The sequence below is a fragment of the Rhinolophus ferrumequinum genome, chromosome 22, assembly GCF_004115265.2.
Source record: "Rhinolophus ferrumequinum isolate MPI-CBG mRhiFer1 chromosome 22, mRhiFer1_v1.p, whole genome shotgun sequence".
Classification (NCBI taxonomy): Eukaryota; Metazoa; Chordata; class Mammalia; order Chiroptera; family Rhinolophidae; genus Rhinolophus; species Rhinolophus ferrumequinum.
Window position 1 is genome coordinate 47,135,121 of NC_046305.1, and position 70,929 is coordinate 47,206,049.

The 70,929-nt window shown below is 44.0% G+C and overlaps 3 protein-coding genes and 1 long non-coding RNA gene across 4 annotated transcripts in view; 3 read left to right on the forward strand and 1 right to left on the reverse strand.

The window, feature by feature from the left end:
* The window catches only part of CD101 (CD101 molecule), a 33,356-nt gene extending 28,167 nt beyond the window's left edge, over positions 1 to 5,189 (forward strand). The window contains exon 9 of the mRNA XM_033094075.1: positions 2,683 to 5,189. Within this exon, the coding sequence (XP_032949966.1) occupies positions 2,683 to 2,915 (233 nt within the window). The 3' untranslated portion in view covers positions 2,916 to 5,189. The remainder of the gene's footprint in view (positions 1 to 2,682) is intronic.
* A 14,169-nt stretch (positions 5,190 to 19,358) lies between these two features.
* On the forward strand, positions 19,359 to 54,212 carry TTF2 (transcription termination factor 2). The gene is given in 24 exon segments (XM_033093045.1): positions 19,359 to 19,469; positions 19,551 to 19,653; positions 21,526 to 21,612; positions 28,300 to 28,366; positions 29,214 to 30,206; positions 30,526 to 30,640; positions 30,989 to 31,122; positions 31,125 to 31,182; positions 33,094 to 33,221; positions 34,711 to 34,792; positions 36,601 to 36,720; positions 37,896 to 38,046; positions 39,689 to 39,797; positions 41,354 to 41,535; positions 42,259 to 42,412; positions 42,745 to 42,836; positions 43,637 to 43,719; positions 44,119 to 44,252; positions 45,039 to 45,209; positions 47,615 to 47,673; positions 48,563 to 48,713; positions 49,444 to 49,526; positions 50,817 to 50,891; positions 53,312 to 54,212. Coding segments are annotated over 24 exon segments (3,504 nt in total). The 5' UTR covers positions 19,359 to 19,441; the 3' UTR covers positions 53,457 to 54,212.
* A 4,863-nt stretch (positions 54,213 to 59,075) lies between these two features.
* TRIM45 (tripartite motif containing 45) lies at positions 59,076 to 68,579 on the reverse strand. Its single transcript, XM_033093044.1, has 6 exons — positions 67,804 to 68,579; positions 65,477 to 66,201; positions 64,094 to 64,223; positions 63,382 to 63,496; positions 61,619 to 61,745; positions 59,076 to 60,799 (listed from the first exon to the last, which is right to left on the reverse strand). The coding sequence occupies exons 1-6, from the start codon at positions 68,289 to 68,291 to the stop codon at positions 60,651 to 60,653; spliced, it is 1,734 nt and encodes a 577-aa protein (XP_032948935.1). The 5' UTR covers positions 68,292 to 68,579; the 3' UTR covers positions 59,076 to 60,650.
* Positions 68,580 to 69,355: 776 nt separating this feature from the next.
* Positions 69,356 to 70,929, forward strand: part of LOC117014258 (uncharacterized) — a 12,208-nt gene continuing 10,634 nt past the window's right edge. The window contains exon 1 of the long non-coding RNA XR_004421482.1: positions 69,356 to 69,616. This is a non-coding gene — a long non-coding RNA (uncharacterized LOC117014258). The remainder of the gene's footprint in view (positions 69,617 to 70,929) is intronic.

Here is a 70,929-nt window from a genome sequence, read left to right on the forward strand (position 1 = left end):
ATATAGAAGCACTGGAGCGGACAGTTGCTAGCTGTTGGCCAATTCTGCACTGCGAAGAGCACACTTTGCCGTCCTTTAATGGTAGACTGCGCTAGGCGGAGCTGTCGCCTCCCCATTAAGATAACCCAGCCCTCTGGCAGTCCCTCCTCGCTGCAGGTTAGCGTGTCCGTGGCAGAAAAGCTAAGGATCAGAGTTCTTTCCCCTTCTGTGTGCTGGACCCATCTCCCCATCATCACTCACTCCGTCATCCAGCGACAGTGCTATGTGGGTGCTGTAACTCGCAGCTCAGTTTTCTGTCTCCCATAACTGGAACAGGAAGCCAGAGTCTTCTAAGCAAGCATTCGACTCTCAGCTGAATGTCGCCCAGTCCTGCGCACAGAGGGCTCAGAGATTTAAGGGAGAGACTTGACCAATGATTGCACATGACCAAGCCTGTGGCCCCCAAGGGAGGAATCAGCAGGTCCAGCTATTTTCTGCCCAGTCTTTCGGGAGAATTTTGCCTGTGATTTTCCTGACTCTCTCAGTAATATTCTGGCTAATATTTATCCGTTGCTGACTCAGCAAATGTGCTAGGCACTATGTTAGGTGCTGTATTCTCTCATCACGATGCTGGAAACTATTATCCCCGTTTGATTGATGAGGAAACTAAGGATGACAGAGGAAAAGCAACTTGTCCAGTCTCAGTAATGGAAAGTGGAAGAGCCAGGATTTGAACCCAGCTCTCTTCAAGAAGTAGTAGGTACTCAATCACTACTCTGCACGTGAGTTGTGGGAAGGATCAAGGCCAGGACTCTTACCCACTGGTCTCTTCAGCTCCATTCTCTTTCAGCATTACTGTCTGTACCTCCTTCTTAACCATATTCCTCCAAATGGATTCAGATAAGACCTGGGGGAATTACTGTATTCAAGCAGGGCCGTGGAGAGAGGGGTCAGATAAGATGTGGAGAGGGGCTGCTAAAGGATTCAAAATTTAGCTTCATCACTGCCCATCCCTTCAAAAACAAAAACCAAATTTAAGATGTTGAATATGAATGAGACCAGAGAAAATCTAGGCAACAACTGTAGCTCCTCGCCAGCCCAGTTCAGAGCTGCCAGCCTCAGGTTCGGTGATGATTGTTACTCGGTGTCACAAGATGGCAGCCGCCCTTGGGTTCCTGTGTGTGGAATTCACCCGTGCAATTGATTCATTCATCACTCTCCACTGATGACCTATGGACAGAGTGCTGCGCAAAATGAAAAGATGCGTGAGACTTAAGACCTGTCCTCCAGGAGTTCACAATGCAGGAGTTGGACCACTGTTTAGATTCTTTCTAGACTTCCAACAAAGAGACATTCTTCAAGGTGCAAAATGCATCAGGAATGCCGAACGTGAAATTCTTCCAGCGTGAGGTTGATGGAAATGACCTCAAAACCTGGTGTTTTCATCTCTAAGAGTCTGTAATCCCATGAATCCTACAGCTTAACCTTTGAAGAAGAAATTGCTTCTGTTATTACAATTTTCCAATGCAAGCACAGCTACTGTTAGCATCCGATTTTTCAGAACAGCCCTGCTTTCGAATAGCCTGTCACAAATAAATGTAGCTGGTGTCTCCTTAAGCATGTGTCTGTCTGCCTCAAGAGACTATAAACCCAGTCCTTAGAGTGATAACTCAAAACACTGTTTCCTGGAGCCTGTGGTGGTTGCAGTCTCTAGCCTTTGTTTCTGTAGCTGTGTGGCTGGGACCCACTTTGGGGCGGTGCTTGTGTGCTCCCCGTGTCTGTGTGCTGACACCACTTCCCCGCGGGCTGCCCCTGTCGATTGGATACCTTCAGCAAGCCTGTATGTGGTATCTCCTGCCCAAGTCAATTCAATTTAATTCAGATCAGCGAAAGTTAGCAAGCCCGTGTGCTAGGCACTGAAGCGGATATAGAAACAAATGGCACCATAAGACATACTCCCATAACTATGATGGAACAAAGGAGATGGTTAGAAGGGAAGGAAAGAGGTTGAAACAGTGGTGTGTGGGAGGAGGGTAGAAGAGAAGAAGTGTGCCTGAGGCGAGGTGGGACCCGGAGGAAGTGTGATCTGAGCTGGGCCAGAAGGACCAGAAGATTGGGGTGCAGAGAGCGTGGGGGCGGGGTGGCAACAGTAAGAACAACACAGGAAAGGAGGTTAATGGATGGCATCTTGGGAGTGGGAGAGCAATTTGGTGAGTCAGGATGCCATGGTGCTGTTTTATGAGGACAGTGCAGAGTGTGTGTGTGTGTGTGTGTGTGTGTGTGTGTATTTAAGAAGCAGCAGTGGGAATAACTCAGTTAAAAATTCAGGACCTGCAGCAGAGTTGAGAACGAGGATTGAATTATAGATATCTTTTCTGAGGAAAGAAGATTAAAGGAGAGGTTTTCTTGTCTGTTTTGTTTTTCTTTCTGGCTGTTCTTTTAAGTAGGTCATCGGAACCTCCGGTGGTTGGAAGTTGCGGGGCGAGGGGGAGTTAGGTTGGGAGAGGCCCATTCTGGAGTTCTGGTCTCCCAGCACCCTTCCCTTTGCTCTTCGCATCTCATTGAAGGGGCTGGTTGCTACCTGGCCCTGTTATTTTTAATGGAACTTGCCTGTAACAATAAATCCCAGAAGTGTTTGTAATTGAGTCGTACAAATAAGTCAGAGACTAATCATTCTCTCTGTTTTACTCCTTTTGGTTGCAGAGCCCACGTTTCTTTCCAGGATCTGCTCATCAGCCCCTTTATTCACTTTCATATTCATCTGCCTCTTCGTTCTGTTCATTCTTCTGCTCATTTCCCTCCTCTGCTTATACTGGAAGGCCAGGAAGTTGTCGACACTGAGCCGAAATGTCCAGAAAGATAAGGCTCTCTGGATGGACTTGAAAGGGCCAAGAGACATACTCACAGACAGAAGTGAAGAGGAAAATGATCACTGAACCCGAGAGGCACCTGCGATCCTGTGGGCAAAGGGGGAATTTGGACTCGGACAGCCCGGGATGTGAGGTGGCTGAGCCCTGGTTCTGCCCTTCTCTGTGCTTGTGGCCCTGGGTGAGTCACCTCGGAATCAGAGGGCACCTTTACGAAGAGCGGATGCGGAGCCAGGCACTGTTCCGTGTGTCTTTGTGTGTGACCTCATCTACCCCTTACAGCCTTCCCAGGAGCGAGATGGCATCATTACCCTGTTTTACGTTCATCACACCTCCTGGAGGTTCAGGTTCCCCATCTGTGAGGAGAGAAGTGCCCCCCTCACACAGCCTCTGGGGATTAAATAAGAAAGTGGATCCTCAAAGGAAACATGTGCCCCTACCACCAACTGGGGGAGGGGGACGCTTCCCTCTGCTCCCCTCCTTTTTTACCTCACTGATTCCCTGGAAAACACCCAGCATCCATTCACGCTGGCTCTAGGTAATCTTTTGCCTCCAGATAAGAGGTGTAAGAAAGGGTCTGATGTCTATAAGGTGAAAGGAATTGGGAATATGCCCTTCGGTCCATCACATCTGCCTCTCCCCCAAAAATGTGACAACGTCCAAGACAGAAATCCAGTTTTTTTCCTCTATCCCATCTATAAATGCCACTCAAGAGCAAGCTCTACATAGTAGGTCCTTAGTCAATATTGGTTGTTGGATGAAACGATAAAGCATTTCGTACCCTGAGTTTCTTTCTTTCTTTTGCTTTTGTCTGTAAGACTTACTAAGTCATTGCTAACGAAAAACTTTTTTTTTTTTTTTTTTAATTTCGCAACAGTGCTCCAGGCAGCCCTACCCAAGGCCTCATATTCTGCCTTCCTCCAGACACCAAAAGGGCCATCTGGCTCCTGGCTCTTAGCCAAAGCTTTATTCTCTTTGACCTGACAACACTAGGTGCTAGGAAAGGGTGTTGTGGCAGTTATTTGGGGGAGGAGGGGTCAACAGTGCCACCATCCCCTCCCACTCCAGCAGGGACTAAGAGTTCAGGGCAGCAGTGAGTCAAGCCTGGGTCCTCAGTATCCCCTATTCTCAGCCAGGAAAAGTCCTGGGGGTGGGGGATGGGTAATGTCATGGCTTAAGGATTTTAACAACTGTCCCCTAGGAGATCACAACTCTCCCCTCTGGCCTGAGGTCCCCTCCCCTTTGTTTCAAAAGCTGCTCAGGCTCTGTTGTAGGCAGTAATGAAAATCAATCAGTGTCCCCTAACAGACGTGAGAAAACACATCTATTTATTATCTATATGACCAAAAGCATTGCTTTAACGCTTGGTAATTTGCATTTCCACGGAGAGCAATTTATTTTTAATTATTTTATCAGGCACACACATCCTCTCCAAACGTAATTAGTTCCTTTGCAAGGGGATTATTGGTGGCTATGAGAACTCCCACCGTAGATTTACCAGTTCCTTCAATCCGTCTCCTTTATGGCCTCATTTGAAATATTCCAAACGGTTCCTTAAACATGGCAACACGTTAGTTTCTTCTCTCTCAGGAAAGGGAGTACGTTTTTCAGAAACCAAAGCTACAGTTACGACTTCTTAGAAAGTATGATTACCCCCTCCTACTCCCCACCTGTTTTTCCAGAAACCTGCATTTTAATTGGGATATTGAGGGAAAGAGAGCTGAACGGAGCCAGCGAGAGAATCAGAGTAGATTGTGGTGCTGCACCCTTGCCCTCTTCACCTGGGTAGCGCCTTCAACTCTTAGCTCAACCACCACTTTTCCGTGTTTAAATCCAGCACAGAGCTGCACAGACCAGACACTCAAATTTCCAGCTGTTTCCCCAGAGCAGACCCTGGGAGCAGCCCGTGTGGGCTCAAGGATAGTGTGGGGTCCAGTGATGACTCAAACAGACAAGCAGACATGGCCCACTACCCTGGAGTTATCACCTTGTTTGTTGTGGATCCTTTCAATGGGACCTAGAGCTCCTTAGATTTTCGAAGGAGCCACACTACACTTCTTTGGCCTGTAGTGAGTGTTCAGGCGACTAAAGCCCCACTGTCTTCTTTTTTCTTTTTTGAACTTCTAGAACAAAATTTGTTTTCACCCAACTCAGTACACGAAACCTCTTCTGGCTCCAATTATGTCCTTGTTCATTTTCGTTTTTAAAACTTCATGGAGAACTTCACTTTGACTTGTTGATTTCCACTTATCCATTCTGTGTCACCACCTGGTTTTCCCTTGAGCTTCTTATGTTATAAATCCTGCTTGGTGACAGGACAAACCTTTGTCTCAGGAGTTGGCTACCCAAGGGCCAAAGGTAGCCCACCGTATATTTTTTTAAATACGGATTGTTGGAATACAGCCACTCCCATTTGCCTACACAGCGTCTATGGCCGCTGTCATGACACTTTGCTAGAGCTGAGCAGTTGCCACGGAGACTGTATGACCCACAAAGCCTGAAATGTTTGCTATCTAGCTCTTGATGGAAAAGTGTGCCTACCACACTCTCTATTAGCAGCTAATGTTCTATCTGTCTTAGCCATGTATTCTGTTCCTGGGAAACTTGATTTGACCTGTTATATCTGTGTCCATTTATATATCTGATTAATTTAATAAATAACCTTAGCCTCTCCGTACTGGTGTCTAGTCCAAGCAGTGTTGAAGTACGGGTCTTCTCTACCAACTCCTACCAGAGATGGGAAACTCCACATCGTCCTGCTGCGTATTTAACTCCATGTGGGACAGGAGGACACAGAGAAGAATAAGGCATGCACAGGTTCATTATTTTCAGTCTATGGAGATATCTATAGGAGCAACTGATTTATGGCAGCACGTGATGATAGAAAGTCATGGGCCGTAATAATTTCTTACAATTGTGCAGGAGTTATTATTCATCATCTCAGAGTTTCACGGCATCCCCATGCGAAAGGGATTGTTATTCCCATCCTGCAGGTAAGAAATTAAAGTTCAGAGAGTTTGGGATTTACCCAGGATCACACAATATGCAGAAGAATTCCACCATAAATACTATGCTCAAATCCACTGTGATGGGGAAAACCAGGGGGAAAGAATATCCACCTTACATAGTTGATTTGAGGATCAAATCAGGTACTTACATGGAGAGAAGTTTTAAACCATTTCAAGCCATAAATGAATGTCATCGTAACCCAAGTTTTTCCAGGCCTTACCCGTCTGTACACAAAAATGAAATTAAATCAACAAGAGTAATCCAAATCCCGCAGACTTTTGCCCCCAAGGCTGCTTATACAGAGTCTCGGCCATCTAGAAAGCGTGCTTCAAGAATTTCAGGGGATTCCCTGGGATTCTGGGACTTCATATGAGTTCGCAAACATGTCCACTTGCATGTGGTTCCCTGCGGTTCTGTCCAGCTCCACGGTCTTCCATGGTGGTTGGGCTGCCAGAGCAGATGAGATACCATGCTGGATGGTACCCAGTGGTAAGTAAGGAAAAGCACCTACCTCTCATTCTGTCTTTGCATTACACTGTTTGGACCACACATGTTAGCTTGTGCCCCATCTCTCTAAAGATTCTCTTGTGAAAACAGCTCCTTTAGCAATTGCCCTGTATCTCCTGTATCCATAGGGTCCAGACATCAGCCAGGCTGGGACCAGTCTGGGCGAGAGGTAGACTTCATACTATGTTGTCCGTTTCCCATTGTCAGCTCCCACTGTCAGGTTAATATAAGAACTTCTGTATTAACCTCTTCCTTACAGACCCCCTTTCCCTCCTGCAGGTGGGTCACGCAAATGGGGAGGCTCCCCACTCCTCAGATAGGTCCAGGGAAGGCTGCATTCCCTGTAGGTTCAGCTGGGACTTCTGTTTTGCTGGCTATTAATTTTTACCCCTAATGCAGCAAAGTGCCGTGGGCATTGAGAAATCAGAGACAGTTTCACAAAGGAGATGTTATGTGAACTGGGCTTTGAAAGTCAGGAAGTATTTTGACAGGAGAAGAGGAATAAACAGTAGAGGAGGGGCAGAAGAACAGATCTGAAACATGCATAAGAACTTGGACTTCCTTTGGTGGGCAATGGTGAGTCATTGAATGTTATTTGGTGGGGAAGAAGCAGCTGTGCTTTAGGAGAATGAAAACAGCAGCAGCATAGATGACGGATGGGGGTTGGGGTGACGGTTGTGGCAGTACCAAGCCAAAGCAGGGCAGGCAACTCACCAACATACCAACACACGTGACAATATGGATGAATCTCACAGCACTTGTTGAGTGAAAGAAGCCAGAAACAAAGGATATGCACTATATGATTCCATTTGTCTGGAGTCCAAGAACCAGCAAAATTAATCTATAGTGACAGAAGTCAGAATAATGATTTCCTCTGGCAGGGTGAGTATGGACTCAGAAGTAGCATGAAGGAACGTCCTGGGGCAACAGAAATGTTTTGTATCTTTGTCTAGGAGGTGGTTTTATGATTGTATATACACATGTGAAAATGTACTGAGCTGTCTTTTCAAGATTTGAGTACTTCATGTAAATAACTTAATCATATATATTATGTACTCTCTGTTATATATAGTATATAATACATATTGTATATTATATAAAATAAATTACACATAACTATGTTATAAATATATAAGTAGGAATATATAATATAGCGGGGTGCAAAAAAATGTACACATTTTAAGAAATGTTATCTATGTATTACTTTTTGAAGTTGAATTGAATTACGGTAGCAATGTATGATGTTCGCTCAAAAGATGGCATTAATCAAATGCCAGCGTCATTCATTGTATCACAATTTTAATACAGTTTTTTCCGTTCTTAAAGTGTGTATACATTTTTTTGGCACCCTCTGTAGAATAATAAATAACTTACTATCTGTAAATAACTTAAACTTGAATTTTTGAAAAAAGCATGTTTCTTTCAAAACGTATTTGAGAACCAACTAGAGGACCAACACAGAATGAGAGATTTTAATGTACAAGATAAATTATAAGATTAATTTATCCCACGAACATCTTCTGATATTTAGCATATGCCTAGACATCCGCTAGGAGCTAGGCGTGCAGAAATAACTGACATCGTCCATTCCCTCAAAGAGGAAAGAGGAATGGAGTTACTGTTTACTTTATTGAACAGGCATCACGTGCTATGAGGATTGAATCCTTATGACCATCTTGGGAGTAAGCCAAGATTAGACCACAAACCAGGAAAAAGCAGTTAAGTATCTTGCCGAAGGTCTCTGATCATTAAGAGGCAGAATATTATGTAAGCCCAAGTACACTGACTCCAAAAGCAACACTCTTTCAAGGCCTCTTCAGGTTGTAAAGATTCTACCATGTTATTACACAGCAAAGATCTCTACACACAAGGCTATGAGGGGACCACTGGGACAGGAAATGATGACTGGTGCTTGTTTTGGCCCATGCTGTCTGAGTGTCGATTTCCTCTAAAAAGAGATGAATTTGGACTGAGGGAGCAGGGGACCCTTTCGCACTCTTTACCCTGGTTCCCAGATTTCCATTCAGCCCAATGCATGTGGGTTAAATGGCCACCTGTGCTTCCTTATGGTGCTGTTTAAATAGACAAACGAGAGCGTGTTTTTGTGATGGTCTCCATGACTGAAGGCAGATGCTACAAGTTCTTAAGTCTGTCTTTAGGGAAACTTTGTATTGTTTAATGGTCTGTTTGACAGCAGCGCTTTTGTACTGCCCTGCTGGCAGCAGGAAATTGTTTGCGGAATCTTCTGTTCTCAATAGCCAAGATATGACCAGAATGGTCTTTATTCCCTATGTGTGGGCCAAAAACCTTCTAGCCATAAAAGTGACAAATGAAGATGCTGTGTGCAGAAAGCACTGCTATTGAAGCAAAATATTGAGCGGTGTTACAGGAGTCTGAAGTGGCTGGCCTCAGCTTCAGTCTTGAATAAGGGTTCCTGGCTCTGTCCAATGTCAGCTCTTAACACACACGTACCTCTAAGTTCCTCACTTGACATGTTTTTTCCTGATGGAGGGAAGGTATTCAGTGTAGTGTTCAGTAAGGCTCATTCACATGGAGTAAACCAGGAGATGTCCCACCTGGCAACAGAAGGCTAAATGGCAACTGTGATATTTAGTCATCTTTCCACACAAAAGAAATCGTCAGCATTTGAGCCTTCAAAAGAAGTAAGCATCAGCGAGATAAAATTGAGCTGCTAACTACCCCTTCTTAAGGTCTTCCACTTTGACTTTCTTGTCCCTTTTAGACGGCGTGCCCAGCGAATGCATCAATCATTTAATAGTCGGGAATGTGAGCTCTGGATTTAGATGGCCTAGGTTGAGATCCCAACGACGTCCCTCACTGGCTATGTAGTCTTTGGCAGTTAATCTCTCTTTGCCTCAATTCCTTCACCCATAAAATGAGGATAATACCCATTGCTTCAGAGGGTTTGTCTGAAGGATTACGAGAATAAGGATTACGAGAGACATACATGTTAAAGAGTCAGAACTCAGAAATGTTTAGTATCATCATTCATCGTGATTGACATCAGTGACAAGGTGGCCATTTTGATCCTTTGGACGCCTGGAAAGGAAACCAGATAACCTGCATTTTGCTACCCGATTCTTACCATGATAGTGGAGAGAACAGGGCATGAGAATGAAATGGAAGCATGGGCTTGGTCACAAAATGGAATCATTGCTTGGGTCCTCAGCCCAAAAGGCTAATTGAGGGAAAGGTAAGTAAAATTTCAGGAAAGAGTCAGGATATCAAGGCAATGTGGACAGAAGAACATTTGGAAAAGTTGTCTGAGTGCTTTACAGTTAAATGAGAAGCCAGGATAGTTTAACCCAGGAGTTCCAAGTGAAAATATATAAGTATATGGGAATTAATGGGAAATGAAGTCTCGGGAGACTCCTCTCCTGAGGTACTTTACACCTGTATTAATTAGCTAATTCAATTTACATGTAGATTTGAGTGCAAATGGCACATTTGCAAAAACAAATGTTATGGCAGACAGCAAATAGTTAGCTTGGGAATTTGTATTAGTCTGCTCGGGCTGCCATAACAAAATGCTATACACTGGGTGGCTTAAACAACAGAAATGCATTTTCTCACAGTTTGGGAGGCTGGGATGTCCCGGATCCAGGTGCCAGCTGACTGGCAGGGGCCCTCCTCCTGCCTTATACACTGGCAACTTCTCTGTGTCCTCACATGAGAGAGAGAGAGAGAGAAAGAGAGAGAGAGAAGGGAGGGGAGGGGAGGGGAGGGGAGGGGAGGGAAGGGAAGGGAAGGGAAGGGAAGGGAAGAGAAGAGAAGAGAAGAGAAGAGAAGAGAAGAGAAGAGAAGAGAAGGGAAGAGAAGAGAAGAGAGACACAGAGCAAGTGGCTCCTAGGTGTCTCTTCTTATAAGGGCACTAATCTCATCATGAGGGCCCCACCCTCGTGATCTCATCTAAACCTAGTTATCTCCCAACAGCCCTGTCTCCAAATGCCATCACATTGAGCTTCAACATATGAATTTGGGGGGACAAAATTCAGTCCACAGCACTTGGGTAGGTTATACAACTTAAAAGCAAAACCATTCAAGTGAGCAGACTTTCCCCATCTACCACTTAGCCATACTCCAGCTCGTCCGTCGGAATCAGGTGATTACTAAAGTGGCAGGAATGGTGCCATGGAAAAAGTTCAAGGATGCAAAGGGATTGTTTCAACACGCATGCTGAGCTCTGGGTGGGAATACAAAGAATTTAGACCATTTGTCCTCTACAGCCATTAATGCTGTTTTTGTCTCCCTGGAACGCAGGGGAAGTACTGAGGGCTGGAGGGAGACGTTGTGAAGAAAGCAGGAGAAAAAGAGCAATAAGAGGAAGGAAAGGGCACTTAGCACATAAGAGTGAGGAAGCACAAACACAAGCCAACAAACCACAGAAAGAAGACCCTCATACCCCCTGCCCTGCCCCCGCTCTTCTCTCAGCACAGGTGGGGGCTCTCTGATCCCCACAACCAGCCACCTACAGTGTCGGCAGCTCCTGAAGGAACCAGCTGAATGTGACAAGAAGACTGCGTGCTTGCAGGAAAAAACCCCTCAGACACCAGGAAAGGCAGGAAGCTCCACGGCATGGGGGCAAGGCTTCACTGTGTCTCTGGTACAGCAGAAGAAAATAAGTCCAGTCCGCTGTGTGGGGAAGTGCAGTCCTGGGAAAGGAGGGTGAGAATGTATTAAAGAGGAACTAGCAAGAAGAGCGAGATCTTTTGAAGGGGATGCCCTGGGCTACCCAGGAACGCTGGCTGCCTCAGATCTTCATCAAAAGATTTATTAACACTCCTTCTCATCGTTGGGCCGTAGCAAATCCCTCCCTTAGAACTTCCTAGCCTTCATCCAAATGCAGGAAAACCTTGAGAGAGGACCAAGAGGGAGCGGAAGGAGACGGCAGATTAGAGAAAAAATGAGAAGTGACAGATGCTGTGAGGCAAATGGACCAGACGGGAGATGGTGTGACTGAAAGAACCTATAGACTCATGCAAGGTGAGAACTTTGGTCCTAAAGAACCACATCCCCCTGCGGCTTCTAGGCTGCTTCCTGTGCCGTTCACCCAGAACAAAAAACCACTCAGATTAACCTCACTTCCTTTTCTGCTATGCTTTGCAGCCTGGTAAATCAAGGGACAGCTCTAAATAGAGCATGCATGAGCTGCAGCGAGCCACTTGGACAAGACGACACAACGTGGCACTGATGTGAATCTAGGCCTGACTACACAACCATACCCAAAGCATGATGACTAGGGTGCCGTGTTTACCTGGAGGAGACCTCTCCAGGCCATGCTCAAACGCTCGGCCTTGTTCAGCAGTTTTACTGACAACTTGGATAAAGTCGAAGGGAGCAGGCGTGTGGAGTGGTCAGCTGACACAGTCAGGAGAGAGCACTAATAAGTCAGCAGACAGAACAAGGTTCAGAGAGATCTAGACAGGTTAGAATGATGGATCAAAACTAACAAGCTACAAAAGAGAATCCATAGTTAAGTTCAAGCCATTAGATGCACCAGGTAAGGGAGACTGGAGTTCACACGTGAAAAATGACAGCAGTGGTTTCGGCTGATTGCACACTTGATAGAAAGTACTAGCATGGCATATTCGTTAGAAAAGAGAGAGAAAAGTTTGGCAGCCTTCTATTGCTTATATATGAGGTCTGACAATTAAGTTTGAGAACTCATCCTAGACAAAGTGCCACATACCTCATTGCTGAATATCACTACAGTCACCTTCCAAGTACTCACCTTGGGAAGCTATGCACCGACGCCAGTGCCTAGTCCACCCTTCAAAGCAATTTTGGAACTCTTTCTGGAATGGCCATCAGAGCTGTTGTCGTATTACCCTTGATGTCCTGAACGTCATCAAAATGTCTTCCTTTCAATATTTCCTTTATTTTCAGCTAAAGAAAGAAGTCTTTGGGACCAGATCAGGTGAGAAGGGAGGGTGTTCCAATACAGTTATTTGTTTACTGGCCTAAAACTCCCTCACAGACAGTGCTGTGTGAGCTGGAGCATTGTCGTGATGCAAGAGCCATGAATTGTTGGTGAAAAGTTCAGGTCGTCTAATTTTTCACGCAGCCTTTTCAGCACTTCCAAATGGTAAACTTGGTTGGCTGTTTGTCCAGTTGGTACAAATGCATAATGAATAATCCCTCTGATATCAAAAAAGGTTAGCAACATCGTTGCAACAAGTTCAAAAACTAAATTGTTGGACCTCCTAGAGTGGTCATATCTAAAATAAAGATAATAATTGTCCCACAGTATTCTTCATATAGAATTCTATTTGAGATGCCTCAAATGAAGCACACATTCGTTGACAAATGCCTGTGAGGGGGGATTGAAGGGAGAGATGTAATTGAAGCAATTGGAACAGTTTCTCTGAGGAACGAGAACATAAGTGGAGCGCCAGGAGGGTGAGATAGCCACATTCAAATATTAGAAAGTGACATTGAAAAGAATTAAGATGCCAAGTCAGTGGAAGTTTCAGACAGAAAGACAGATTTCTACTCAATATACGTTAGAATTAACTGACATTTTGACATACCCAAATAGAGAATTTGCTGTGACCAGAAGTTTCTATGCTGAATCCATTAGGCATGACGTGGAAGGGATTGGGAGGGCACACTAGGTGCCTTTAGGGTCCCTTGTATTCTATGGTTTAATTTATGTCACCTAACAGATATGTATTGAATTTCTATGCACTGTGTACATGGTGAGTGGTAAGCAAAACAGAAATAAGTCCCTGTTCTCTTGGGACGTTCATATATAATCTAATCTATGGAGGAGACAGACAACGAATAAGTAAGCAGAGAACTGCATACTAAATGTTATGCAGAAAGCAAACGATGCTGAGAGAGAAAAACACAAGGAAGGACTTCCATAGATACAGAAGTCAGGGCAAGTCTCGCTGTGGTAAAACTTAAGCTGAGACCTAAAGGATGAGGGGCTCGCTTTGAATAACCAGGAAAAGCATTCGAGACAGAAAGCATGACACACACAAAGGCCTTCAGGTCAGACCAACCTGGGCACCTCGAGGAACAGAAAGCAGGTCACGGTGGTTGGAACATAGCAGGAGAGGAGTACGAGGGCAGAAGGTGAGAGAGAAGTGAGCAGGACCATAGGGGGCGCCACATGAATCAAAATGAGGATTTCAATACTTTTCTAAGTTTCATAGAAAGCCACTGAAGAGTTTCCAGCAAAGACCGACGGATTCTGATGCGTGTTGTTAAAAAGTGGAGTTCTTTAAGACCATTTTGGTACTGAAAAATAGCAGCAGAAAACAGAGGCTGTTCTGTTCCAGCTCCTAGGTGAACTCTGAAAAGAAATGTAGGGAGAACTCGCCAGAACTCTGGCTAGCCTTTCCTCAGCCCCTAAGATCCCAGCATGGAGGGAGGCTCCCGTCATGACAAGTCTTTGGAGCAGTGGGAAGTGGATCCAGTCTCAACCTGAGAACCTGGACCCTACCCTAGTACCATTTGTTGCCTTCCAGAAGAAATGCCGCTCAGGGTGACTGCCAGAAAACAAGGACGCAGTCACAGGAGGTCTTGAGTCTAGGTTGTCTGTAATTTCTCTGGACGCGAGGATTTTAGAGAACAAGGGAGAAGGGACCTTGCTTTCTAGTAACTTTTGGAATGAGGGTTGAGGATAAGTTTAGAGTTAAGCAAAGTAACTGGTGTCGAGTTAAAGAAGAAGAGAAGATACCTTGCTGTAAAAATTGAAATTAGATACCAAAAGGGGGTGGGAGGGATAAAGAAAATAAAAGACGGTATTGATTGCAGGAAGGTCAGGATTAACTAGCTAGAATGAGAACTGAGTGAGCTTAAGAGGTAAAGTGGTGCAGGTGAGAACCTACGATGGCTTACTGCCAACAGTGTAATACCATCGCATGGCGTATAGAAAATGGGAAGGAAGAAAGCAAGCCACCAATCATCCTACCATCTGAAAAAAGCATTACTATTATTTTGGTGTGTGCTCTCTGTTATTTATTCCTATGCCTCTGCTTTAATGTCTCTATTGGATTTTTTTTTAAATTATAACAGCAATAAATGCGAGGCCTAGCAAATAAAAACTACACCCACCTCCCACCTCAACCTCTCAGAGGTACATACATGAAATCATACCATAGATAGTCTTAAAAGGTAAGAGAGTGTTGTGGTTAAAACTGTTTTTCACCTTGAAACTAGTAATAAAAAAAATAAACAAAAATAAATATTTTTCCCGGGAGTATAATCACAGTATATGTGCAATTTGGTTACCTAACATTATGCAAATCATTACTATTCCTTGGCTCTCCTTGGATTAATAACAATATCGTTTTTACCTAGGTTTTAGTTTAAGTTCCATACCAGCCTTTAAAAGAAAGGCTTTTCAAGGCCATTTAAAAAGAGGAAGATGATGGTTAATAAGCACAATAAAAGAAGCTCCACATCAGTAGTCTTCAGGAATATGAATTAAAACCACAACGAGATAGGACTTCACAGCCATTAGAATGCCTACTACAATAAAAAAAGACAATAGCAAGTGTTGGTGAGGATATGGAGAACCAGGAACCTTCATACACTAGTGGTGGGAGTATAAAGTGGTACAACCACTTTGGAAAACAGTTTGACAATTTCTAAAAAAGTTAAACAAACTCACCACATAGCCAGCAATTTTACTCGTAGGTATATACTCAACAGGAATGATAACAAATGCCCACATAAATACATCTACATTAATATTCATAACAACATTATTCCTAATAACCCCAAAGGGAAAATAATCCATCAGCTGGTGAATGGATACAATGGAATACTATTTAGCAATAAAAAGGAGTATAACATGGATGAAACTCAAAAGCTCTGTGCTAAGTGACAGAAGACCGAGGCAATAGATTTATATTAAATGTCCAGAAAAGGCAAATTTATAAAGACAAGCAGATCAGTGGTTGCCTTGGTTTGTTTTTTTCTTCTTGGATTTATTGAGCCGTGTCTGTGGTACTGACTACACACAGGCCTGAGGGAAGATTTCGGGGTGATGGAAATGATCTAAAACTGGCTCGCGGTGATGGATGTACAACTTTGTAAATTTACTAAAAACACATTGACTTGCACACTTATATATATTTAAAAAAAAGCAATGGAGGAGGGCTTGCTTTGAACCATTTTGGGGGTAATATTTTAAGACCAGTGAAATTCAGAACTGAATACTACAAAATATCGTTACAACAAAATAATTTGTAAATTCTCTTGAGTTTTCAAATTATAACTAGATTTATTCTTACTCTAATATCATCTATGCTGTCCTATGTAAAGGACAAGTATAAAATGGTCATATATTTGTAAGGCACAAAATGAAATGAAATTGAATTACCATTACATATCGTTAAGCAAAAAGAATGAAACCACAGAAGAGGCAGGCCTTCTGTTTGGTTTTTATGTTAATATGCTGCTACCTAGTGATCATTTATAAAATGGTAGGACGTGGTTTGTTTTTCATCTAGGATTTGTTGAGCCATGTCTGTATAGAATGAATCAATGAATAATTTATGCTTCATAAAAATACTGTAGTGGCAAGAACTGGATTGGTAATCTCAAAAACTTTTCAGTCCCCCATCTGCTGGTGTCATCTTTGTGACTTTGAGCCAGGAAAAGATTAATTTATCTGGTTCCAAAGTCCAAGGAGAGGCTCTTGTAAGGTCAGCAGTTAGGAGCAGGACATTGGGGCAAGCTCCTCATTACTCTAAACTTTGGTATCTTACTCTTTAAAATGAGGATAAAATACCCACTTCCTTGGTAATTGTGAGAACTAAGAATGCATATACAAAGCACTTACCTCAGAGTACACCTCAGAAAAAGTTAGGCTATAGTGACATTTCCTTATAGTTAATAATGAGCCTAATGGGGAAAAATAATTTATCTACTATGTAAAATTTTTTATCCCTCTCCATCCCACCCAAAGCAATGAGCAAAACCTAGAGGGATATAAGTTTGGAAAACTAAACATACTTAGATTACCAGCTAACTGGAAAAACAAATTTGAACAATTTAATTTTTAAAATAATAAGTAAAGGTAAAGGTTGCATAGAAATTGGAACTTCACAAATAATTTGAAACTTGGCATTGCTGATTATTTTTAAACAATACAATAGTGTCAGAGATATCAAGGGGTGACTGCTCCAGCTGAGCCGCTCACCACCCATATTTTCTAGATGTCCGACATGTTTACATATTCCAGCCAGCACAATGCTGACCAGAGAAAATATAATTCTTTCTCAAGAATTAAAATGAGTGTTTGAACCACTCTAAATTTTATTTCACAGGTGAGAGAACCAGACTGTTTAAGAAGCTACATCAACTAAAACTAAAGAGTTTCTACTATTTTTTTTCAGCCATTTTTTCCTCTTAGAATGCCAAAATGTGTTAGATGATCAACCTTAGCTCTTATTTTCCACGCAGATGTTTTGACATTGGGTTTTAATTGGTTTGTTTTTAACAGCTTGATTGAGGGATAATGCAGATACCATAGATTTCAGCTATTTAAAGTGTAAAGTTCTGAGTCTTAGTAAATTTATACAGTTGTGCATCCATTACCACAATTCAGTTTTAGAACAATTTCATCACATACTTTGCGTTTGACCAGCTCCACATGGAAATAATTTATTGGATCATTAGCCTGTGGATTTAAACCATCTAGCTCTAGGACCTAGCTTAGGCATTCATTTTGAATAAATCAAGCTTTAAAGAAAAACTAAGTCAAGCTTTCAACTCGACTCAAAATAGAACTCCATAAAGTACATTCTGCAAAGGTTTCTCCACGGATTTGCAGGCTGATTAAGGATATAAACATATAAATTAAGAATAAAAGTTAATACACATAATGTATGTGTACATTTTGAAAAGTGTATGTTGTATAATTCATTATAGTTTATACTGATAGGTTGGTCACCTTCCACCCAGTGACAAATTTGTTTTCACTCATATAAATATGGTTAGGTAGGATAAGCTGTCCAGAGCCTCAACATTTTGATATAGCATATCCCAAATTTATGGAAGAAATATTCCCCCTTTTTGTGATTTGGCTGTGCATACTTTCATGAGGTTCGACCTGAGATATTGACTGGGATACTTGCAGAGGAAGTTTTTTTCTGCATGGGATAAAGAGGCCCTGATTTTGTCTTGTTTACAAAATATATTATTGAAGAAATAATTAAATTATCATAGCCCTCTAACAGCAAATCCAGTTGCAGGGTCAATCAATTTCCTCCAATACAACATCTATTTTAAATATGTACCTAAAAATCTGTCAATGCATGAATTATAATCTGGGAATAATGAAAATGCCTGTGTTTGTTTGTTTTTTGCTTCTGTCTTATCTCTAAGTTTATCTATAGGTGTTCCAAAGGGGTAGTTATGTATAAACTAACTCCTTTGGTTTCAGACACATCTTAATCTAGCCCTACAGAATTTACCACTAATTCCACTCATCTTGACATTGAAATATTATTTTATATTGTTATTGTAGTGTTCAAAGTGCTAGTGCAGGCTCCTCCAAATGTTAAATAAGCTCCTTGTGTTTAGAATAGTTGTTTTAAACTGTGTGTACAGATAAATTTTACATTTCTCAAGTACCTAGTCAGTCCCCATGGGGCACACAAAATGCTATTTAAGATGTACTTGTTTAATTAATAAACGATTATCTCAGGTTTGTCTCCCGTCTTCCAGACCCCCATGACATTTACATTTATCGTGTAGCCCAGATTTCCCCTAGACATTAGATTTTCTGTCCTACGTCCCCATTAAGTACACATCCCATGTGTCTGCACATATGGTCCTCAATTAGCTGTAATATGAAGCCATCTCTATTGCAGTAAGTCTGATTTCTAGTCCTTCCTTTTGTTAAATAAATTTGATGATTTCAAATATAGTCCTGTTAATTTCACCTTGATTTTTAATATTACCAGAACATATTAGTAGACAAATTTGACAATCTTTTATTTAATTGCATCCTTGATTTTTAATATTACCAGAACATACTAGTAGAGAAAGTTTGGCAAAAGGTACAAAGTATAAAATTCCTCTTTACCAAACGTATTCTCTTTCTCCCCAGTTGTTTCCACTTGGACACTTACAATTCAGGGCTCCAACACTACAAGTGCCCAGAGAACATTCAGTACACACAGGGGACAGCTGCGCGGTCCCCTGGGCACCTGTCCATAGATCGCCCCCTCACAAATTCTGTGACCTTGGGTGAGTCACTCCCACTTCTGTGACCCCGAGATGCTGCCCATCTCACCAGGTTGCCGAGTCAAGAGAGACGTGTATGTGTATTGTGAAATCTAAAGCGCCACGCAAATTTAAAGGATTGTTGTGGGATCCTGGAGAAATCTTCATGCCTGCCCTATGGTAGACCTGTCAGTTCACCACGCAGCTTTAAAGGACAACCGCATGACCCCTCTCCCGCACCCTATCTCGTCCGCGCCGTTCCAGCACCGCAAATTCAGGGGCTTCTCCAGGCCTCCCCTCCCCAGTGACCGAGCACAGCGACAGAGCGCCCACGAGCGCCAGGCCTCGGCTCGCAGATGACTGGGAAGCTTGAGGCGCTCTCGGCCACCGGGACAAGGGAGCTGTCTTTGCAGAGCTCCCCTCTGCAGTTTGTAACACGTGCTTACTCTAGGGCCACCTCTGAGTCTTAAATGGAAACCGGAATCGTCCCCCTAGCCCTCCACCCTTCCACAGGTCGTACTTTCGCCCATTTGTCTCCCAGGACCAGCTGAGATAAGCTCCCTTCGCCCAGGAAGTCCCGCCAGCCTCTAAACAGCCTGCCAGCCTCAGCCACGCCCCCCAGCCCAAGCCTCCTAGCCTCGTATTTGATTTCGGCGCGCGCCAAGCTGTGATTGGCTGGAGGTGAGCGAACATTTCCGTATGATTGGCTGATAATAGCTATAGGGTGGGGTTAAGGTCACGGCGGTGAATTGTGGGAGTTAAAAACTACAGGAGGCGGATGATGATTGGTTCCTGAGTGAGGAGGCCGGACCAAAAGGCGGAAGCAGGCATTGAGGCGGCACTTCGTGGAAGGGGCGAGAAGGGGCGCGATGGAATCAGTTAGGTGCCCAGAACACGGTGAGGGGTCAGGGTCCTAGGGTTCGCCCCGAGGTCTGTGAATCTAACGCGGCGTAATTGTTGTCGACCTTGTCTCCTCAGGGACTTTCTGCTTTCTGAAGACCGGCGTCCGCGATGGGCCGAATAAAGGAAAGAGTTTCTACGTCTGCCCGGCGGACACCTGCAACTTCGTGCGGGCCACTGAGTAGGTCTCGAGCTGGGGACAGTTCCCTGCGACCGCGCGGGGCCTCCCGGGAGGAGCCGCCGGCTCTCGGCTGCTCGGCGTCACAGGGACTAGGACGGGTGAGAGTAGTTGGTAATCTCAGGACAGCGTGGCGTGTTCGGGAGACACTCCGCTCCTGCGTGCTGAGTATCCCGAGACCGGTTACTTACCCTCTTTGAGCCGCCGACTCCTGTATTGATGGAGGCGCGGCCACATCTGGATCATCCGGTCCTTTCCAGCTCTTGGTTTTTTTATTCGTCAGGACTTGACGACTTCTGCCCAGACAGTGCCACCCCACCCCCACCCCATTTAAGTGAGGCCATAACGGGCGTAGTGGAAAATTGCTGGTTCCTGTTTCGGACTAGCTTTGGGCTGAGCTGGTTTTTAAACAGTTGAGGTTAAAACGCTCCGGTGGTCAGAGTATTAGCCCCCTTTTAAAACAGGATGCTCTGAATTCAAAGGGATATGGGTAATCCAAAGAAACGAGGTACTTTAGGGATTCACGCTGAAAGAAAATCAGGTATCCGACTCAGCACTCTAGTTCTACACAATTGAAAGCTGAGACCCAGAAGTATTAAGCATCTGTTTTAAAGTGGGAAACTTTAATACTATTCCGTAAAGTGTTAATGTTGTCATAGTACCAGCTGTCCAGTCTCTTCATGAGCTTTAAAACTGTCACATCATTAAACATTTTTCCTGCTCTCTGCTGAAATTGGTAGAGAAAAATTATTTTTCTCCGTCTCATGTAAGGCACGCAGTAGATATCAACACTAGAAAATAAAGTATTTTTTCAACATGTATAGTAACTTCTTTTGTTTCTCTAGGTGATTTAGATAATTTATGTCTGTTGTGCTTTGAAATTAAGTAAAAGACTTTAAGATTTAAAAAAGTTTTTAGAGAACATATTTTCTTATACTTCTAAGTTGTTGTTTTTTTTGTTGTTTGAAAGAAATTACTGGGATCCACTTTAATACAGTATAAAATGATTTTGATTTTATCAAAATCAAATCTAAAGATAGAAGAGACCAACCAAAAATAAGCGATCAACAATATTATGTTAAAGTTTACTATTTATTTCTAATTTTTATACTGAGCTTCTTAGGTTTTGTACCTGACTCAAGTTTCATGAAACATGAAAGCATGTTCAGACTCATAGGAATTAAGCACTAATAGTAGCGTAAGACTCACTTTTACATTAGAAGAAATATAGCCTTATATAGAGTCCCATTTATACAAATGTACTGCTCTACAAACTAGTACAATAATATTTAACTTGAAGACAGTAATTTGATAAACTTGATCTATTTGGAATATGTCTGGTAACCAGAATATAAGCAAAATAAAAATGTGCCACAAGTCATCCGAGAGTATTTTTGATCTTCACTCAAATCTGTTTACTCTCAAATGTCATATATAAATTCTCTCATAATAAGAAGTTGGAAGAGAGGAGTTAAAAAACTTACGCTAAACATGAATAAATCAGTAGCGTGCACTACCAAAATAAGCATATGAGTAATATGGACAGCAAACACGTTAATAAAGGAAAATTCCCAGCTAGCCTTAGTCATTCCGGAGGTACCAAAATACAGAGGTTGCACAACACAATGTAGTTTTAAACTTCTGAATCATCAGGAAAGAGATAATATTTACTGTCATGCTTTATTGGGGGGAGTGGGAAAAAATGAAAGCTGTGGACCCTTTCCCCAGAGGAATGCACATTGACATAAAACGTGGGATTTACAAACCCAGTGGAGGTCATACATAGACTTTAAATCCCAGAGTTTGGATTTAATTTTAGGATGTTGTCTTTTGATCTTTGCCTCTTAAAACAAAATTTCAATTTTTTTCCTCCAGCATTCCTGTTTCTCATTGTTTATTGCATGCGGACTTTGTGGTAGAGCTTCAGGGTTTACTTCCACTGCAGGGCACAGAAGAATATAAGTAAGTGTCCAAAAGGAACATCCAAGTGTATCTGCTTTTTTTTGTCTTTTCCAGGAAGAGTTAGAGCCAGGTGTGTTTTCCTATGATTAACTATTCTTAAAAATCGTTATTAAAAAACAAACTGTATTTCTATATGAATTGAGTATCTTCTGAGCTGCCATTCCTTCACTGCTGAGCAACTGGTTAATGAGAAGCCTGACCTCTGATTAATGTCAGGATAAACTGCTCTACCTTAGTTTCTCTCCAGCTTTCTAGTAGCCAATAACACCAGCCTACCAAGAGTCATTAACTTGCACTAACTTGTCAACTTCCTTATTCTGTAGTAGAACGTGGTAATGTATAAAAATGTCTACTATACGTTAAGTACTCAATACATGTTAGTTTCCCTTTCTTTTTATGGAAACTCAGAAGGGCAGGAAAGTATATAGATGGCAGATGATATTTGTCATGAGTATTGAAAGCTAAGTACGAATTCACTAGGGACAAGAAAAGAGTCGTATTTAACTGATTAATACCCTGCTTTGGGTAGAGACATGAATTAACAGGGAATTGCAAGAATTTGGTTTGGTAACAGTTCAGCATATATTTGAGTAGAGACTTCAGAAGATAAGTCTGGCCAGGAAGGCAGGGGCCAGATGAGATGGTCTTTATACAATATCCTGTGCAGTTCAGAATTTATATATTCCACATTGATTATTTTTCCCCTCCAAGATAGAGGCATTCAAGTACCATCTTCACAATTTTTACATACCTGGGTACTGTCTGTACCACTGTTTTTCTTAATTGAGCTATACATGCAATAAGATGCACAGATCTGAAGTATTCAACGGGTTGAGTTTTGAGAGATGTATATGCCCGTCCTTAATAACCAGGAACCCAGTGAAAACACAGAATATTTCTATTACCCCATTAAGGGTCATTGGACCCACCACTTCTAGTTAATCCCTCCCCCCCATATAAGCAACCACTGTTTTCATTCATATTGTATGTATGCTTCTGTGTCTGGCTTCCTTCATGTAACAATAGCTGAAACTCATCCAAGTGGCTGTGTGTTATCAGTAATTCATTCTTTATTGCAGAGTTGAATTCTATTTTATGAATAACTATAGTTTGTTTCATGTGCTCATTTGCCATCTGTACATCTTCTTTGGTGAAGTATCTGTTTAAATCTTTTGCCCATTTTTTTTAATTGAAATTTTTATAATTGAAATCTTTTAATTGAAATTGAGATAATTGTAGATTCCCATGGCAGTTATAAGGACTAGTGTAGAGAGAGCGCCTGTGGACTTTACCTAATGGTAACATTCTGCAAAATTTAGCATACCGTCACGTCACGGTTAGAATACTGATATTAATACAGTCCACCGATCTTATTTGTAAAGATAATTTTACTTGTGTGTGTGTGTGTGTGTGTGTGTGTACATTTAGTTCTATGCAGTTTTATCACGTGTGGAGTTTTGTGTATTCACCATCTCATAAAATATTGAACAGTTCCGTCACCGCAGGATCTCGCCCTCCTGTTGCCCTGATATAACCACGTGCTGATCTCCCTTTCAAAAAAATTTGTCATTTCAAAAATAATGTATGAATGGAATCATGCAGTGTAACTTTTTGGGATTTTTTTGCATATTTTAAAAATTGTGTTTTTATTTTTGAGATGGAAGAGTTCTTTATGTATTCTCTATACAAGTCCTCTGACAGATATATGTATTATGAATGTTTTCTCCTGTCTGTAGTTTTCATTTTGTTAACTGTCTTTTGAAAAGCAGAAGTTTTAAATTTTCATAAGCTCCAATTTATAATTTCTGTAATGGTTTGTGCTTTTTGCTTTAAAATGGGAAGAAAATGTAGGCTGAATGGAGTTCTTTTATCCCACCACTATTACTAGGAATTATTAGAGCTTTAAAAAGATTGTTTTAGGACACACAAAATAGAGTTCGATAACATGTAAATTAAAAACAGAAGACAACAGCAAAAATCAGGTGGTATAGGCTGGAAATTTAAGCAGAAATTGATGAATGCATGGATGATGACTTTCTTTTGAGACAGTAAGACAGTTAGCCAGAACTGGACTCTGGACCTCAGGGAATACAGTCTTTCCTTCCCCAAAACTGGGTTTTCTTTTTAAGAACTTGAAGTACTTCTCATTCTCAAATTAACGCCATTTATATTTAAAGCTTAGCCTAGCTAGGACACAGGTGCCATGGAGTATGGAGTGGAGGTGTGAGCCAAGGTGAGGCTGAGATGTCCACTTTTTTAATACCTTGGAGTGTAGCTGCATTTGTGTGCAGTTCTCTAAATTAAACACCAGATGGTACCACTCACCAGCATTTGATGGGCCCTTTGGCCATGGCCTTCTGTGTCTGGGCAGTTAGAAAGCTATGATAGTCACTCAGAATCAGAGGAAAGCACTTTTGCCTTTACGTGAATAATTTACTAAGTAAGTAAAAGTGTCACACCTCGGTTTACAAGTATCGTAGGTTGTCATCAAACTCCTGAATTCAAGTTCTTCTCTTCTTCCCTCTCACCCCACACCCTGCCTTTTTACCTTTTCTTCTCAAGGATATGGGGTCAAAATTGATGCAACAACTCTTTTGCTTATAAATAGGTAAAACAAGTTTTAGTTCTTTAAGGAACTGGGTATAGTAGAATGTTCAAGATATTTCCTTTTGAGTAACACTTGAATCTTTGTATGTCTAGAAAACTTGTGTGGTTAGTTCTTGGGTAAAAGTGGCATGCAGAGTATTTAGTCCAATGGCGATTACCTAGGCTGATGACAGAGAGGCATTTGGGCATGAGCCCGAAGGACCACAGGCCCCACCAACCCCTGAAGAACCCCCTCAGTAAAGCCAGCTGCAGAGCAGCGAGCGTGCCCGGTGCTGTACAGTGGACGTCATCCTATGTGTGAGGAGTGTTAGCCCTTGGTAATATGTAGAGCAATTACTTTGCCCAGTTTGCTTTTTGTCTTCGAGTTTCGCGTATAGTATTTTTACCATATGGACGTTTAAAACATTTATGTCGTTGAAATTACTGATTCTTTATCTCAGCTGTCAGGTTTTATGTCACGCTTAGTAAAGCCTTCACTTTAGGATTACAAAAATATTCATCTGTTGCTGTTTTATCCCCTAGGACATTTAAAGTTTCATTCTTTACATTTATATTTTTGTTCCATCTTGAATTTTAGGGTAAAAGAATGAGATAGAAATCCAGCTTTATGTTTTTCCGCTGCTGGGGCATGCAAAGAAGTGAACCCATATTTGTGAGGGCCCTGCGATAAAACTGGGATAATAAGAATCGGACCTCAGAAGGTTGTGAGCGGTCCTATATGCACATGTTAGAATGCTAAATCGGATGTGTTCAAAATGCCAGATGCTTCTGTGATTAAGACCTACAGTAAGGGATTATTAAGGCTGATGAAGGTTACTGAGGAAGTGGAGGAATTCAGACTTGAACTTGGCCTGGAATGACCTTTAAAATTTGGATAGAGAAAAAGACAAGGGCGTGTTCTGGGCCATGAGCAGAAGCGTGGATATAGGAGTAATCAAGGTGGTCAGCAGGAGGGGACTAATGATTGCTATTATTTATTGAGTCCTTAATATGGGTCAGGCCTTGGTCTGATTCTTTCATTTTACATGTGTTAATAATACATTTGCGCTTCACAGTGACCATGTGAGGTAGGTGCTTTTCTGTTTTGTTTTGATTTTTAAACCATTTTACAGAAAAGGAAAATGCCACAGGGGCCAGTCAAATAAAGTGTCTTCATTTTCAGAGATAACTAGGTAGTTGGGCTGGGATGTGACCTGACAGAGGACGCTTGTGGAACCTGAGAGAGTCGCAGCCTGGCCGAAGTAAATGCACTTGACAGTGTGATGCTGGGCAGAACAGTCAACCTTTAGTTAGAAGGGAAGATTTGCCTTTTGGTGAAGAAGATAGAATTGCTCAGGTCCGGCTTCCTCTAGCTGGTTTCTTACTACTCTTTATAACCTATGTCCTGACAAATAAGTAATACACTGCAGAAATTACATTCTTCTTAGTAGAATCAGTATTTGCTTTCTCTATGAGAATATAGTTCAGTTGCTTTTTTTGTTAATTTACAATTTAATAAACATAACAAGCTTTTTATCCTGAAAACAAAAGCCCATTCACATGGATTTTATAAAAATGCAAGTAAAAGCATTTTTAGTGCTGTGCTTATTATTCGCATGTAGTAGTAATAGATACTTGGTGTGCATTGTTTTCTTCCTTCTTTCTCCAAACCTTGCCCTTCTGAAGTATACATGGCTTGGGCCTTAAAATAGATGGTGTTTATGAAATGTTCTTGTAGTAAATTTCAAGTACTTGGTACACGTTAAGTAACATCAGCAATTTGTTCTTGATTTATTTTGGTTAGTAGTTCTCCGTAATAGTAGCCAGTACTTTGAATTTTTATGCATTCAAAACATTTCAGAAATTTTATTAACCTAAGTTCACTATAATAGCCTATTACAGTGAGAAAAATTAGAGACCACTAATTTTTTTTTTAATTGTGAGCTTGAATGGGAAAATTGTGAATTTGTATGAGAGGGGCTTGACTTTTATGGAATACTTGTCCATTTGGGGCTTGTTAGCTTTGCCTATATGTCCAGGGGAAGTAATGGCCTTGAAGTATTGGGACCTACTCAGGATTCATTTTCAGTTAGGACTCAGACTATTATGATTCCTGTTGTATATCACGGGACTCATTTAAGAAGTTAGGAAAAGAACAAGAAATTAAACTGAAAGAAACAGAAAAGAAATTAATGTAGGTAAAAATTTTAAACTTAGTGAGTTAGAAAACAGCAAAAAGAGAACTAATGAATAAAATTCATAAGGTAAAAGATCAAGAAAAACAGAGAAGACACTAATATACAATATGAGAAATAAAGAGTTACCCTACAGGTATATTAAAACACATGTGAAATGACATGTGTATAAGGTATTCGTTGTGACATTGCTTTCAATGGTAACAACCAAACTGTCCATCAAGAAGGGTCTGGTTAAATAAATAATGGAACATTCATGTAGTGGAAAATTGTGCAGATGTAAAATATATATAAAATGAGAGAAAGCGTGCTGAGAGGGTGCTTATCACTGCCACTTTATAGTTTTTGATTGAGTGAGTATATTACCTATTTAAACATTAAATAAAATATGTATTTTAAAAGCTCTTTTGAAAAAATTTTTGAGGTGTTATTTTAGGTAAGGGAAAAAATCAAATGGTTCTATTTAATTTACCAATACTTAACTATTATGTATAAAAGTCGAGGCATAATTGGGAATAAAGAGATCATATACGATTATTGCCTTCCAGTTTTGAAAATCAGGCAGACAGACAGGTACAAATGTAATGCAACTAAGTACAACACAAACACAGAAGCAGTACAGTGGCTGAACAGGGAAGGGAATGTGGGGAAACCTTGCAAAGGAGGTAGGGCTTGAACTAGACACTGAGGGACGTGTTAACAGCTGGTGATGGGGAGGATGGTAGGCAAAGGGATAAAGAGGGCATCCTTTGGATGGAGGGAGGTACACACACAAAGTCTGGTAGGCTGGTGAAGTATGGCTTAATTTGAGAATAGGGCAGTGTAGCCACGTCTGCATCGCTGGAGTGTAAGCTGTGTTTGGGTGTGTAGGGACTGACTTGCGTTGGGATATATAAGTCTGTATTCAGTCTCTTTTTTTTAATGGAAGATTGCAAATATATACAGAAGTAGACAGGATAGACTAATGTGGCACGTGAACTTCAATAATTACCAGCTCTTCGCTAACCTTATTTCATACTTGTATATACCCTACCGACTCCATGCCCCAACTCCTGCCATATTTTGAAACAGATCCTAGAAAACATAATTTCTCCTATAAATATTTCAGTATGTAACTCTAAAAGATACGAACTCTTTTTTGTTTTTTAAAACCAGTTGGATACTAACAATTGTCACCCCAATAAACTTTAATTTAAAAAAATAATAATATAAATAAATAAATAAATAAATAAATAAAAATAAAACCAGTTGGATTATAAATTTCCAGTAGATTCATGAATGCTGTAAATAGTTTATTTTTGGTAGTTTTTTATTTGTTTAAATCAAGATCCAAATAAAGTCTACAAATTGCAATTGATACATATTTCTTTTAAGTCTCTAAGTTTGCTTCATCTTTTTTTCTCCTTTGTGATTTATCTGTTAAAGGAATTGAGTTATTTGTCATATATCATTTCCCACTGTCAGGATTTTGCAGATTACATCCCCATGGTCTAGTGTTTTGTATTCCTCTGTTTTTATTTCCTGTAAGTTGGTAATTGGATCTAGGGTTTTGACCAGATTCAGGGACACAGAATGTCTGGTTATGTCTCTTTTTCTGATTTTTGCAGCCACTGCTTATCAGTGTCTTCATTTCAGTCATTCTTTACAGAGGAAAAAGAATAAACCAGTGCATCCCTTCTGGTTACCATGACATCTCTAGTCTCTTACTTCTCAGCCCTTATAAAATACCCTGTGCAAGTAGAGAATTTTTAAAGGTACATATATGAGAGTAATTGGTTTCAAGTGACCTTTGAAAACTAGTATCAAATAGTTGTAAAATGTTCTCTTGGATTTAAATAAAGCAAGTTTATCTTTTGTTTTAATGGATTTTCACGGCCTTGATTATTTGTGTTTCATACTTCATTAGATTGTTCTTCCGATGCAGTAGAAGTAAGGCTGAGGGGAAGCAGTGTTGTGGAACTATCCCATGGCAGGTAGGAATTATTCACCTATTTTTAAACCTGCTGTGTAAAGACTGTTCAGACTGTTCATCTGCAAAGACCTTGAAGTCCACTATAAACTGGTTGGTCTCTATCATACTATCTCTGAAAGGCAGTTGATAGAACCTGTTGGGACTTGTAATTCAAAGGGCTGGTTATATTCAAGATTTAACTATTTGCTTCCTATTTCACTTACTTAAATACGTTTCAAGGTCTTAATTATAGTCAATATTCTCCTACTTAGGGAAATTTAGATTTATTGACTAGCTTCAGCATCCTTTTATAGACTGATACCTCCTTGATATTGGTATAAGCTGAATACGATTCATAAGTTCCTGGAATGTGAGAGCGAGGAGAGACCGTACAGATACCCAGTATGTGAGGAACTAGACCTAAGGAGGTGACAAGACTTGTTTTGGTAGAGGGATAGATTCTACCAAACTTAGGATTCTAGACTCCTGCAGTGAAGCCTTCCTAAAGCCAAATTCAAAGCAGCTTGTTTAAGTTTGGGGAAAAGTTCATCTTGAGAGAATAGTTTCTCATGAAAACTACATTATTGTGGCTGTTGCTATTGTACACGCACTTTGATTTGGTCCCTGCGTTTCATTGAGGCCTGGAAAAGTGGTGATCATGGATAGAGAAGGAACCAAGGATTGAAAGCACTGTAAAGAAAGTAAAACGTCTTGAGTTTAGCACAGTCTTTTCTAGAGGCAGAAACGGTCCCGGACATGTTCAGAAACATTGGACTGCTTTTACTCCGTTTCCATTTCCTCTGAAAAAAGGCATTCTAGATATGAGGGTTGCATTAATATTTATATTGATTATTTTATTTTTCTTTTAGGATCCTAATTCCAAAGAACAGTCTGTAACCAGTAAGTCTCAGCATGCATCGGAGCCATTTCATTATCCTTCCAGTGAGAGAAACCCGTTCAAGGTACTTGACAAGAATCAAGAACCATCTCTCTGGAATCAGTTCATCAAAGGTGGTGATGCGGAAAAGATGGCTGCTAAGCAAAGGGAAATGGGGGATCCACTCTTGGATCAAACGAAGGAAAAGAAGCCTGAATCTAACTGCTGGAAGGAGAAAGATGTCTCATCTGGCCTGGTGGTAAAGAAAAAACAATCTGCAGTGCAAGAGAAGAAGCGAGAGAAGAAAACAGAGCTTCAGTGTGAAGCAAAGGAGACTGAAGGGACACACAAAAGAAACCTTTTTGAGATTAAATCCAAACAGTGCCATGGGAATGAGCTGACAAAACCTCCTGCGTCTCTTCAGGAGAAATCAAATGGCAGGAGTTACTATGTGTCCAAAGAATCAGAACCTCTGAGAGTAAAGGAAACCAAGCCTTTGCCTCAAATTGTTCACAGTCAGAACCCGATAAGCAAGCCCCAGAAAGAGGAACACCTCAGCAAGGAGCCCCCCAAGAGCTGGGAGGCTGGAGAAACAAAGGCAAAGGACAACGCAAGCATGCAGACCATCCAGAAGAGGCTCCAGGGGCATTTCCAGGTGCCGTCGGAGACCCGTGGTGTGCCTGTGCCAAAAGGATGGGCCACTCAGTCTGCACCGCCAGCCGCCGGGCGTTCCCTGGGGGAGAGGCAAGGAGCTGACACAAGCAGTGGTGACAGTGAGGAAGATGATGATGCTTTTGTTTCCAGTCAGCCGGAAAGCCCCCTGCTCTTCGATAGGACTCCGGACTCACAGAAGGACAGCCGTGAATTCGCTAGTCACAGTGCACAAAGGAAAATGTCTCCTGCCTCAGGGGTTTCCAAGGAGGTAGAACCTTCAGATCCAGCCGCCGAACGTGTGTACCTCACAACACAACTGAAACAAAAGAAGGTAACTGCTGATTTCTGTCTTTTTTTCAGGTCAGAGCATTGCTTGCTTGCCCTGGGTGGATATGGAACTCAACAGACGACTTTGAGATGTTAGTGTGAGAAAGGTTTTATAGGTGGATGCCTACTTTCTGCCTTTTCCTGTGTTTATATTTTCAGGATTGATAGGTCAGCTCAGCTTAAAAAAAAAAGTATTGGTTTTCACACACATAGTAGTTCAAAGACCATAATTTCAGAGTTCTAGCATTTTAGGTATTCTAATCTGAAGCTGTCTTGCTCACAACTCGAGCGGAGAGATCCATCTTATCGCTCCTGTGTTTCAGAGCACCCTGGCATCAGTGAACATCCAGGTGCTTCCAGACAAGGGTCAGAAGTTGTTCAGGCAAATTCATGAGTTGGAGGAAGCGCTCAGTGCTCTCGCCCTCTCCCCAGAGCAAGGTAAAGTGACTTACGCCCCAGAACTTGGGGTTTGCATGACGTTACAGGAGACGTTTGGGACGCCATCTTGATAAAGAATATGTTGATTCATTCACCTTTCCATCTTATTATCTGCTTAGGAGCTTTCTTTCAATTTCACCTGTGACTTATAAAACTTTCTCTTATTTCCTGTGGACTCAGCTCTCTTTCCCATTGTTTTGTGCAACTGTTTCAATCCTGCGCTCTCCAGGAAGCCTTCCCCAGCTGGTTGGAATGGTGGTCATCCCAGTCTCTCTGGCCCTCACCTCACACATACGATTCCTTCACTCTTCTGAACTTTAAAGTGTTCTTCCCTTGGTTGTTCAGCAGGTATTAATGAGAAGAATAACAGCCAAGTACCTCAATGGAGTAACTCCACCAAAACTACGAGTAACCCTCCCCGCTTGGAGCCACCCAGACCCCTGGAGGGTCAGGCTTCCCCCGGATCCCCAGCCTCTGGGCTCCCGAGGACTAAAGGGCTGCCTGTCAGGATGCTGCTGGACAGTCCAGGCAGTGCTCTGGAGGTAAGACCCAAGGGCCTGGCCCTGTGGTGAGCAGCTGCACCTGTGAGGTCAGTGCTGCCCGTAGATGTCTCTGTGCCCGTGTGAAGGGAGACGCCATCCCTGAGTTCTGAGTTGCCCGTATAAGGAAGATAGCGATGTGTAGCCGAGCTTTTGCAACCATGTTCTGTAGGTCTCCGTGAGGGCAGGGCTGTGTCTGCTTTGTTCATTGCCCTTGGTCATGGCCCAGTGGCTGGTGTGTAGGCGTCATCTAGAAAATGCGGATGAAACTTGAACTCACATCATGATGAGGTAAGGTAGGTAGACCAGCAGTTACATTTGTATGGTGTGTGAGTGTGGAGAGTGTGTGTGTTGAGTGTGTGTGTGTGTGAGAGAGTGTGTGTGTGGTGTGAGTGAGTGTGTGTGTGAGTGTGAATGTGTGTTGTGTGTGTGTGTGTGAGTGTGTGTGTGTGAAGGCAGAGCAAAGGAATGCCATGAGTGAAGACCAACAGCTGATAGGTCCACCAAGAGCAGTAACACCCTTTGTAGCTGAGTGTTTCCATCCTGAACTTTCTAGAAAATGATGAATTCAGAAGTAACTGCAGAATGAAGATCCCAGGTAGAGCCTCAGATATGTAATACGATGGGTCGGTGTCTGACATAAGATGGGAGCTCAGGTTGGCTGACAGTGACTAAAACTAAAGCTAGTTTTTACCCAGTGGAGAACTGCTAGAGATAGAGAAAGAGAAAAGGAGAGAAGAAAGCAAACAGGGAGAAAGAAAGGCAGGGGAGAAAGCTGAAGAGCAGCAGTTAGCAAGGGGGTAAGAAATAGACCTCGGTGCCAGATGGAGCTAAGGTCAGTCTCCAGGGGACAGAAGGTGCACCTGTTACAGTCATGGGGATGGGTGTGCAGGGCTATTTGAAGAGTGTTGCTATGTTACAGTCTCATTTGTAATCCTAACGGTGACTGAGTCGCCTGGAGGGAAATTAAATCATGTTAGATGGTTAAGGTCAGCAAGTATGTGCTAGGTGTTGGAAAGAATTCCATTAAAATAATTTTTCAGTTAAAAACATTTTAATGGTTAATGTGTACTGTGTTTCCCCAAAAATAAGACCTAGTCGGACCATCAGCTCTAATGCGTCTTTTGGAGCAAAAATTAATATAAGACCCGGTCTTAGTTCAATATAATATAAAATTGAGTAATATAATATAATATAATATAACATAATATAATACCAGGTATAATATAATATAATACCGGGTCTTATATTAATTTTTGCTCCAAAAGATGCATTAGAGCTGATGGTCCGGCTAGGTCTTATTTTTGGGGGAAACACGTCTAGAAACCTGTTATTTGGCTACTTCATCCCTAAAATTGCAACCAAATGCCTGCGTTTGTTAACTAACGTGAGTAAGGTTCTTCATGTAGCATGAGTGGGCTCCCAGCACTGAAGTGTTTTTCCGGGGCAGTGCAGTCATCGGGTGACGTGCCTCTCCAGGGGCGGTCTGTCCCGCTCTGCCTGAACTTCACCCAGCTTGACCTTTTCTATTGCTGACTTCTTTGCATTCAGCCTCAGGGACCTTTTCTCCGCCACCTCTTCAAAGCTAGAAAAGAAAAACCTACCAAAAATATGATAGGGTATCTAATTTTTTCATTTGACTTTCTATTATTTTGTCCTTTATTATAACAGTTTTTTATGTGATTAAAAAAAGCAGACAGAATGAGGATAGAGGAGCCTGTGTGGGTAGGAGAATCAGGAGGCAAGAAATTTTAGTCTAGTATGATATGTCAACTATAATTAAAAATAAATTTTAAAAAAAGGACTTTGTAGTCCATACAGAGCCATCGATCAGCAAATAATGAAAATGGCTTTTTGCAGCTATAGCCAGGACAATCCGTGTGACACCTTTAGGTAACTCCTATGTGTTTGCAGGCCCTGCGAACCGTGATCGCCTTTACTCCGTGTGGAAAATCACAAGGGAAGCCATTGATGAGCTGCATCGATCACTAGAGTCGTGTCCTGCTGAGACAGCTGTGGCAGAGGATCCAGCTGGGTTGAAGGTGAGCCAGGGAGGAGTCATGGTACACAGTGTCCAAAACAGTGTCCCAGCGCCCCTGAAGAGGGCGACCGCTGTGAGATTGCTGGGCAGAGCGCCATTCTGATGTGTCATTCCTATAGATAATGCTTTAGTAGCTTCCCTTGCTGTATTTCGTTCTTTTCTGTTTAGCAGTGAGGGAAAAAACATCACTTTTGTTCTAACAGTCATAAAGTTACACAGTTGACCTTGAACAGCATGGGTTTGAACTGCATGAGTCCACTTAAAATTTGCATATAAGTTGGTCCACTCAGTTCAAATCCACATTGTTCAGGGTCAACTGTATTTTTGATCCATGTTTGGGAATCTGTCTTGTGGACGGCCGACAACTAGTTACATGTGAATGTTTGACTGCACAGATATCGGTGCTCCTAACCCCCCCCATGGTTCAAGGGTCAAGTGTATATGTCTAGAGAAGTAGCAGTTCCAATTATTGACCTTCAGTAGATGCCACATGATACAAAGGAATTGCTGCTCTTGATGAAGTAGGTGGGGTAAAAGTGCATATACAACATAGGTAAAACAATTAGAAAGCGACTTGAAGACAGAGGTAAAATGTGCCTTGTGATATACTGTAGACTGTGTACAAAGTACAAAAGGGATTCAAAATAAAGGAAAAGTCACTCTAGATTAATATTTGTTGCCTGCCTACTTGGTGCCTTACAGTTATAGGCCTAAAGATAGCAGAGGGGACAGAATGCAAACCCTCCAGTTAGACGGAATGGTGGTTAGCGGGAAGATGCAGAGATTGGAAGGACAGGGTGACATCGGTACCTGAGCTAGGAGCCGCCTGTGACGTTCCTGAGCAGGAGGACTCCCTTGCCGTAGCCTGGCATTGGTGAAGAAACGTAAATTGGACCAGCTCCAGAGACACTATGGAATCACTGTAGAATTTTGAGTGGGGGTGTTTTATGAAGGATATTTTTGTCACCGAGTATGTATAAGATAAACCGGAGTAAGAAAAGACTGGGAGAAGGATGCCAGGTAAAGGGCTATTGAAAATGATGGCTAGTACTGCAGACTGGGATCCTGGCTACAGAGAGGAGAGTGACATTTAAGGGATAACAAGGAAAAGCCAACAGAATGGCTGGTGAAAGTAGGGTGACCAGTTAGAGGTCTTGGCTGCAAGCAGTGGAAACTGATTTTGGCTGGTTAAGCAGACAAGCCAGGACTGTCACTTGAGGGTGAGAAAAGGGGCTCTTGACAGACATGCTGGACAGTAGGCATAAGTCACCACCGCCCTGTGCAGGCCAGGACGTGTGGTTTATCCTAGGTGAGAGGATGGAGCCACGGACTTCCAGATGAAACAGGCAGCTTATAGGACAACAGGAATACTGAGAGGATCACGTACAGAAAATAAAAGAGTAGAGTGTAGAGTCCATGTAGCCGGGATCCAGGAGAGCCTCTCTCTCATTAGGAATTTGTACTTAACTTTTGGTCATTACTTTTGTTAGGTCCCTTTGCTACGGCACCAGAAGCAGGCATTAGCCTGGTTACAATGGCGAGAAAGTCAGAAGCCACAAGGAGGAATTCTAGGTAAGTGGTATTGTGGTGAGAGCCAGCAAATGCACTGTGGCATTATTTCATTCAGTCCTGTCCACAACTCTGTGGGGTTGTTGCCCCCTTTGACAGATAGGGAAATTCAGGTATGGAATGGTTAAGCAACATGCTCATGAGGACGCAGCTGTAGGACCAGTCAGGGCTTGGTTGCAAGCAGTAGAAGCTGACTTGCTGATTAAGCAGAGACAGAGTTTATTCTGCAGTGGCCCACAGAGTCTGGGAGATGTGGAGAGCCCTGCTGGAGGCCAGACCTGTAGGAGCAGTGGCCAAAGCCAAGTAATAAACTGAATGTCTGGAATGTGTCATGGCTGCTTTGCTCCTTTAGGCACTAGAGGAAAGCAGTGCGACTCCAAAGTCAGACCCTTCTGCCTGTAGGAAGGGGTTCTCAGGGAGCCTCTTTTCTCAAGTTGCTTACATTTGAGTCGAAGTTTTGTATGAGTACATGTGGTCTGTGGAGCCAGGGCATGCGGCCAGTGCCATAGCTGCAAGGGAGCCCAGAAAGCAAGTTTTTCAGGCTTTGCTTTGTGCACTCATCAAACTGAAATTTTCTCAGGTGCTCAACTTCTAGAAAACATGACAAATGTCCACTATGGCTAGTAAGTGGCTGTGTTGGGGGTCCTTAAGACCACCTCCAGGTTTGATGATTTGCTAGGAGGTTGCACAGCATGTAGTCATATTCATGGCTATAACTTAATACAAAATTAAAAACTAATAATAAAATTATTTTGAGTTGATGCAAATCACAGTCAGTCAAGGGAACATGGGGCATAGTCCAGGGGAAGCCAGGCTCAAGCTTCCAGAGGCCTTCCCAGTGGAGTCACATAGGGCATTCTCCCAGCAGAGAGATATGACAACAGACGTAAAATGTTGCCAACCAGGGCAGCTTGTTAGAGAGAGGTTCGATAACCAAGGTTTTTATCCAGTGCTGGTCACATAGGCAGCTTCAGCATGTTATGTACTTAAATTCCTCACTTCTAGAAGGTGTTTGCATGACGCATATTGTACAAATAGGTGAGGCACCGTGAGCCACTCTTAGCAGTTCTGGGAGTGGTGGGAAGCCTCCTTAAATCCGAGTTGCCAGACCTTGTAAGCAGGTCTTTCAGTGGATAGTAGTAGACAGGCCTGCTGTGTTAACTCCTTCTGCACAGGGGCAGAGCCAGAATTTGGACCAGAACCCATGCTGTGACATTTTACTTCTGCTTATGTCAGAAGGATTAACTGTTAAAATGAGGATAATGTTTTATAGGGTATAAGTAGTAAATTGTTAAGTTCAGTGACTGGTACGATGAGAGTATCCAAGAAATGTTCATTTATGCTCCTCTCTGATGAGAAAGTTAAGGGAATGGTGGGGTGTTTTTAGTTAACTCCAGAAAGGTGGGAAGTCAAGTAGGTAGTAGGATGTTTTTACTGCATCTTTTTGTGTTTGTGGGGGTAACAAAAAGACTAGGCCACGTCTTCAAACTGAGATAGAAAATCAGTGAATGCATTAGATAAGTAACAGTGCAACATGGCAGCTAGAATAGGTCTATATAGTAAGTTTCAAGTTTTACAAAAGTCACAGTTAATGTCTTTGATGTAGATCTCAAAATATATAGCAAGAGCTAGGGTTCATTTAAATAAGAAAAGTGAAGACTTCATTAGAGCCCGCAAAGCATTGTGCCCTGAATGGCACCCCCAGCAAAGAGAGCATGGAGTGCCTATCTGCCAGTGGTTTTCTCACTTGAAGCTGAGTTGACTCTTTGCCCTAAGTAATTAACTCTCCTGTTTTTGTTTTTATTTTCCAGCGGATGATATGGGATTAGGAAAAACCCTGACAATGATTGCACTTATCCTGGCCCAGAAAAATCAAGAGAAAAACAAAGAAAAGGACAAAAACATTGCCCTGACTTGGCTTTCCAAAGATGGTATTCACGTGCCTTCATAACCTGCTGTTTCCTAAAGCATTCGAGCCAGCAGAGAGTGGAAACTTTTAAGCTACGAAAGGACGTTTTTGGTCATATTTAATTAATCTATTGGAAAGCTGGTATTAGACTACTTTCCTGTAGTGTCATTTCTGATGCTGAATATGCTAATTATAAGTGACCATTTTTTCCATTTAATATAAACTTAGCTTGACCTGTGATTAGGAAATTTTTATGGAAAAAACTAAGGCTCTAGAAGACTTAAACATAATAACGATTATTTTTGTTAATATTGAAGGTAACACTGCAGGGTAGATCCAAATTAGTTAATATATTGTTTTTTTAAGGAAGATCTATCCCAAATTCAGATTTTACCCACCATAGCAGAAACTGTTTTCCATGTTTTTGAAATTCCAGAAGTTTCCAGATTCTAGACAATGTCTGTCTTCTTTCACCCTCTGTTTTTAAAATGTAATAATTGTGTAAGTACCTAAAGGTGAACACCGCATGTACGTTGCCATGTACACAGGTATATTTCTCAGTTGACCAGAGTTAAAATAATCTGTGACTGCCTGCTGTCAGGGCCTCTGATGACCACTGCTGCTGGATCCTGGTACACACACACACACACACACACACACACACACACAGACACACACAGACACACACACAGACTCACACTGATGAGGGGGCAGTGGTACAAATACTCCATCACTAACTTGTTCCAAAATAATGTTTTCTTAGGGGTTTTTATACTTACATTTTAATTGTTATGTTTTTCGGACAAAAATAATACTTCCCTGTGATGAATCAGCTTAGGCCGAGTTGGGAAATGATCCAGCTTCTACCTGCTGGCCACGGTGAAAGTGCATTATTTTTATTTTATTTTATTTTATTTATTTTTTTTAAGACTGAGGTCATGTACTACCTACTTTCCTCTCCCTCTTTAGCCCATCTGACGCTTTTATAGGGGAAAATAAAGAAGTAATTAAGTATTTTGAGTTAAAAGACCATCTCTTCCATTTCCTATTCTATAAGCTACGTAGAAATTAGAGCAATAGTTGTTAAAAATATTGTTTGGAGAAATAAGTCAGTAAGAGAAAGTTACTGTCTTTAAGAAGTTAAAGTCTATTTAATGAGTATAAATGGCTGTTGATTTTTTTTTCCTTCCTCCAAAGACTCCACTGAGTTTACTTCCAATGGAACACTTGTCATCTGTCCTGCTTCCCTGATCCATCATTGGAAAAAGGAGGTGGAGAAACGTGTGAGCAGCAACAAACTAACAGTCTATCTCTATCATGGGTCCAACCGAGATCAGCGTGCAAAAGTGTAAGTGCAGAAACACTGCGGTCAGTAGGGGTCCTCACTGTCCCCAGAGGCCACAGGACTGTACCTGCTTTCCCTGAGTTTTCATTTAATCAGGACTTATATATATTATATTATATTATATTAATAAGATGACCAAAGGCTCTCTCATCACTGAACAGCCCTCAGCTGTACAGGGGACACCTCTCGAGAGAAAATGGAATGCTTTTGCTATATCCTTGTCAGTGTCCCCAAAAGCTGCTATGTGACGAAGTCTGGGATGCCTGAGTTGTCACCCAGCTAGCAGCAGCGTCCCCCTGGTAAAAGAGGACATGTCACAGTTATTTCATGATTGCTGAATTTCTGAATCCAAATTCACATTCTTTTTCTGTTACTGTGAATGGAACCAGCTCAGTGTTAACAGAGCGTTTTGATGTAATACTAATGATTAGTTGATATAGGCTAATTATCTTTTCATGACTGTGGTTTTCATTTGTGAACAGTCGAAGAAGTTTTAGAATCAAGAATTAGGATTAGGCCTAACTGAATTCCTGAAGAGATGATCAGGAAGGATGAAAGAAAATGTTTCCCCAGATGGTAATTTTAGTCCTCGTGTTTGTCTTGGTTTTAAAGGAATTGTTTTTTGTTCCTAACTGCGATAGGATGGTCTGGATTGAATACTTGCTGATTAGTTAAGAACAGAGTTGTTTCTGCCTCTGAGTCATCTCTCTCTCCCAACCTCTGACACTGGGAATTTTATCTCCTGAAGAACAGGGTGGGTGACTTATGGCACAGCAGCTCTCATGACTGAGAGTCACTTCAGCAGACTGAGGCAGCCGGGCAGCACCACGGCCGCGTGCTTCTCCGGCATAGAGTTCTTTGAGGAGCATGCCTTCCTTCTAGATTTTTATTAGAAGTAATTCGCATCTCACTTGATGTGCCCTTTGATCGTGCCGGGTGTGGTGTGCAGAATGCACTAGTTGACTGGAGTCATTCTCAGTTATGCCCGTTCTGTGATTTGAAGGCCACATGTAGACGTCGCTGTCTCTATGAATTAGGCATCTCATTTTTATCAAAGGTATTTAGTTGAAGTTCTCTCAAGTGCACAATATTAAGCTTTGTTGGGAAAGGATTTGTGCCTTTCATTGAGAATCTTTACATGTAAAGAGTGTAGGCAAAGTAAACTGAAAATTTCCAGCATGATTATACCCAAATGTCAGAGCTAGACTACTGGGTTTTTACAAGTCCATTATAGAACCTAGAGGAGAAAGCATCATTGATGAAAGGCGAACAGTGCTTTGCGAGTTTCCTACTTCCTGGGACTTCAGCGTCATCTGTGTCAAATCAATTCCTAAATGTCAGTTCTGTTCTGGCCACATCATATCAAGGTTAATATGACCCCAGTGGATTTTCCTTTCTGACTCATTGGATGGGAAGAAGGAGGTTGTTCTGGCTGTGGTGAACAGACTAGAAATGATCTGAGTGAAGAGAGAAGGCAGCCAAATGAGTGAAGTTTACCATTCCAAAATCGTGTGTGTGGATTAAGGACATAGGTTAATGAATTCTGTCCTTCCAGCCAGTCATTTTGATAAAGGGATCCACTCTGCGTCTTCTTGTCAGTCACAGAGGGAGCGTTTGCCATTTGCTTTGTGTTCTATCTACGCAGCCTCTCTACATATGACATTGTGATCACCACCTATAGCCTTCTGGCCAAGGAGATCCCCACGAAGAAGAAGCAAGAGGGAGAGGTCCCGGGCACAAACCTCAGTGAGAAGGTGAGGCTGGGGGCCTCCAGGGAAGGAGGCGGGGGCCACACCTCTTAACCAGATTCTTGTCACAGCACCAGAAATAGCAGCGGTACCCTTAAAGGTCCTAAACGTTTCACTGGTGAAAACGAAGCATTCTCTCCTCTGTCCCTTCTCTTTTATTCCATAACCTCCTCAGTGACTGAGGTCGAGGCTTGGCACAGTACTTAGCTGTTTCTTAGAACTAGTAACTACATTGCAGTTTTGTTGGTAATCATTACACGACTGTAGGAAGGCCTCACCTGTTGCAATTTTTATTTTAGTCTTTGTGGTATAGTCTCAGGATATGTTTTATATTTAGTGTGAAGTCTAGTATTTTGGTATTAAGTCATCACTGCCTGCCTCCCTTCACCTTCGAGGAAACGGGATTGAAATAATAAGGCTGCAAATGGGCTAAATGCTAACCCGAGAAGATCTCTGAATGTTTGCTGTGCACCCGGGGAGGCTCGCTTGTCTGGGGCAGACGCTTTATTGCACAGTATCGTGGGCCTTTGTTCTCCTGAAAAGATAGTGTTGTTCCAGGCACTCATCTTCTGCATGTGTTTTTATCTTACAGTACAATAGAATGTTCACAGATTTCTGTATCTGGGGAGATCTCTAGAACACTTCTCCATCTTGGCCAACTCTGATTCCTTTCCAATGATTAACTGCAGATTCCTCAATGGTTCCTCATTGCTTCCCGGATAAAACCTTAATTCCTTTACGTGATGTCTTAGGCTTTTTATGACCTCGCCCTGCTGGCGTGTCCCTCATGACCTCCACCCCACCCGTCCATGTGGCCCCTCGCAGGCAGCCGCACCACAGGACGTGTACTGCTTTGCCACGTTCTCCCTCTAACTGGAATGCTTTGCCTCCCTGTTTGATTAAATGCGTCTCCTAGCACCTTGTGCTGACTTACGTCACAGCACTCCATTTATTCAGCGAATACTGAGTGCCCACTACGTGCCAGATGTTATTTCAGGGATTAGGGGACAGCCTGGAACATGACTGACTAGATTCCTAGTGCCATCTGTTGAGTTATGCGGTGGGACTTACTATATACTCGTATACACGGTGTTGCAGTTACCTTGTTTTTCTCCCATTAGATGGTGAGCCTCTTGAGGGGAGAACTGTCCTTTATGTCTGGCTTAGTATCTTGCATGTAAAAGTAGACTCTCTGTAAATTTTTAGTGACGTCTTGTAAATTTACTAAATACCTTATTGAATGAGTGAAATTGGCAGGCTCAGCACCTACAGTGGTCCTAACGCGTAGCCATCGCGTGAAAGTGGGTTGAAAGAATAAATGAAAACTCAAGTCAGAAAACATTTTATTCTTAAGCATCTTAAGCTCAAGGATTGGGACTCGCAAGTGACTAGTTTACTTGTACACACTGAGGTTTCCAGTCTTGGTTTCTTAAGCTTAATGCTTGTTCCAGTGGACCCTCAAACTTAAAGATTGGGTCCTCAATACTTGTTTGCTGTTTCCCCTTATCTTCTTGAAGACATTTTCCCGTCCTGTTGTTGGATTTCACTCGTGTTTCTTCCAGGGTATCTCGACCCCTTTGCTTCGCATAGCGTGGGCTCGGATCATACTGGATGAAGCTCACAATGTTAAAAACCCCCGCGTGCAGACTTCCATTGCTGTGTGTAAGCTCCAAGCCCATGCCCGCTGGGCTGTCACTGGAACCCCCATTCAGAATAACTTGCTGGACATGTATTCCCTGCTGAAGTGAGTAAACTCTTTGAGATGATATGAGTGTGAATCCCATCAGTGACCTTCATCATTATTTCATATCTCTTGATAAAGCTCCGGTGTATGCCACGTTATCTCCTGTGGCAGATGGCAAGCCTGTCAACCTTTCAAGGGCAAAAGAATGACCATTTATGAGAAAAATAATCTGTTGATTGACTGGCTGATATCGCACTTTGATTACATTCAGCCACTATATATGGATAAATATAGAGCAGATTAAATTAAAGGAAACAATTAAAGTCATCTTTCTGCAGCCCAGTGAATGTTTTGGGCTACTTCTGCTTTAAAACATACGGCCTGGGGTCAGGACTACAGTTTATTTGAAGCAAACAGAAAAGAATGCTGAATTTCAAAATACTTGTTTTTATTAAAGTCAGCCCATAAGAAGATATGGAATCTCTTTGCTCGCCTTTGAAGCTTTTGGAATAAATTCTAGCTGTTGGTTATATGTCCTGTTGTGATGATACTGACATTGTTAATGGGAAAATTCACATTTTTATAATGTGGTTTTCGTTACTGACGCGGATCTTTTTGATCTGTCTTGCAGAGCTTTGCTATGAAATTCACTTTTAAAAATGATTGGATGACAGATGTAACAGATAATCTGATTTGTTTTTCATCTAATGTTTTTCTTTGAACCTTTATTCCATCCTCCCATACTTCTTTCTGACTCTCTGTCCTTCTTCCCCAACAAAAAAGGTTTCTCCGTTGTTCTCCATTTGATGAGTTCAATCTGTGGAAGAGCCAGGTTGACAATGGTTCAAAGAAAGGAGGAGAACGGTTAACTATTTTAACCAAGAGCCTTTTGCTGAGGAGAACAAAGGACCAGCTGGACTGCACTGGCAAGCCCTTGGTAATCTCATTTATACGTGTCCGTGGCAGGGGGGCAGGCCAGGGAAGGTGGATGACCGTGTCCCTTCTGGGGTAGGACAGCTCTCAGATTTGCTTCGGGAGCCTCTGAGTCTCCCATATTCCTGAGGAGGCCCTGGGCTTGCTGTCCTGCCCTTGTGGCTCAGCGGTCCCGTTGTGTCATGTGTTGGAGCGAGCAGTCGTGTTTTAGGGAAGGGTGGGAGCTGCTGTCCGGGGCTTGACTAGATTTCCAGTGTCAAATCGGGGGCATTTACTCTAATATTCAGTTAACTTGGATAACTTCATCCCAGCTGGTCTTTTCTTTTACTCTTCCAGGTGATGCTGCCCCAGCGTTATTATCAGTTGCATCATTTAAAGCTTTCTGAAGATGAAGAGACTGTTTACAGTGTCCTTTTTGCAACATCAAGGTGTGTGCAATGAAGAAGCACTTTCTTACCTGTATTGTATGCCTGTCCTTACTAGGGAGTGAGTGGTGGGGCAGGTTTTCTCCAATGGTAATTATGGCATTATTGATAAGTTGGATATCCGTGTTCCGTTTTTTATAATCCCCCTCTTTCACTCCTTACCCCCTCCCTGGCTCACCTTTGTCTCATATACACAGTGAAGGCTTTTGAACCTGTTTTTCATTCGCTTCCTTGCACAGAAGTGCTGGGTGTGGTCCCTGCACCAGGTCTGCCTCGTCCCCATGGGGCCATATTGGGAAATTACATCGCTTTGACCTTTGAACCTCATCCAGCATCTCATTGGAACTTACAAAAATTGCTCTGTAATCTTTCTTGTCATCTGTTCTTTGCTCTTTCTCTGAAACTCTTCTCCTTCCCTGAATTCCAGATATAACTCTCTCCTGCTGGATACCTCTCATTTCTAACATAAATATGCTTTTTTCTCCTTGTATATACCTTATATATGTTAACAATTATCAATAATGTTATGCTAAGCAATAATATTGGCATACCAGTATATTATATATTAATATTAAATGTTATATTTTATATTAATATATTAACCATTTAAAAATGATATTGTTTTTTAAACAACTGTTTTTCATTGTCTTTGGCCAGCACTGACTGTGAACCTAATAGCATTTAAAAGTCCATTTTTATAATGTTTCAAGGTCCTATGGCAAGCACAGTCAAGCAGTGACCATTTAAACCTGTTTGGTTTTAGCAAACATTGTATGTATATTCTCTTTTTTGATCTGAGGCAGGTCAGCTCTGCAGTCCTACCTACAAAGACAGACAAGTGTGGGTAACCAATCTGGACGAAGCCCTGATAATCCGTTCAGTAGAGGTGAGCAGTGGGACACTCCTAAATACATGTAACTAAGGAAAATGTGCTTTCAGAGTCAGAAAGTTACAGCAGTGGGAGGTTGTGAATTCTTGGTAGAGACTTGACGTTCGTCAGGAACCTCAAACCACAGTAAATAGACTGATCTGTAAGCGCCAGACTTGGTGGTCTAAACTTCTTTTTAATTATTTTCGAAATCTGCTCTATTAAATGCAAGTGGGTCTATAAAGAAAACCAGTATTTCATTTGGCTTAGTTGGTAGAGAGAAGTGAGTTGTGACTATATGATTGACGCTCCGATCAAAGAAGTTTAAAAGAGCCGTACTCAGTTCCCGATGCTTCCCCATGTTTCTCTGTTTTACACCCTGTACTATTTCCTGTGGTTTGTTTTCCTTCCTGGAAGTGGCACAGGAGTTTGGGCCCACTGGGCCTGGGCACTCCGTGGCGGCAGACTCACAGAGATCCAGCACCGCCCACATCTTGTCACAGTTGCTGAGACTCCGCCAGTGTTGCTGCCACCTTTCTTTACTAAAATCGGTAAGAAAAGCTTTTCGTTTGGTCCCCAGGAGGGCTGCCGGGGAGTCCATTTCAGTCTGCTGCAACTGGGGTCTGGTCTGTTGGATGAAGGCAAATGGGGTTTGGGGTTGTTTCGGTTTATGGTGAGCCAGAATAGAGGGGACTCGTTTGTTTTACTTTATTTTATATTAATCTTTATTGACCTTGATAATTCCCATGGTGTTGAACAGTTTTTATTGTTTGTTTTCTTTTGTTTTAAATAAGCTTTTTAAATTTTAGAATGGAAATGGCATTTTATTAAAAAGGAAACTATTTATGCATACTTTGGTATTTTGGGACATCGCAAAACTAATTTAGTTACCTTTTTTCCTGCCTTCAGGCAGTATTGGGGCTTTAAAGTCTAGTTGTGAAAACTCAAGTATTTATGCAATTGGAAAAGCTGCCTTTACATTGGAGCGAGGCACGTCATAATTAAGGGGAGTGTGGTATTCTTTTGAGGAGTTATAATAATATGTCTTGATTATCAGTAGCTTAATTAACTGTACTGTCCCAGCTGGGGACAAAGAATGATCATGTAATCTGTCGGGCAAGTCTCTAAAAAGTTCCATCATTTGATTCATTTTTAATCTGGTTAAAAAAAAAAATTGCAAGATTACATTTTAATCAGGGCTTCTCTGAGGAGATACTGATGACACATTAGAAGACATTTTGCTGTGTGGAGTGTTAAACAGTCAGCACGTCATTGGCAGGTAACATGGCCGGAAGCCTCAGGTGCCCACTGTTGTCCCCTTCCTGTCTTCTGCTCAGGCCTTGGACCCAGCAGAACTGAAGAGCGAAGGCCTGCTCCTTTCCCTGGAGGAGGAGCTTGGTGCCTTGACCTTGACCGAGCTCCAGAACACAGAGCCGTCCTCCACGGTTTCCCTGAATGGCCAGTGCTTCCAGGTGGAGCTTTTTGAAGACACGCGAGAGAGCACCAAGGTACTTTTGTCACCTTTATCCTAGTAGAAAGGCTGGGACTTCTCACATGTTTTTCTGTGTGAGAGCACGTTTGTCCAGGTGGCGACAGCTGTGTGTTGGATGGCAGAGCTCGAACTATTCGATTTTAGCTGGTCAGATTCTCTCTCCAGTCTTAAATTCTTCTTTCATTTCATGAATAAAACTAAAGTTTCATAGTGGGCTTTCAGGGAGTGATGTGGGCCAGTCCTGGCATCAAGGCACATTTCCTGTCACGGATTACTGGGAAAGCAGCCTATCAGGTTCATGCTAGCGACAGGGCCTCAGGGAGAGCAATTTGTCCCAGGAAAGCTTGAAAGGAAAGCAACAAAAGCTGGACCCTGGAGACCATGTAATACATCTGGGCACTGATTGCTTGGACGTGTTGAAAGGCTTCCATCTGTGAGTATTGTTTCCTACGTGGCCTTCCGTCTTCATTAGTCATTCTGTTCTACTTTCATTAAAGCTTTTTAAGGCTGAAGAGCTCTATTAGAAGAAGGCCGAGATATGTTGTAACTTGAGTCCTGCCTTTCATCTTAAGCCTGTTCCTAGCCTCAACCTCTCTCTTCAAAGGCTTTTTTTAAACAAAGAAAGTAACTAGAAAGGAGGTCACTGCCAAGGGAATGGTGTTACTTAAGAATTACTTTCAATTACGTTTTTAAAGTATTACTCAGGTACTAATAACGGAGAGAAACATAAGAGCACCATATGTGGCCAGACTTCCTGTTCTAGCACCTCCAAAGATAGCTGTTGGGTTAAAACTTGTATTCCTCATAGTTCGTGTTCCTTGTCTAATACTTGGGTAATATTTACTCACAAGGCTTCTTAATGTAAGCCCATTCAAAGCAGTTCACACCATTTAAGTTGATTCATGTAGAGAAAGGATTTTCGTGGATAACATAGACCTAAGCTCATGCAGAATGTTGCTAAAATTTGGTCCCGGCTCAGGCACCGTGGATCCTGCTCTCCCACTACAGTTTTTTCAAAATACCCATCACCAGCTTTTGCTTTTTCCTTTCCTTCCTTCCTTCCTTCCTTCCTTCCTTCCTTCCTTCCTTCCTTCCTTCCTTCCTTCCTTTTTAATTTTTTTCGTGTGCCAATCAAAGCACTTTCCACAACCTCTAGTTGCCAAGACACCACGCACTTCACATACCTGCTGTTTTTCTTCCTACTGTATTCAAAATGGTACGGTTTGGTGACTCACTTCCTGCCCAGGCGTAAGCATGTTTGTTCAGATCGGAAAGCAGCCCTATGTGGGGGCCTCTATAGGTTACTGTCATTGCAGCCTGCAATGGAAGAGCTGAGGGCACCTCTGCATTTTTTCTGGCTCAGCCCTTTTTCACTGATGAGGAATCTGAGCTCTTACCTGGGGGTGCCGGAGTGATACAGTCACGTGATGACAGAGGAAGCACTTTCTTCATCTCCTGCTTCCTGATCCAGTTTTCTTCCTCCTCCACCATTCTGGGGATGAGCTCCAGGGCCCTTGGAGGCTTTGGAAAGGTCGTTCGCATTAGCAATCGGGAAGAAGGAACTCAGCTGCTGTCCAGAGTGTCCCTGCGTTCTTACTGACTGGTCCCATGTGGACTCAGGTATGCCCTGAGGGGTTTTTATAAATACCCAGAGAGCTTGTTTGGAAGCTTCAGCAAGTGTTCTTCAGTCTGAACACGTCCTCTTCTTCAGCAGCATTTGGAGCAGGCCTGAAACTGGGTAAAGCGCTTTCACTTTCTCCTACCACAACGGTTAGGCTAGTACCTTGTCTGCTAGTCATGTGCTAGTTGCTAGTGGTACAGAAATGAACCAGACGTGTGCTGGTGTGCCTCCTTGGAGCAAGGAGTCACGAAAGCAAGAGATGATTAACTAAGCAGTTAATACACAATACAAAAAAGACCATGATACTTGAAACAAAAGGCATCTGCAGCAGCACTTAGGCAGTGGGCACCTAACTCATACTTAGGGGGCTAGGAGGACTTCCCGGAGGAAGTGCCATTAAGCTGACATGGAAGGGTGTTCTAGGCAGAGGGAACAGAATGGACCAAGCTGAGGCAAAGCATGGCTTAGTGGAGGAAGGATTTGGATGTGACTAGAGTGTTATTTGGGGAGGGCATAGTGAGAGGTGAGGTTGGAGAGTAAGCAGAAACCAGAGCAGCAGGGATCACTGCAAGGACCTTGGGCTTTACCTCAGTGGGAAGCCACGCAAGGGGCTTTAGCCAGCGGAGGAAAGTGACACACTGACAGTTTAGAAACAGTTCTGGCTGCAGAGACAAAAGTGCAGCAGAGAAGGATAAGACCAGGAGCAGAGAGGCCAGACTGGAGACTACTCAGTAATTCAGGTGAGGTGTAATGCAGAAAAAGTGCTTACACCTGCCTGTGTTAATGTGACCTTTTTCCAGATTTCATCTCTGTTGGCAGAATTGGAGGCAATCCGAAGAAATTCAGGGTCCCAAAAGAGGTAAATGTGTTATTTCATTATCTAAGTATTGCTTATAATTGGTGAAGCAAGAAAATTTGATATTGCTGATAACTATAAATCTTAGCTTTTTATATCAAGGACCTTAAGTCACGCTCAGCAGAAAGCACTGCTGAGCTTTTTGTTATAGCACAAATTCCCTGTGATTTCTAATTAAAATATTTGTGGCACTGGTTGAAAAGGAAATCCCTAAAGGATCAGCGTAAGCTAAGTATCCAAAGAAATGTTTAAAAGAGAAGTATCTAAAGAAAAGCAAGGGTGTAACATGCAAAACAGAGCGAGCCCCCGCAGTGCTAGGGTGGCCTGGATCTAAGGAGGTCCGTTTGTTATTTGTTACCAGTTACATGTATGTTATAAATTGGTACTTGTATATATGAAATATTTTAATCTAGAAACTTAAAGCTCTAATTGAAACGTAGCTTGGGGGGGGTATATTGGGGTTGGAGGGGTAGAGAAGTCCTAGCAGCTTGTTCTGACTGGTTAAGGGAGGGTGGCCTGTGTCCCTTTTCTGCCGGACCACAGATCTCTGGATGAACCCCTGGTCCCCAAATAATAGGAGGCTGCAGTCCTTACTTTAGTCTAGCCACCACTTTATCCGGACTTCATTTAGCAAAAGATGAATTGTAGAATGGATCTAGAAACAATGAGAAGCATTATCATCATCTTTTTAAAAGTCACGATTTATTTATCCACGTTATGATCTTAAAACGAGATCTAAGCGTGTACCTTTCCACCTCAGGTAACAGAAGGCCTTTCCTCGGCCACATTTGATAACGGAATCTTAAGAATAGCAGTAGCATTCTGCCACTCATCTGTGGATGAGTTTGTTTAACCTGCGTGGGGGGGTTGGTTGTTTTATCCTTCCTTCCAGTGTCATTGTCTCTCAGTGGACCAGCATGCTGAAAGTTGTAGCGTTGCACCTGAAGAGGCACAGACTGACGTTCGCCACCATCGATGGCTCTGTCAACCCCAAACAGAGAATGGACTTGGTAGAGGCATTTAATCACTCCGGGGGCCCTCAGGTACGCGTCGGTCACATCAGAGTTATAGAATTAAGAGCAAATTGTCCTTAGTTATACAGAGGAAATTCTAATACGGCAGCTCAATTTAAGTATATTCATGGCTTTGATCCCTGCAGGTGTTTTTAATTTATTAGACATTTATGGGGTACCTATCAAAGTGTGCAGATACTCGAAAGAGAATAAATAGGGCTGAAAGAGGAAGAGCGGAACTGGTGATGATCAAGGAAATCTTTGTGGAGGAGGCAGGCTTGGAGACGAGGAGGGATTTTGATAAGAGGAAATACGGAGGGATGTGGAAGAACAAAGGCCTCTAATTATAGTTAATAAATATTTGGAAAGCGGCAGTTGAGTGATAGGAGAATCACAGCAGAGGTGGGGGCGGGGGTGCAGGTGCAGAGACTGATGGAACAGACGTACTGGTTAAAGGAAAGTTCGCTGAGCTAACCACTCCCAGTGCTCTGTGATAGCGTTCCTGTATTTTGGCAGGCACACAGCCATGTCTTATGGTTGACACCCACACATGAAAATGTGAAGTGAGAATTTCCTCAGCGGTGAGGCAATGGAGATAGCATCTGAAAGTTTCAAAACAGTGCATTTATGACAGCAGAGGAAGATTCGACAGGAACACGTTGCTTATCTGTACTGATCTTGGACTTGAACCTGAGACAGAAGGAGAAATGTGTTATGAGACCAAATCTGGATGAAGTTAATGGTGTTTTTCCTTCTGAAGGTTATGCTAATCTCTCTGTTGGCTGGAGGTGTTGGTCTAAACCTGATTGGAGGAAACCATCTTTTTCTTCTGGATATGCACTGGTAAAGATTCTGGATTTTTCTTGACTTGTCACAGCACAGCAGGGAGACCAGCAGACTCTGTGCTCTTTGTATTACAGAGCTGCCTCCATGCTCACGTGTGTAGATACAGATCTAAATGGGGTAGGACTAGTTGACTGCCTTAAATTCCTGAGCAAGCAAGGCTTCAAGTGACTACTTAAAATAGTCCATTCACTTTATTGTTAATCTAACATCTGTTTCCATGGAGACTGGGAACAGGGCTTTCCTCCTGGCTGAGAGCTACATCGCTCAGTCCTGCCTCTTCAAAATACCGTACTTCAGGTTTTTCGTTGAGAAATCTCAACTCCAGAAAACAGGAAGAAGCAAAGGCAGAGGACTTTTCTGATTATGTTAGGAGTATACTTAACATATAGCTTCACATGTCGTGTCAACACTAGAAAGAAGCATTCTTATTCTGGAAATAAGATAAATGAGTTAGTGTGTTAAGAGACACATAAATAGTCCCACTTTTTGATTTTCAAATTCAGCCAATCAGGGATTGCTACGTGTTGTTCTAATGCTCCAGGCAGCCCAGATGGTCACCAACAGGCCAACCTGTTGTTATCTCCTGGGAGAATGGGTGTAGGTCTTACTTGGGACACCCCTATATGTGGGAGTGAGGAAAGCAGACTGGGAATTACACTGTTTTCTAAAATGGAGAAATGTACTCCAAGATTGTAACAAGGAAAGAAGGGAAACGAGTTTCAAGTTGCTGATGAAAATACGAAGAAGGAAACACATGGGCTCCTTGTTGGATCACAGCATACGAAAGTTGAAAAAGGTATTCGAGATCATTAGCCAGCTCTCACGTTTCCAAGTAACAATCTGAAGCGTAGGGGGTGAATATTAAATATCTTGTCCAAGGTCATCCAGCTAGTTAGTGACCACACGTGAGTGTTGGTTTCACCTGTTACCCATAGTTGTCAACTGGTGATAGCGTTGAATATCAGTAGTCGGACCCCTTTTTCTCATGAGATGGCAAGAAGGTATCTGACTGACCTTTCTGAGGCCAATATCGCCTAGGACGGAGATCTACAAACTTTTTCTGTAAACGTTTTAGTCCAGATAGTAAATATTTTAGGCTTCGCAGGCTACATGGGTTTCTGTCATATTCTTCATGGTGGGGTTTTGTATGCTTGTTTTTACATCCCTCTACAAAGGTAACAACCATTTTTAACTCACAAGCCATGGCGTGGGCTGGATTTGCCTGGGGGATTTGGGTACCCCGGGCCTAGGATGTCAGTACTTTGAGCTTGATCTCTCTTCCACCAGGAACCCATCCCTTGAAGATCAAGCTTGTGACCGAATTTACCGCGTAGGGCAGGAGAAAGATGTCGTCATACACAAGTAAGTAAAGTCCTCCCGACCTAGGACCCTCCCCAAGTTCTGCTTTCGGGCAAGTCTTTCTTGGCTGTGTTCTAATCGGATGTAGAGTATTGGGTGATCAGCTTACTAGTGATGCTCCCAGGACACGTCCCCTTGGTGTCCACTCACCAGTGGGACCCCCTGGTCCCCACTCACAGTCTGGAAGGGAGCACGGCATTTGGGGGTAACCTGCAGTTGGTCCCTGCAAAAGAAGAGCAACCTTTTGTCATAGTGAGCTTCTCAGTCCAGACAGCCCATGAAAGGGCCCTCTTCTCTCTCCCTCTCTCTCTCTCTCTCTCTTTGTTTTTAACTTTTATTTTGACATAATTTCAGACATTTAGGAAAGAAAGAATTCTTACAAGAATAATACCAGAATATTCCCGTATGCTGTGCATGTGTGTGTACACTTTTTTCTGGGCCATTTGGGAGTAAGTTACAGACATGATGCTTCTTTACCCTAAATACTTCAACGTGCATTTCCTTAACCATAAGGACCTTCTCTTAAGGACATAACCACAATAAAATGATTGAAATCAGGGCGTTAACAGTGATACAGTACTGTGTCTGAGCGATGGACCCTATTCTATTCTGCCACTTGTCTCAGTGATGTCCTTCACAGCAAAAGAAAATCCTGGATCCTTGTAGCATTCAGTTGTCATGACTTTCCTCCTTTTACCTGGCACAATACCTCAGTCTTTCTTTGTGTTTTATGACCCTGGAAGCCAGTAAATAATTTTGAAGAATGTCCCTCTGTTTGGGACCCTCCTGTCTTTAAAAACAAACCCTGTCTTAATGTTATCGTCCACTCTAGTTGTGCGCCTCTCCTTCCTTTTCAGGGCCAGGTTTCCTGGAGAACTAGAAATCACTGACTGTCTTTATTTGCTTACCTCCCATTCATTCCTCAACCTTTACAAACTGGCTTTCACCTCTGTCGCTCCATTGAAACTGTTCTTGGTAAGGGGCACCAAGGAATTCCAAAATTTGCCAAATACAGAGATTACGTTCGTTTTCCTGTCTTTAGCTCACTTTGTATGCACCTCCCTTCAGAATCCTTAAGTAAGTCCAAAGTCTGTATCTTCAGTTCCAAGGTCCCCTAAACTTCAGACCTAGATACTCAAAACCCTGCTAAACACCTGAATCAAGTGTCCACGTGCTCACCATTTTTAACTCAATTGTCTCGTTCAACTCATAAAACTGATACCTATTGAGCACTCACTGTGTATCAGGTACTGTTACCTTTTCCAGGGACTCAAAATGTCACAAGTTGAAGTTATTTTCTCCTATCACCTCATGTCTATTTACTCTTCTGTATTCCTTGTCTTTGTAAATATCTAATCAGAGCCAGAAACAAGATTCTTCCCTCTTTCTCACTTTTCACCTACCAAGTCCATTAATTTTATTTTCTAAATGTTTCTTACAACCGTCCCTTCCTTCCCAGTCCTGCTGCCACGTCCCTCTTTCAGATCTAAATTTCTTAGCAAAGCCACTGGTGATCTGGCCTCCGTCAGCGTCCCAAGCTTCTGCCATTGCAGTACACCATGGTCGAGTCCATTTGACTTTTGCCCTGGCCACAGTGGATGAGTTGATCTTCCTTCAGCATACCATGTTCTACAATCAGCCATGGTTTTACACGCGTTCCCAGTCCATGAGGTGCCCTCCTCACCCTTCCATCTGGCCAATGCTTGCTCACCCTCCAGTTCCCACATTGAGTTAAGTCTGCAATGGAGCCGTCCCGGAATCTCCCAGACAGATTTCCTTTTACTCCTTTTGCACACTGGACACGTTTCCACTGTAGCACTTTCTAGGTCACAGTCTTACTGTTGCTGTTTATTTTTATGTCTCTCTCTTGTGTTCTCTTTGAGAGCAAGACTCTTCATCTCTCCATACCTCCACCTGGCACAGTACATGGCACATAGTGAATGCTTGAGCAGCACGTGGCGAATGAGAGAGTGCATGACAACAGTGGCGTTTCCTCAGTTTGTAAAACCCGTTTTCAGTGTGAATTCGCCAAGAAAGAAGACACTCTGTGCTTACACTGGCGTGCATATACCTAGCAGAAACTTGCTAGTTTCAGGGCCTTCTGGCCTTATCAGGATGAGCTTTTTTGTGTGAAAGCTGGATCTCTACACTTCTTTGGACAGGGATATCTTTTGCTTATTTTGCATTTCTCAATTACCTTAGCTTCAGAAAGAAGTAAAGTCCATTTGAGTCACATCATTTTAAATAGACATATATTTAGTGCAGGTTGTTTAGATCACCTATACACAGAGTTCCTAACCAAACCTAAGAAAGCTAAATAAAGGAATAAATCTCACTTAAAAACTGAAGCATAAACAGAAGTTTGAACATGTTATTAGATATGCGGCTTTCATTTTCTGATTGTTTGCTTGTCTGTTTTGTAGATTTGTTTGTGAGGGAACAGTGGAAACGAAGATCTTGCAGCTCCAAGAAAAAAAGAAAGATTTGGCCAAACAGGTTCTGTCAGGATCTGGAGAATCTGTCACCAAGCTCACCTTGGCTGACCTCAAAGTCCTTTTTGGCATCTAACTTCCTGTTTCTAGGGCTCAGTATTGTGCCACTGTTGGTTTGTATTAGGACCTGGGGAGAACGACCTAACCACGGTCCTTTGGACTCTCCTGTCACCGTCAAGCCTTGTGCCCGCCACACAATGAGGTGTACTCTAGTGCCCAGAATGGAGGACCAGTTATCATGTTAACCATTGGTTAATCAATTAACTTATTTAATGAGTGACATACAAGCCAATGAATTATTTCAGATAAAAGAAAATGCTTTCATGTTAGATAATTTTAGAAAACAACTCTGGGAGAGTTGTACATACGCTTCAGTAAAAGCTCAAAAAGCCCTTTCTCTTCTCAGCTGATGGGGGACCCAGCATTATTACCTTTTCTAACAAAGAGCCTATCTCTTTGTCTCTCCTGCCAGTGAGGTTACTCCTGTAACCTCTTTGTGGGCCGAGCAGAGAGTGGACCCCTACGGCCGTCGCTCTGCTGTTGTCTCCATCCAGGCGGTTCTTCCTCTCAGGCGTCAGATCAAGGAGGTGCTTTGTACATAAACAGCTGTTCAGCGTTTCTATCAGCGTGTCATTTAGTAGTTGGTATGGTATCATTTAGTATTACTGTATAATTTGGTACTGCTATCACATCATGTAGTATTTGTATCATATAATGTGATATTTGTATCATTACAGTATTTGCATTTTTACAGATGCACAGTATCTTCATTTAGTGTTGTATCATTTAGCAGGTGTGCCATTGTATCATGTAGCATTGGTATCATAGGTATAACCTAATAAATATGTGTTTGACACTGTAACAGAGATCATGCTATGTGTTCACTAAACCCCATTTCCTTTTCCTCCTGGGCACCCAGCCTACATTTCCCAGTCGTCACTGCAGTTACCTGGGTCACATTACTGAGTTCTGGTCAATGGAATGAGGAGAGAAGTGATGTAAGTCTTTTTTTATCTGCTCTCTAAAACTTTGCACGTGATTCTTCATGCTGTTTCTTTGCTCATTGGTCCATTGGATGCAAAGTTACTGATGGAAGACTACAAGGCCCTAGAGAATTGTCAAGCCTCTAGATCAGGGATTCTTAACCTATTTTTTGGCCATGGTCCCTCTAGGTAGACTAGGAAGCCTTGGTTTCTGAATGACTGGGAAAAGCCCTCCCCACATGTACCTCCCTTCTCACCCCAGCTCACCCACATTGGACTATGACATGATCAAGAAAATATATTTTCTTGAGCCACTGAGATTTGGGGGTGGTTTATATAACAGTTAGTACCCTGACTAATACAAACTCTTGAGGCTTTTGTACTTTGGGAAACTTCAGATTTCCTTCTTCCCATTAGCAATCATTTCTAGAATGCTTACTCTGCTAATTTTTGCTAGAAAGAATTGTAGTTCTTTCTAGATGGAATTGTTGCCCTCCTTTGAGTGAGGATTAGGAGATGAAACCCTGTTACCTCAGTCACAGTTGTGGACTGAGGCGCTGGCGCCTCTTTAAGCAAAGACGCCCCCTAAGGCCAAGGTCGAAAGGCTTCCGAAGGTAACGACAGTCTGGCCTGGTGTGAAGAGTTCTGGTGTGGAACTTAGACTTAACCTTGGTCCAGGTTCACTGTAGCTGGGGATGTAATACCCTTGAAAATATCAATTTCTTTACACTTCAGTTTCCACATTTGTAAGATGGGCATTGTTTTCAGAACGCAGCAGCTACAGTGAGGTTCCCGATAAAATCAGGAAAAGAAAGATGTAAGATTACCCTATGGGAGTTATGCTATAAGATCAACACACCAGGGCAAAGATAGGTGTCACCTGAGAAGCAGTGGCTCCCAGGACAGCAAGAATGTACAAACCCTACCTCTGCCATTTGCTGATTGTCTGATATTAGGCTAGTTTCAGATTCCCTGAGCATCTCGATTCTTTTATCTGTAAGATGTGTTGATTGGCATATATCTCATTGTGCTCCGCCGGGAATTCAGTAACAAATACACATGCTAGAAGCCGTTTGACTAGATAGACAGATCGGGTATGTCAGTCAGAAGGCATGTTAGTTAGGTGACACTGTCACTATCCATTCCAAGCACTGTTTGGGATAGAGGCAGTGTGAACTTTGAAGTCCACGTGTTCTTGCTTTTAGTTTGGATATGGGTACCAGGGGTATGGATAACCTAGTCTTCAGATATTCAGAGCCCAGTGACAAGCGTCACCTACTATAAGATTCCCTCTGTAACTTCAACAGTTACTCTAGTGTTTTTTGTTTCTGAGTCTAAGCCTAGCAGAGCCACCTAATTGTGTCTTGAGTAGGTGTTCCTATAACAGTGAGATGCTATGGATGTGAGGTGGATGCAGCAAAAGTTGGAACACTGTCCTGATGGGCTGGAATATATCAGACACGCATCCTAAACCCCAGCCCTGGCTGGGGTGGGAATTTCTCCTGGATTCATGGAAGTAGCATTCTGGTGACTATCTCAGGCTCATGTGTATTTTAGTTACAGTGAGTCAGTTTTTTAAGGTCTGGAGATGACATGGTGGGTCCTTGGACCCTCTACCAATGGGCAACACCCCACAAAGTGGTGATCTAATTGAGGTGCTGGCATGTGAGTTCTGCCCAAGTCAGCCAGCCTTCCATGTGACAGCAGCACTGCTAGGTTTTCTTTTCAGAGCCTCCCGCCTACTTCAGCAGACCTGGGCAAGGACGCAGTGAGGTAATAAATGCTTTATAAGCCGTGGAGTGCCATACAGTGCTAGTGTTATTGCTGTGGGACCAGGTCTGGGGATGAGAATACAACAGCCGCATGGGTGCAGCTGAAAGAACCAGATGGGGAACATCTGTCACCAAAGCGCAACGTTGCTGACCACCCAGTTTACAAGGCATTTCTGATGTGGCAGAACTGCCATCATGGAAAGTTTCTAGTTTGACTTCTCTTTAGCAGTGTTGATCCAAAAAGGGCATTCCTGTGCGTGCCACGGCTGGATGGCATCCTGGGTCCTCCAAAAGCCCCACCCAGGATGCCTGTGGTCATGCAGCCAGTATGAACAGTGGTCGGCAGAAGGCCACCTTTGTGGGACATGGCCCTTTTCTCCAGCAGTCATGACTTGCAGTGGCTGTGTAGGAATCCCGGGTGTTACCTCTCTGTCACTGTCTTACCCAACGAAGTGGCTTTCAGCAGGGCTCAACACGGACGCCAGATTGTCCTGTGCTCATAGGATAACCATGGAGACTCCAGTGCTCAGCGTGGCCTCTGGTATCTGAAACCTTGATGCCTCGAGAGAACTGGGTTTACAAAGTGGGATATTGGGCTGCTATTTACTATGTAGCTTGTAGCCCTAGGAAAAGGCAGACACAATTAAACAGCATACCTGCAGGCCCAAAAAAATTATAATAGGAATTTAGAATTCCCAGACATATAACCTAGATTAAAGTGTGCTCGTAAATGAAAATGAAATTAGGGCCAAATATGATCAGTAGCTAGGGGATGGAGATGGGCCTGAAAGAACAGCCTAACTCCTAGGGGAGGAACAGGGAGAGAGACATGCAGCTACACAGTGTCTTGACTAGCTGGAGTCCTTTCTCCCAGAATCCTTAGCTGAATCTTAGTGAAGGTAGGGATTATATATGAAAGTGAAGATGGGGAGAATACTTTTACTGCTGAATTATTTATCCATTATTTCAAAAAACTATATGAAATGTGCCAGGCGTTTCTGGGTACCGAAAATATAAGGATAAGCAAAACCAAGACCAATCCCTGTCCTCCTAAGGCACAATTGTAGTCTAGGAGGGAAGGCCACAGGTATTAATCACATCATCGTGTGTGTCTGTCCTGAGTGCAACAGTGGAGAGGTACGTGTAGCTGGGACGGCAGAGAACAGGGATTTGACCTAGTCAGGGCAGACTTCTTTGAAGAAGTGATGAGGGAATTGAAATCAATATGTAGAAGCCAACAAGGCCAAGAGGGACAGGCATCGTCCTACAGTCTGCTTTTAATTACAGTAGCATTCAGCTTTGCCCGTCCACCTGTTAGCCGACACAAACCTAACACACGGGGGTACGTCCTCTAATAAAGCTCAGTGACTTGCCTTCCAGAGCTTAGAGAATGGGTGGGCTGACAGGTCCATGCGTGTGTTTGTTATCCAAGAAGCCAAGGTGTTTATCCTCTTACAACATCCCAGAGGACGGAGGCTGTCATTGTGGTTCATTTTTCTTCCCTGTGAACTCCCGAGCTATAACTTAACCTCATAACACTACCTCGTGCTGACGCTTCAGTGCTCACGACTCAAAGGTGATTTCTGAAGCACTTTGTGACACTGGGGACAACTTGTAAATCCTCAAACTTCTTTTCTTCCTCACCTTGGGCTCTGCAGATCACTCTGACTTTGCCAGGTCTTTCAGCTGGCAGGATGGTTAAATTGAATTGAATTTAGAGTGCACTGTAGGGCAGGCCAAGGAACAGGGCCACCCCCTCCCCTGCCCCCACCTCCACCACCACCTGCACAGACTTCCTTAATGTTTGTAATGGAATTGTTACCATTAATATTGTTTGAAGTCTAAGCATTTGCCAAAACCTGGATGTCTTATAGACATTTCTGTTGCAGTATAATTCCATCTACAATAGCGTTACCCGATTACCAAAGGCTTTTTCCAACTGAAATAAATGATAAGCTTTTTATCCTGAGTTCTGAAATCTGATTCATTAAAAGACGTGTGGCGTCGGGAATGATGTAATACAACAAGCTTCATGCCAAGTGATTCTCTCGATGTCTGAGGTTAACTGGAAAATTCAAGGCTGGTCCCTAAGGTACATTTAATTTATCCAACAAGTTTGAGGGAAGGCCAAGATTTTTTTCCAAGTGGCATTTGGTTGAACGACAAATATTGGAGTTTGAGGGAAGGGAAGTCTGGCTTGTAGAAAGATACTAAGGAGATCCAAACTAAAAATTCTACCAATTAGGTCTTTATTCATTCAACAAAATGTTGATTAAGCCTCTAGTATGTGTGCCAGGAACTGTCCTACACGGAAACAATATAGTTAATAAATGTCAAATCTCTGCCTTCCTAGAGCTTAGTTTAGTATCAGAGGACAGACAATAAACACAGAATAATATGGTAGATGGCGATGAAGCCGAGTAAGGGTGCTAAGGAGTCCTGGGGTGGGGGGTGTTGCTATTTACACAGGGTGTTGAGTTCGGGCTCTCTCCAGTGAGATATTTAACGTGGGAGCAGATACCTGGGGAAAACGAGTGAATCGTGTTGGTATCTGTGAGAAGGCCATTGTAGTTGGAGGGGTGATAAGGTCACAAAACAGAGGACTTGGGGATTCTGAGGAGCCCCAAGCAGTCAGTTTGGCTAGAATAGCACGATGGGGGATGGGTCGGAAATGAGAGAAGAGCAGGGATCCAGGTCATGCAGGTGTAAAGACTGGCTTTGTTCTGAGTAAGATGAGAGGCCATTGGAAGGTGTTAAGCAGAAGAGTGACGTGATCTGAGGTGTATTTTTCCTTTAACTTTATTGGGGTGACAATGGTTAGTAAAATTACATAGGTTTCAAATGTACAATTCTCTAATACATCATCTATATATCACATTGTGTGCTCACCACCCAGACTCAGTTCTTCCGTCACGTATATTTGGTCCCTTTACCCTCATCTCCCACCCCCATCCCCGTTACCCTCTGGTAACCACTAAATTGTTGTCTGTGTCTATGAGTTTTTGTTTATTTGTCTGGCTTCTTCCTTTGCTGTGGTGTTTTCAAAGGACCTCTCTGCCTGTGAGTGGAGAAGGGAGCACAGGAGGGGAAGGGTGGAAGCAGAGAGACAAGGTAGAAGGCAGACTCCAGGTGAGAAGTCCTGGTTTTGGAGGCCGGGATGGGGGCGGTGGCGTAGAGCAGAGCTCAGCAGACGCGTTTTGAAGGGATGGCTGGTCGGATCCGCCAGTGGACTGGATGTGGTGCGTGATGTTCCCAAGACTTGACTCCAGCACCTAGCAGGGCGGATTTGGACTTCCCTTGTAAAGAGATGGAGAGGCCTGAGGAGAAATAGTTTGGTGGTAGAGGCAGGTGGAAAGAAAGTTGGAAATGGCGAGTTCTGTTTGGACATTTTAAACTTGAGACGCCTGTGATATACCCAGGTGGAGACGTTAAATCAGGTATTGGATGTGTTCCTTTGGGATTTGGAGGTGGAAATAAATTTGGGAGTCATCAGTATAAAAACGGTATTTAAAGTCACAAGAGGATAGGCTCATCTAGGAGTGGGAGGAAATAGGAATGCAAGAACTGACCCTTCGGGCTCTGCAGTGCGGAGAGGCTGGAGAGAGAAGTCAGGAGGAACTGGCAAAGAAGACTGAGAAGGAAAAGTCAGTGAGATAGGAGAATTACGAGAGTGATGCCACAAAAACCAAAAGAAGATGTTTCATGGAAGGTGAATGTGATCCGCTGTGTCCTTCCTCCCCCAAGAATTCTCTTTCAAGTCTACCAGCGAAGCGGCTGTGCTCTGGGAGTCAAAGCTTCTCGTTAACTTCCTAGTAACAGACAAAAGTGAAGAGGACTCTAAAACACAAAGGGCGCTGAGAGATGTGAGGCGGACGAGGGTACCCTCGATCCCCTGGCAGGAGATGAACTGCAGAAAATGTCTGAGCGTCTGTGTCAGCACCAGTCCCCTTCATTGGCTGACTACTGGTGTGCCCTTACCAATAGCAATCTTCTAGTCTTTGCTGGGGGTGGAGGGTACAAGATGAACATGGCACGGAGGTGGAAGAGGGGGACCTCCACCTAAACAGCAAGGTCAGTATAATCCATTTAAAGAGCGTGTGCTGGCGAAAAGTGCGTAAGATGAAAGGAGGTTTTTATTTCCGAGGGAAATATCTAACAGCTCAGGGAGAAATAAGAAAGGTTTATTATCAAACACTGAGGAGCCAGACTACCCCCGCTATCTCTACGTTTCAGCAGCACAGGTACCTCCATACCTGTACAAGACAGGCGGCCTCCCCGGGTGCAGAAAGCACTGCCAACCCATCGTTAAGACAAAGAATACAGTGGGCGTCTCTTGTGCTCAACCGTCCACACATACAATCAGTGAGTGACTCACGAAAAGTACTTGAACTCGAGAGTATAGCTAAGGCACTTTGTTTTTAATTCTCAGTTTCTTGAGACTTCATCGGGGTCTGGGGGTCTTCTGGGAATCTGAGGTCGTGCTGGCTGCAGCTTCACAGGCTGACCCAGGCAACGTCAGAGCGCCACGGTCCTGAGCAGACTCCTTGCTGAGCTCGGCCCACTTGCCCACGTACATTCTGACTTCTCGGTGAACTTCCCACAGCATGACCAGTGGGGACGACCTGGGTGACCTTTGTGGCCATGGCCACAGCCTAGGTACCCACCTGCATGGTACACGGAGGAGAGAGAAGAGCACCATCAGCAGCTGTCGTGGAAACAGCACCTGGCAACATTTTGACTCACCGATGTGAGAACATCTAATAAAAACCTGGCGAGAAGAACAGGTTACCGGACCCCTCTCCAGTCAGGACTCCCAGGACTGATGACAGCAAATCACTTAAGGTTTAGCTGCAGGTCTGAGAAGAGTGTTATTTTAACACTCTGCTAACTCAAGGAGATGAACTGGTTTGGATTTGAAGTGGAATAAAAGAGAAGGGTAGAGAAGTGGAAATAAAAAAGAAGGTAGATCCTGGAAGGTTTACATCAAAGGGTGCGAGAGCCTGTCTTAAGGCCACCATTAGAGCAAGGACACGACAGAATACTTGAAAAAAATGACGTCTCTTGCCTGAGCTGAGACAAGAGCCAGACCTTGTTCAGTTGGTTTAATCATCTACTCCCCCATCCCTGCCTTGTTTGGACCGTCTTGAACATGTTCAAAGGAACTAGATGGGTTAACATTTTGTTACACTGTCAGGATGCTGGAAAAGGTAGTCACAGAAACTGAGCACCCGGGGAGAAGCACGGGGCTGATGGGACTGGTGACCTGTATCAAAACGGCAAGCGCCCAGAACTTTGAAGTTTGCTTTCAATTTTCAGAACAACAAAGAAGCTTGAAACGGGACTTTTAGAACTGTGGCGTTTATGTGCACAGATTGTAGTCTCGAAACAAAGCCTGAGTTCGACTACTGCAAACGTAGTGGCTGTGTGCTGCCGGGAGATGGGCCCGGAGGGGAGGGACTTTGGAGAGCGCCTGGTCCCCTCACCTGGCATGGTGCCTCCACAGGCGCAGCGAGCAGTTTTCTGGCCTCCGCTGGAGCAGAATGTGCAGCAGTGAAACACGCCTGTGTGCGAGCGGTGCCTTTTCCTCACGGTCACAGTGAACGGCGAGCCCTTCGGTGTTCAGACCAAGAGCAAAGAACAGCAGCGTATGAGTCAACAGGGACGAGCTGAGCATCCCAGGTGCTAAATGGAGTGTAAGTCAGAGGGAGGGGGCCAGCAGCTGGGGGCTAATAACTGCCTCGCTGGGTGCTCGGCTGGATGGGCCAGACACAAATGCAGTGACAGTCAAGGCGTGTGGGCTACGCCTTTGGCACGTCAGCCACCTGATACACAGTAAACCCAAGCTGCTTTCACATCACTGACTTCTGTCTCTGTCTTCTCCATTCTTGATGAATCTCGGGTAATTAGTAGAGCGTCTTAACCACAAGACTAGGACGTCCTGTGTCCTGTGGTCCTTACTCCAATTTCTCAGACACACACCACCCCTAACACTGAGCTAGCTTCTTCCCTTCCACCCCTGCATCCTGGGCGTACCTATTTACCCAGCCACTTATTCTGGGACGGTGCAGGGATGTGCAAGGGAGAAAGGTCAAGAGTGTGTGCTAATAATTCTCCAATTAGAAACTACCTGTCCCCTTTCCTTCAAGGATAGCATCCATTCTCCAATTTCTTGTTAAAGAATAAATACTACGTGTCCCTATGTGAGAACCATGCAGTCTGCGAAAGCTGAGTTTGGCACCTTAGTAACCTTCCAAATGTGAAATCTCTCTTCTTTTAAAGAGTTTACAAACTATTTTAAAAACAACTTGGTGTTCACAGAAGTGGGGTCAGGTTCTGGTTTTGCCCTGCAGGTACTGTGGATTCTGGCAAGTTTGGTTTCTCAGTCTAATTGCACGAGCATCCCTATGCCTGGATGGTCTGGCAGAAAATGGAAACAACGTATGCAAACACCTCGCCCACTCCAGGGCTGCAATGAGGCAAGCCACAAGTGGCCAGGAATCTGAGCCTTCCTACAGCACAGACTAAGCCAGCCTAACATCCCGACATTGGGTATTTTGTTGGCCCTGTCGGAGTTGATTTCTTGTTGGGGGAAACCTCTGACATTTGAGTACAAATGTCACAGAGATTCTGCTGAACATGTTGAGTATGACCTGATTTAAAATAATTCACAATCTCTAACCAGAAAGTGTTACAGTTGTCTGTGGAGGTGGTGCAGTAAGCATGGTACCAGATACACATATAGGTCTGTAAACAGTAGGGGATTACATGGGCAGGTGGTTAGGCAGATAGGTGACAGGGCAGGTGAGAGAAGAGGGCATCCCTCTCCCAGTTGTGTCCTAGGACGTCCACGCCGGGTCATAGTCTGAACAAAGCTGGAAAATCCTGAACTAGATTTATGTTTTTTGAATGTGTACTCTTGTCTGCTGGTAGACTGTCCCCCGTGATTCAAGTATCTTTCCCAAATTAAGCGTTCCAACAAGCCACCTGGGAGAATGATAAACTGCAAGCGTAATTGCCGGGAGGTGAAATAGGGCTGGAGAGCTCTGGTGGCCATCAGCTTCCTCTAGTAAGAATTAGAGTCACAAAACCTGGCCCATTTCTAAAGTGAAGGGAAGTAAGAAAGAAGAGAATCCTATTTAGTCCCTGTCTCCGGCTGATCCCATGAGAAATGTCTCCACATCCTAAGGTGACAGAAGCCGGGGCGCCAGGTGAAAGGGGCTCAGGGAAGCACATGCACAGGTCTTACCTGCACATGCCGCTCTTTGATGCAGACCAGAACAGTGTAGATGCCAGGCTCCTTGGGAGTGTAGGAAATGGAGTATGTCCCGTCCTTGTTGTCTTGCACCACCGTTCTCACTGGACTGCACAGAGATAAGAGTTCTAAGCCGCGCACTGTCCCAAGCCGGCTCCAGCCGCCCACTGTCTTAGGATGTAAACTCTACACCATTAAGTTCAATCTCAAGCAGATGCTTCTTCTACTTGTCTTGGATATTAATTTCACAACAGAAGGGAAGCAACATAAATGCTACTTTAACCTGATGTACAGATGACTTCCTCAAAAACATTCCTGTGTGCTTCGATCGGCTTCCGTTGTACCTCCCTCCTCTCTCTAATTCCAGAATCACAACTCTGCGCCCAGCACAGTTTAGTAGCCAAGTGGGGCTGAATTTTGAGAAGGGCCCCATTCAGTCTAAAATAAAATATTTTTTCAGTCTGTTCAAAGCTTGGGGTGAAGACAATCTGAGGGGCAGATCAGACCTTTGGGAAAAAATTGAATATAGGCCTAAAACCCACGCAAGAAAACACATCTGGGCCAGCTGCTCCAATCACATTTTTTAATAGCATCGTGGGGAGAGGAGGTAACTACAGCAGTTAACATCCCCCCGATTGCAAAGGACCTCAAGTTTCCAGTTTCGTCACTGCTTTTGCCCCGTGACACCTGACTGTGTAGTACTAACCTGTCTTTCTTATCGTTGGGGACCACTGTGACCCGAATGTCGTCTCCTCCCCTGCCCATGCTCTCTCCTGCTGCATCCTTACAGAACAGGGTGAAAGAGGCGGTCTGTTTCTCCCGAGCTCTGTGGAGATCTGCCGAAGATAAACACTCAGCCCTCACCTCGAGGGCCAACTGCAGGGACTGTGCCCCAGAGCGGACACCATCTTGCTTCTTCTCTTTGGAACAAGAGGTTGTGCTTCCTGTTGACTAAACGCCCCTGCTCCCTTTCTTTTCTCCTCCCGTCTGTCTCCCCAAGCATACCTCTGGGAGTCCCTCTTCATGAGCCTGGTGGTCTCAGCCAGCAGCTGCTCTTGGATCACATAGGATCCTGGACCTTAACTTCAGCCCTAAGGAAGCTTTGAGAATACTCAGGACTGATCTAAGTATTTAGAGAAGAAAACCTCTAGACCCTGTGAGAGAGGTTGGGAAACCCCACGCTACACTCATGGAGCGCAGATCCTGCTGGATAGATGTGGGGTACAGCTGACCAGCTTGGCCCCTTCATCTGTGAGGATCTCCTTAGTGTGGTAGCTCACGCCAGGGTGGGGGTTCTCAATAGCGACAGCCTAGTCCAGCAGTCCTATGACACAGGGCTTCTTAGCCTGTATGGGGGCTCGTGAACTACTGGGAGGTCTCCGGAGAGGTGTATGGGCTAAGGATCTGAAATTGTATGCCGCAGACAGTGGGTGTTCCTTGGGGAGAGTCGTTCTCAGAGGGATCTGTGACCTCCACTTACCAACTCCTGGGCCAGAGTGAGGAGGACTCTAGGATATAATTTTCCTGTCAGGACTGATCGATGAAATATATGTTTGCACAACGTGCTTCCTTTAGGAATAGAACACTGTGGTCAAAAGAAATTGTTTTTCCCCCTACTGAATGACATGTCTACCATATTCTTTCAAATGCGAATGATACGTGGCCTGCCTGAGCCAAAATGGACACAGAAGAAGGGAAAGCCCAATCTCCTCTTCAGAACTTGGTCCAGGCCGTCTGGGGCCTGCCAGCCTCTGAGCACTCAGGCTTTCGCCCTGCCCTGCAGTCTGCTGTTGGCATCTCTGGGCACTGTCTCTGCTCTGCCATCTGATAGAAACAACTCCTTGGTAGTTACTATACTTCTCAGCTGGAAAAGGATCAAGCCTCGCCCGGGAAGGGACAGGAACTGTAGCCTGACCAGAGAAATCAGAAAAGGGGCGGGGGGGGTCCCTGTCCTTTACTTGAGATCGCTGTGTGTCTCCTTTGGCAAGCTGGTCCGTGGGAGCTCTTCCTAGCTGAAAAAGCCACGCATCTCTACACCTCGTGTCCCTGTCCACCGTCCCCTCACCGCCAGCGGGCAGTGCCTTCCTACCTTCTCCTTGAAGGACACACTTGGCCGGGTCGACCTCCTGGGTGCTGATGGCCCCGTAGACTTCATAGCCGCGGCACCGGCCTGCTTTCTTGTGAGGGGAGAAGCGTATCCTGCTGTCCACGCCGGGGCAGGCGCTGTATTCGACCTGGTTCAGCTTGGTGAGCCGCTCCACCACCACCCCCTTGGTGATGAGGATCTCCAGGTCCGAGCCACTGGTCAGCAGGTGCTCGGTGAACTCCACTCCCGTCCTCATGTCTGCCAGCAGCTGCTCCAGCTGCGCCTTCTGCAGCTGCAGGGCGTTCTCCTTCTGGACCCGGATGTCTTCCAGCTGCTTCAGCAGCTTGTCCCGATGCTCCTCGATGGCCCTGATGTAGCCCTCTGAGAAGGTGTGGACATCGGCTGCCACGGCCTCCACTCGCTCCTGGAGGGCCCTCTGTGTCTCTGGGATCTGGGCCAGCGCCGCCTCCAGGGCCTCCACACGGGGCTGGGTGCCCCTGAGCAGCTCCCGCACAGAGTCCCCGTGCTTGTGGATCACATTGCCCGTGAAGTCACAGGGGTGCTCCCGGTGCTCCCCCACCACGCAGTCCCTGCACACGGGCCGGTCACACAGCTCACAGAACAGCCTCAGCTCCTCTGCAGGGTGAGCGGGACACAGGATGGCTTTCCCTACCCGGCTGTAGCCTTTCAGGTCCACCATGGTGTGGTGAGCCGTTTTCTTCTGTCGCCTAGGGGCAAGCAGAGTCAGGAACAGGAAATGAGGGAACCATTCTAGTTGGAAAACGTCCCGACTTTTCAGAGCATGGGCTCTGAAGTCAAACCTGAGTTCAGTTCTCCTTGTGTTAACGTCTTACTAAATACATGATCCCCTCTAATTCCAGTTCCTCGTCTGTGTAGTGGGGACAATACCTCCTGCAGAGGCTGTTGTACAGAATAAATGATAGTAGACGAGGGCTCACATGACTTTCCAAAAGGTTGCAACACTAAGGCTACCTCCTAGAACTTTCCCCAATGAGTTAATTTGGCAAGTTTAGACAAGTGCCACAGCCTACTCCAGCAAGCTACAGGTGAGAGCAAGGTGAAAACCCAGCACCAAGAGACAAACTGTGCCACATGGCACGGCGGTAAACCCCAGGCAATTGAAAAGCAGCTAGCTGGCCCCAACAAAAAGTCTCCCTCAGCTTTCATCTAAGATTTGGGTAGAGCATTTCCTTTGACCAGTGTCTACATCACCCAGAGCGACAAGCTAGAAATTTCCTCAACAAAAGTCATCAACATTATTAGAAAGAGGGATATGGTCAGTAGACTCAAAGTTCTTTTAATTCCTTTTCTGTAGCCCTTTAAAGATTCAGGGAAATCCCTAGGAAACCCCAGTGACTGCTGTAGCAAGTTGAAGCTTATGTGCCTGTTCTGGCACTAAAAGAGTGGCTGGTAAGAAAACAGGGCCAGCTGTTTAGCTGGCAGCAAGGCAGTGACAATTATCAGTTAAAAATAGACTGAAGACTACTAACTTGAGACTAACTTGTTCTGGTGGTGAGGCCAGAGAAAAATGGAAGGCAGAACGTAAAAACTACTTTAGGCGAATCCTAAAACCTTGGCCGTTTTATATTCTGATGATCTGGGGTGGGGAAGAGGGTTGAGAAGGGACAAAGAGGGCTTCAGATGACAAACTTCCCCAAATGCCATAAAAGACAATCTGCACCCCAGTGAGCTCCTAGCAGCCCACCTCCCCAAGTCCCCAAGTAAGTAGGGCACGCGGCAAAGGCTGAGGTGGGGCCCTGCCAACCAGCACCTTACACTGGGAAGGCAGCATGGATTAGAAAGAGCACAGAATGCGGTCAGATCTGGACTTAAAATTCGGTTGTGTTACACGCTACTTACCAGGTGTGGGACTTCGGCAAATTACATATCACCGTGCTTATTTCCTCAAATAATAAATGGGGGTGAAAACAGTGCGTGCTTTCCTATAAAAGGTGCAAGGATCAAATGAGATCGAGGCAGAGGCTATGCTCTTCTATTCCTTCTGCTTCTCCAGCACCTAGTGCAATTGTTCACTATACAAACGACTGAGGATCCCAGATCACTGAGTGTGCTTTGCAAACTGGAAAGGACTATGCAAACCTTTGATGCTGTTATTAGTACGGGTAATAACCGGCTTCAGGAGTTAACTACCACTCTAGAGTATTTGCTGTCACATCCTAGTTTAGTCTTTGACCTTCCGTGGCATTTGAGAAAGCTTTGCTTTCCATCTGTTCACCAAGGGATTTCTCTCTCTTGACCCTTTGTACGCTGCTCATATGCCACACCAGGTGGGGGTATCCCATCTTTACCTATGAGCCTGGCAGCAGAAGTGGCAGAGATTGGCTTTGCAGGTCTGACATCGCTTCTCCACTTCCCTGTCGCTGCACAGGTCACACACCAGGCCCTGGCCTTCCCCGCGCAGACTCTCCAGCATCACGTCATTCATGGCCAGGTGGTCTACGGTTAAAGCCTTCACTCCACCCCTGGGCAGGTCCACCTGAGCGTCACATACCGGACAGAGAATGCCGATCTGGGGCTGCAGGCTGTGTGCCTCGAGTTCCTGGAATAGCGGCCCCTCAGAACTTGTGTCAGATTCTCCCCCTCGGATGTCCACTACTGAGAAGGGTTCCAGCTGCTCCAGACACGTGGTGCAAACTGTGTGCAAACATGGCAAGAGCCTGGGGGCTTGGAAAAGCCCCATGCACAAAGGGCAGTGAGTCTTGCCTGAGTTCCCAAGGGCAGTCCCACTGGGGAGTTTGCCCACGAAGCCCAGCAGCGGTTTTCTGTTTTCTGACATATTCCCCACGTTTGTGCCCAGTATCAGTAGAGGCCCTGGGCAGTTCTATAATGAAGTAGTAGGTGATTAAGCCCACCCAAAGAGAAAGTTTCCAGAACTTGAACAGAGACCATGGGGACTCTCTCTTCAGCAAATCAAAGGGCAAAGGGGAAGAAGAGGATTCCCCAAAGGAACCACCCAGAGATCCGCTCAGGAGCGCCCGCTCCTTTCCACGGCATCCCATACCAGACACGACCACGCCCTCCCCTGCCCCCCAAGTCCTCCTCCCGGAAGCGTTTCCAGGTCCAGGTTCCAGCTATTCCTGTTGCCACCTCCTGGACCCCTGCACATCTCGCGCCCTCCACTACCATCCCCCCCTTCCCGCCGCCCGCCCCATTGGGCCGGCACCCGACACGCGACAAGTGCCACCCTCGCCCCCGCGTGATGAGATGGGGGGGGCCTCCCGCTCCTTCCCTCGACCCGGCCCTTCGGGGAGGGTACACGGCAGGCGAGGATGCTGCGAGTCCCCGCCGAGTCCTCCTCGGTTGCCAGCGCCTCCCCAGGCCTCAGCCCTAGAAGCCTAAAGACTCTGGCCCCTGCTCGCACCAATCCCAGCCCAGGTGCCCAGGTCTACTCAGGCGAGTCCAATCACCGTCCGAGAGGGGCGGCCCTCGCGGCTGGTGACACCACCAGCATCCAATAAGCTCTGGAAATCCCACATCTTCGCCCGTCCTCTCAGGCTGGGAGGGGCGGGACCAAACTAAGGGCTAGACGTGGGACGGCTGGAGGGCTCGGGCCTCGCTGGGAGCGAAAGAGCCAGGCGGGGAGTGAGCGGCATAGTATAACCAGCGTCACCATGTCACGGGGACTGTCTCTCTAATCTCTGTGGCGACCAGAGAGGCCAGGGGACCACTTTTTAAGCCGCGCTGAGGCGTCGGGGACGGTCTCCTTTCCGGCCTCGGATTGGGCCCAGGAACCAAACCGGGCTCTCCCATTGGTGGGTGGCGCTGTCAGTTGGCCGGAGCTCAGCCCACGGCATGCTGGGAGTTGTCTCCCCCGCTTATTTTAGTTCTGGAAGCCCGCAGGCCTAGCGTACTGGCTACGAGGATTTAGGCGGCTCGTCGGCTCCTGGCGTTTTCCGGGGCTAAGGACCCCTGAGGCCTTATTTCTGGGACCCGTGGAATCGGGGGCCGGCATGGAGGCCTTCGTGTGGCCAGAACCGGGGAGCTCCCGATTCCCTTGGGGCTGGAGAAGCCGCTGTGTCACCCAACGGGGCAAGGGGGTGCAGATGACCTCAAGGGTTGTCACCCAGAATTCTGCAGTTATACGTAACAGAAACGGAGCAGGTTTGTCCCGCTGTTTTCATCAGTCAATCGAGGAGGGCCCCGTGACTGGTCACAATGGGGTAGTGGAAGATGCCAAGGAGAGAACACCTTGGGCCCCCTTTGTAATGTAATGTATGTCTTCTTTTTAAAGTGTTTTTACCAGGAGTCTCCTCGTTCGGCCTGGGAGCCAAAATTTCAGAAAGGGTAGCACTTAGCTCCTTACCCTCCACTGTCCTCCTTATCTCCGGCTGCTGACGCCTGTCTAGGATGGTCGATTTTCTCACTGTTTGCTTCGTTCCTAACCTTCCCTACGTGATTTGGACCCAATGAACAGCTGTTTCATCAATGTCTTCCTTATCCATTTAATACCATAGGCCCGGTGCCTACCAGCCTAAGCTTTAAAAAATAAGAAAATCTGGAAAAAAAAAAAAACCCAAAACAAAACCAAAACTTTGTAAACTTGTCGAATACAAAAATATTTAGCCAGTTCCAAAATACATGGAAATGTTTAGCCATTTCCAAAATATATATGCCAATGAGTCAAAATGCCACTTTTATATAAAAATTACATGGGGTTTCCAAAAGTAAGGATGCCTGCAAAGGTCTTAAAATAGTCCTTACCTCGATTTCTTCAGCTTGCTCTCTCCACACCGGCCCTGATTCAGAATCTGCTTTCTCCACTCCAGTGTGCTGGAGTAAGTCACAAAAACCGTGCAGACTTGGGCTCGCTATATATTCTTGCTCTGAACTTGATCTCAATTGTCCCTGATGCTTGCTGATGCTTTGTTTCATCTCTTATTCATGTTCTCACATTTCCCGTGGCAGGTGTTCCAAGCTTCTCTTGTTTAAAAAAGTGCTTTATAATTTACACGTGCATTATCTCATTTAATCTTACCAATTCCATGAGGATAGCCTCAAGGAAGTCCGGTGGCCAGGCTAAGGTAATACATCTGAGACCCTCTACCCTTTCCTCCCAGCTTTGTAAGCATCTCAGTAGGCTTTTTTTTTTTTTTTTTTAAATGTGTTTTGAGATAAAGCATCTCCGCCTTTAACTGAGTGAGAAAAGCAAGGCTATCTGGAAAACTCCCTCACTTTCTACTGAAAAATCCGATTCATCACATCTCCTCTCATCCCTCTCCTGACTGCCTTTCTTCTGTTCCAAGGTTAACCTTACCTCAAGACCATTGCTCTTTAATCCCAACCGTTCCTGCCTCCTCAAAACCTCGCTGCTTTTACATTTTCAATCAGTCCTTTCCTAGTATGTTGTTCTGCCAAGAATTATGATCGAGTCCTAAAGGGGACAAATTACTTGTGTGACTGTCAGCACTACATTC

Bases quoted from the DNA above. Each gene is read 5' to 3' on its own strand.
- TRIM45 (XM_033093044.1), bottom strand. From the start codon at position 68,291: ATGTCAGAAAACAGAAAACCGCTGCTGGGCTTCGTGGGCAAACTCCCC. The intron at 66,202-67,803 runs GTAAAGATGGGA...GCTTGCCCCTAG, and splicing joins TTCTGCTGCCAGGCTCATAG to GCGACAGAAGAAAACGGCTC. The intron at 64,224-65,476 runs GTAGGAAGGCAC...TATCTTCGGCAG, and splicing joins GTGTGTCCTTCAAGGAGAAG to ATCTCCACAGAGCTCGGGAG.